At 37.9% G+C, this 72,089-nt stretch overlaps 4 protein-coding genes and 1 non-coding gene across 10 annotated transcripts; all 5 read left to right on the forward strand.

Annotated features, from left to right (window-relative positions):
• Positions 1–15,692: 15,692 nt before the first annotated feature.
• On the forward strand, positions 15,693–35,907 carry LOC141697030 (3beta-hydroxysteroid-dehydrogenase/decarboxylase-like). 6 transcript variants are annotated; one of them, XM_074501212.1, is made up of 13 exons: positions 15,873–16,007; positions 16,473–16,616; positions 16,976–17,065; positions 17,203–17,336; positions 18,384–18,554; positions 19,892–20,017; positions 21,224–21,303; positions 22,397–22,595; positions 23,997–24,102; positions 25,247–25,421; positions 33,683–33,839; positions 35,125–35,191; positions 35,439–35,907. In XM_074501212.1, exons 2-13 carry the CDS (start codon positions 16,511–16,513, stop codon positions 35,588–35,590), a joined length of 1,563 nt encoding a protein of 520 aa, XP_074357313.1. In that variant the 5' UTR covers positions 15,873–16,007; positions 16,473–16,510; the 3' UTR covers positions 35,591–35,907. The 6 variants fall into 6 exon arrangements, 4 of the variants coding, with proteins under 4 accessions (XP_074357312.1, XP_074357311.1, XP_074357313.1 ...); XM_074501213.1 differs by lacking the exon at positions 15,873–16,007 and adding an exon at positions 16,140–16,266; XM_074501211.1 differs by lacking the exon at positions 16,473–16,616 and having other exon boundaries at positions 15,693–16,007; positions 35,533–35,907.
• A 183-nt stretch (positions 35,908–36,090) lies between these two features.
• LOC141697031 (beta-amyrin 6-beta-monooxygenase-like) lies at positions 36,091–39,272 on the forward strand. Its single transcript, XM_074501214.1, has 3 exons — positions 36,091–37,807; positions 37,976–38,169; positions 38,456–39,272. The coding sequence occupies exons 1-3, from the start codon at positions 36,850–36,852 to the stop codon at positions 38,753–38,755; spliced, it is 1,452 nt and encodes a 483-aa protein (XP_074357315.1). The 5' UTR covers positions 36,091–36,849; the 3' UTR covers positions 38,756–39,272.
• A 1,224-nt stretch (positions 39,273–40,496) lies between these two features.
• On the forward strand, positions 40,497–40,569 carry TRNAF-GAA (transfer RNA phenylalanine (anticodon GAA)). The gene has a single exon. It is a non-coding gene; the product is annotated as a tRNA-Phe (tRNA).
• A 3,997-nt stretch (positions 40,570–44,566) lies between these two features.
• LOC141698343 (uncharacterized protein At5g01610-like) lies at positions 44,567–46,355 on the forward strand. The gene is made up of 2 exons (XM_074503030.1): positions 44,567–45,310; positions 45,842–46,355. The coding sequence occupies exons 1-2, from the start codon at positions 44,771–44,773 to the stop codon at positions 45,902–45,904; spliced, it is 603 nt and encodes a 200-aa protein (XP_074359131.1). The 5' UTR covers positions 44,567–44,770; the 3' UTR covers positions 45,905–46,355.
• Positions 46,356–58,148: 11,793 nt separating this feature from the next.
• LOC141697917 (putative sodium/metabolite cotransporter BASS3, chloroplastic) lies at positions 58,149–61,864 on the forward strand. Its single transcript, XM_074502479.1, has 5 exons — positions 58,149–58,727; positions 59,429–59,524; positions 59,639–59,945; positions 60,053–60,300; positions 61,091–61,864. Exons 1-5 carry the CDS (start codon positions 58,339–58,341, stop codon positions 61,326–61,328), a joined length of 1,278 nt encoding a protein of 425 aa, XP_074358580.1. The 5' UTR covers positions 58,149–58,338; the 3' UTR covers positions 61,329–61,864.
• The last annotated feature ends 10,225 nt before the right edge of the window (positions 61,865–72,089 follow it).

Consider the following 72,089-nt stretch of genomic DNA (forward strand, 5'->3'; position numbering starts at 1 on the left):
TCAAAAATAATTTTATAAAAATTATCGAGCTTGGAAAATAATTTAAAATAATATTTTAAAGCTCGAACTATTTTTCACAATTTTTAAATTAAAGTAAATAATTAAATCTAATTATTAAATCAATTTAAATCAATTAATAATTAATTAAGTTAATTAATCAATTAATATTAAATTAATCGATTAACTAAAATAATTAAAAACTAATTAAAATTAATTAATAAAATAAATCAGATTTATTTTTGAATTAAAATGAATTTTGGAATTAAAATAATAATTTTAGGAATTAAAATGAATTTAGAGATTAAATAATGGATTTTGAATTATTAATAAAAATAAAACCCAAAAACACTTTTTAGAAATCCAATTAGGGAAAATGGGGATCAAAACCGGGTATATTTTTCAACCCAGGCGGGTCGTAACCGGGTCACGAAGAACCCTAGAACCGACCGGGAAATCTGCAGAATCCGGTGATCTGCGATTTCCGGCCGAGTTCCGGCCAAGGCTCAACAGCCAACAAGTCAACAGGAATCAATCAGGTTTAATGCTCAAATCGTTCCTTATTATTCCAGAAACTCTCAATCAACTAGAAAACATTCAAACATTCTGCAGAGCTTCGATTCCGATCATAATGCAACAAACCGGCGAGCAAGTCCGGCGAAGATCGAACACAACAATTCGTAATCCAAATTCAACAATTAACATCTTAAAATGAAGCTTAAGACATGTATAATCAGTTCATATCATCAAAATAATCCAAAAATCACTCAATAAGAAACCCCTAATTTTCGAATAAAAACCCTAAAATCGAATTTTGAAAATTACTAATCGTTTGAATGATTTGATGGCTTAAACAGAAAGAACATGAAAATATGAACGTTTTGGTTACTCATACTTCAAATTCTGAAGTCTGCATCACCCTCAAATTTGGGTTTGATTCTCAGAAATCTTCAAGAACACCAAGAACACATATTCAAATAATTTCCAGAAAATTCAAACCTTAATTTCTATATGATATTGAACTCTATTTTTGAAGTATAATATACCAAATTGACCAGAAAAACATGCTCTACAACATGGAAGCATCAAATCACATCAACAACATCAAGAACAAAAATTCGTAATTTAATTATCAAATAATTCGAATATAAATAATTAAATAAGAAAATTACTGTGATTTCTGGGCAGAAACTGATGATTGATTCAGAAAGAAGATTTCGAGAGCTTCGTTTTGATATGCTGCACGCCCGAATCGGAGTTCGATAACGCCTTCGTTCGTGTGTTTGATTCTCGGGAACGTATCGGTTTTCTCGGGTTTTTCTCTGTATTTACGGTGTTTTAACTGGTTGCAAATGAATAAACGGAATAAACGAAATAAGAAATAGGCTATTTATATTTATGGAATATTGGATCGTTCTGGATCGTTTTGGATCGTTTTGGATCATTAAATTAGTTGCTTAGCCGCTAAGTAACTGCAATAACGATCTGATTCAATACCAAAATTGGATAATTATCAAAACCGAGCTTTTTATAAAATACTTTATACGAAAATAATGTAATAATATCCCGTCTTTTGAAAATACGGGTTTCGTTGGTTCACCGAAATGATTATCGTATCGAAAAACTTGCGCCGGGCCGCGCACGGGTCAAACCGTAATCCGGATCGAAAAAGTCAAAACACGGAAAATGTCCGGAATTACCAGATTAGGTTAGGAAGGAGTTTTCGGAAGAGTTTCGGGTTGTAAAAACGCAAAAACGGTTGAAGTCAGACGATTCCCGGCTTTATAAAATAATTTTGGTAATTATTCAGAAAATAATTAATAATTCATAAATTAATATAAAATCATCTAACAGTCCAAAAATTACCAGAAAAATATCACAATTATCTATATTTTATTCTGGACATATAATAATTCAAATACTCAAATAATGTCACATCTAAACACCCAAACATCAATTCCACTTATCAGATAATTCACCAAAATTCACCTAAAATCACATAAACAATTCCAAATAATTATAAAAATAATATCTGAAAATATGGGATATTACAACTACCCTCCTTATCTCTTCAGTAAAACCTCTTGCCTTCATATTAGCAAAGACTTTGATTAGAGTGTAGTGATCAATCTCAAGCACCTTGAGAAGAGGTCAGGTTCTTTGAGTGCCCCTTTGTAAAAGAACTGTAACCTTTCTGGCAACCTGTAAGTCTCCCTTAGAGCTTTTACTTCTTGAATTTCATCCAAGTAAAGATTGATTTCACCCTTTTCAGGAGCCCCCCATTGAACCATTATAGTCTCCCTCTCCCTTTCCATCCTTTCCTTGTCAGAAATTGCAGGAGGTGCAACTCTGGGAGTGAACCGGAGCTGTTTACTTAGTCTTTTGGTTGGCTTCTTCTTTGTCTCCTCTCTCTCTATCAGAATCTTAGGAAAATTTATATCATCCAAGTCAAGCTCAAGGGGTTCTGGTTTGATTAGTTGTTTATTCTTGAGAAAGATTTCCTTGTTCTTCTCATAGAATTCTTGTGCAATTTTTTGTATGGTTTCAACATCAGGTAGAGGTTGTTTCTCCTTTCTTCTTTTACTTGTTTTATGTGCACTCCTCTTGAACCTTTTACCAGATTTGGTTCTAGGAGCTGCACTTGGGCCTTTGTTTTCATCATCATCCCTTCTTCTTCTTGTAGCTTCTACCCCCTCTTCAACCATAACTCTTGTCTCCTCATTCTCTTCACCCAAACCTAATTCATCTACCAATTCATGAGCAAGTCTTAGAATGTTTCCTTCATTTGCCTTATCCTAAGAATTGATTTCTTGTTGTTTGGCCTTATCAAAGTAAGGGTGTCCTATAGGAATGGTGATCTCCTTCCCTTCTTGATCAAAAATTATAGCAAACATATCCTTTAGCTCAGGATTCCTCTTTCTATCCTTCCACCATTGAATACTGTTGTTTAGAATCTTTGACCCATCAGGTTTTGAAGGTTGTAATTGAGGAGAAGTGGGAGGTATCAATTTATTCTTTCCATTCCTTTTCTCTGGAGACTATTCCCATTTGAGATATCCCATATGGGAAGTTTCTGGAGCAGATTTGATAGAGCTTTTAGGAGCTGTAAAGGAAGGGACCATGACTGCCCTGATTGTAGTTGTCATTTTAGGAATTAAAGGGAGTGGTGCTCCACTTGTGGCTCTAGATTCAATCTTTTATGCAATGGAGTCCTCCCCCTTAGTTGTTACAACCTCTTGAGGTTGGGGAGGTAACATTTCATTCACTATTATAGAGGTGGCCTCTACTTCCTTCTCCCCCTTTTTATTATCATCGGGGTTTGAAAAAGTAGAGTGACCCAACAGCAGCTGTTGTAGTAATCCTGTTTGGACTTCTTGGTGAGTGAGAATATTCTTGATAGCTATCTCCATGCTGTCTACTCTCCTTACTAGATTGACCATGTGGTGACCATCTGAGCCAATGTATTGCTTCACCTTATCCATAGCAGCAACATGCAATCTAGTATTTAGGAGCTCCCTTGCTTCTATTCTGGCTTCTTGAACTTCCTTTCTTATTTCTGAAAACCCATGCTTATAGTATAGCATGTGCATCTTATGGAGTTTCAAAGTAGAAGTATAGAACTCATTCAGCTTCATTTTTAGTTGAAAGGATGATGAGGTGTCTGGATGCACCTTCCTGTAGAGAGAGACCAACTCTCTTAGACTTTCTGAGGCTTCATAATTCTGTTGTAGCAACCATGATGGCAAGCCAGTTCTGTCAACCTCATCATCATCACTCTCTTATTCATCAAAATTTGAAAGTGGAGAAGAAGGCTCTTCAACATTCTGCAAAGCATCCTTGGCCCTCATCATAGATTCTGTGGTGTGCACTAGATTTCGGGAGGCCTCGGCTTGAGTGTTACTTTGGTGAGCTAAGATGTTGTAGGATGGTTCAGGATGATCAAATATAGAGGCATCAAGTGAGATACCCCTAATTGCAGCTTGGTATTCTTCTTGATAGTCAGCCTCACTCACACTATAGGATAAAGCAGATGGCCTCTCTTCTCTCAATCTCTCATTTTGCCTCAAGGTCTCACCCTGGCTTATTTCCTCACTTCTCACACCCTCACCTTCTCCTTCTAAGGAGGTACCCTCATGCTCTCCTTTTGCCAAACCGGAAGAAATGGTTTGCCTCTCTATATTTTGCTCTCTTTTTTCCTGGTCACTAGCCAGCCCCTCACTCACCTCACCTCTCATTCCTAAAAGTGTATCTGCTACCATAGTTTCAATATATTCTGTAATAGATGTGCTCATCAATGGATGTTGAATATCCGTTGATGGTACATTAATTGCTGTCAACGGCTGTGAAATAGTCGTTAATGAAGGCACACTAATCAACGGCTGTGAGATAGCCGTGTATGAAGGGAATTAGCTGTTGATAGAGAAACTAAGGTGGAGTATGTAGGGATTGAATTTAGAGTTGTTGTTGCATACTCCCCCTCAGTTTCATGAATAAAGGACCCTTGATCCAACAAATTCTCTAAGAGAGAATGATCAAGGGGTTCAGAAATTGGTTTCTCCAAGAAAGTAAGAGTTGGAGAATTTGCTTGTGATGTGTGAATTAATTCCACATCCTGAGAATTAGATGGAGAACTTGTAGAGAGTGTTTCAATATGAAGGTGATGACTAATTAGCTGTGATTCCACATTTGTTGGAACCGCATCAATCTGAGTTTGAGATGGTGCAAATACAAAATCAAGGATTTTGGTCTGCACTGTGTGTGTACCCTGTGCATCCCCAGTTTTCCTAGCTTTATTCTTTCTTGAATAGGCTTTTGGGATGGTGTTTGGGCTTGAAGTGTCCCTATCCCTTCTGTGTTGTGCTCTTGGAGGAGAGCTCTTTTCAATAACTGAATCCTTTTGGGAGGAAACAGTTAGGGATGTGTTTATATCCATTTTAATGACTGTGTCTTGTTGAGAAGACACAATATGGCTTGGCTGGACACTCTCAATTGCCTCTCCTGCCTTATCCTGGGGGTTTCTTTGATGTTCACCCCTCCCCTCACCCGCACTTCCACCACTTACACTCACCACAGGTAAGGAAGTAGTTGTTACAACAACTGTCTTTCGAGAGACAGTTGAGGTGGTTTCTTAGACTTTTTTTGCTTAGAAGTTTTTGATTTTGTTGCTTGGGTAGGAGGCTGTGGGGCACTTACACTAGCCTCCATTACAAAAGTTGAAAGCAAAGAAGTTGAGAGAGTGAGAGAAGTTGTAGAGGATGCAGAATTTACCTGTACTATGGCAGGGTAAACCATAGGCACCTGAAGATTTAACTTCATTCTGAGCAGGTCTTGTAAAACCCTTTTGCTTTGCACCCAGCAATTGTACATGTTGTTAGGCTGTGCAATATCCAAATTCTCAACAAGGAAATTAGCAGCAATCATCAAAAAATCTAGCATAAAAGATATTTTGACTCCTACCTTCCTTGTTACCTAACTTAGACCCTATTATAATCAAAATTGTTTCACCAAGATTGTAGAACTTATCAGTAATTAGCATGTAAATAATTTGTTGCATGGTTTGTGTGATAGCATCATAATTAGTGATTTTCCTAAAAAACACTTTAATAGTTACATCACAAAAGAAATATCATTCCATTATAAGTCCTTTTCTTTATAGTTTACCTAAATTATCTATCACAAGAGAATAGCCCATTGAATTAAACATGGTGATAATATCAGCATCACTAGGCTTAACTAAGCTATTGTTCTCAGGAAACCTAAGACAAACAATTATCAAATCACTATTAAGCACATAGTTGGACCCTTTAAGGTCAAAGCTAATAGTTGCATTTCTAGCATCATAAACAGCAGAAGACCACATCTCCTCTAGTACTTCACAGTACAGGATAGGAGATGCAGTAAGGGCATAGAAAATCTTACATCCCTTGAGAAATTGCATGAAGGTGTGATACTCATTTGGTGAGTTCTCCATGTCTAGATACGCCGTGAAGTTCTGCTCATAGATGAAGCCAGTTTGAGATACGAACTTGATGGGCGCCATTGATTCTTGTGAGAAAGCTTAAGTAACTTGGATTTTTGCAGAGAGGGTTTTGAGAGAAAAATTGCTTCAAATTCGTAAGTGAGATAAAGTGAAATATAGAAATGAATTTAGTCTTTATACTCACTCAGAATAACCCTATGTAATTAAATAAATAATTGCCTAAAATAAAGGAAAGTAATCGTTCAAATTAAAAGAGTAAAGTGATGCGTCCAGAAATAGATACATATATGTACATATATATGTCAATTGCTGTCACATTCATCATCAACGGTTACCAAAGAAACTGCATCAACGGCTAAGATTAAAATGATTAGCATCCAGAAATTAGCAGTTGATGAGTAATGCTATCAACGGGTAAAATAGCAGTTGATAGATAAACCATCAACGGCTATGAATAGCAATTGATGAAATGACTATTAACGGCTAATATTAGCAATTGATAGCAAATATATCCAGTTATAATTTTGACTATCAACGGATGAAATTATCAATTGATGGAATTATCAATTGATGGAGCAATTTTGACTTAGACAAAATTTAGCTATCTTTGAGTAAAATCAAAATTCAAAATATAACTGGCTGCATAATTAAAATTATAAACTAGCAGATATCATAATTCATGAATAATTAAGCATACCTAACTCACTTACTAATCTTGAGAATGTAGATTCATCAAGTGGCTTGGTAAAGATATCTGCTAGTTACTTTTCACTTGGAACAAAATGAAGTTTCACAGTACCATTCATCACATGTTCTCTTATGAAATGATACTTGATGTCTATGTGCTTGGTTCTTGAATGTTGGAATGGATTCTGAGTAATGGCAATTGCACTAGTGTTGTCACAGAAAATAAGGAATTTTCTCCAATTTAAGACCATAGTATAATAATTGATTCTTCATCCATAAAATTTGTGAGCAACAACTTTCAGCAGCAATATATTCAGCTTCTGCAGTAGATGTGGAAACTGAATTTTGCTTCTTTCCAAACCATGACACTAGCTTATATCCCAGAAATTGACAGGTGCCTGTAGTACTTTTCCTATCAATTTTGCAATCTGCATCTGAATAACCCATGAGATCAAATCCAGAATCTATAGGATACCAAATTCCAAGATTTGGAGTACCCTTGAGATATCTGAATATTCTTTTAATATTAATCAAATGAGATTCTCTAGGATCAGCTTGAAATCTAGCACATAAACAAGTAGAAAACATTATATCTGGCCTACTTGTAGTTAAACATAGAAGTGAGCCTACCATGCCTCTATAACTGGCCTACTTGTAGTTAAACATAGAAGTGACAGTGGTCATGAGAGTTTTTGTAGAAGAACAATTTTCTAAGTTAAACTTTTTCAAAATATCAAATATATATTTTTTGTTTGACTTATAAAAATACCATCATTCACTTGTTTTACCTGTAAACCAAGGAAGTAGGTAAGTTCTCCCATCATGCTCATTTCATATTTACTTTGCATAAGTTTAACAAAATTTTGACAAAGCTTTTCATCTGTAGAGCCAAATACAATATCATCAACATAGATTTGAACAAAAATACTAGAGCCATTAACAATTCTATAAAATATAGTTTTATCAACAGTACCTCTAATGAAGTGATTCTCAATTAGAAACTGTGATAATGTGTCATACCAGGCTCTAGGTGCTTGCTTCAAACCATAGAGTGCTTTGAGTAGGAATTAGACAAATTCAGAAAAATTTGGATCTTCAAAACCAGGAGGCTGACAACATACACCTCTTCCTCTAACTCCCCATTCAGAAAGGCACTCTTGACATCCATTTGGTAGACTTTGAAATTGGCATGGGCTGCAAAAGCTACAAATATTCTGATGGCTTCCAATCTTGCAACAGGTGCAAATGTCTCATCAAAATCAATTCCCTCTTCTTGAGAATAGCCCTTTGCAACCAATCTTACTTTGTTTCTAGTGACAATTCCATTTTCATCCACCTTGTTTCTGAATACCCATTTTGTACCAATTATTGATCTGTTCTTTAGTTTGGGTACGAGCTTCCACACATTGTTTCTCTCAAATTGGTTTAGCTCTTCTTGCATAGCTAATACCCAATATGATCTAGAAGTGCATCCTCAACCTTTTTAGGTTCTTCTTGAGACAGAACATTGCTCATTAGACATTCTTCTTGAGTAGCTCTTCTAGTTTTGACCCTTGATGATGCATCTCCAATTATGAGTTCAAAAGGATGACTTTTTGTCCATTTCCTTTGTGGAGCAGGTTTCGTTCTAGATGATGTTGCCTCATTTGTTGCATAATTGTTATTATGAGATTCTCCCCCTGAGTGTATGGACCTTGCAGTTTCAATTGTATTAGTAGTTGATGGAGATCTCAGAATACTATCAACGGGTATTTCCTGATTATCAGTTGATAGAGTAATTTGAGAGTCAACTGATAATTGGGGAACATTTTCACTTGTAGGTATATTGTCAATAGTTTCAACAATTCTTGCACCATTATCATTTTCATTGTCATCATCATCAGATTCATCATCTAATTCTTCATAAACCTCATTCTCAAATTTTAGAGCATCATGAAATCCTTCATCTTCAAGTCCTTTAATCTTCTTATCATCAAAATCTCCATTGACAGATTCCATAACAATGTTCATTCTTATGTTGAAGATTCTGTAGGATTTTCCAGCTGAGCAACCAACAAAAATTGCTTCATCTGCCTTTGCTTCAAATTTACCAAGGTTTTCACCTTAATTTTTTAACACAAAACACTTTCATCCAAAGACATGAAGAAAGTTAATTGATGGTTTCTTCTTCTTGTACAATTGATAAGGGGTCATTCCTCTTGCCTTGTTAATCAAAGACACATTTTGGGTATAGCAAGCTGTATTGACTGCTTATGCCCAAAAATATGTTGGAAGCTTTGATTCACTAAGCGTTCTTGCAGCTTCTATCAATGTTCTGTTCTTTCTTTCAACTACACCATTTTGTTGTGGAGTTCTTGGTGCAGAGAATACATGGACAATTCCTTTTTCTTCACAGAACATTTGCATGGTTGAATTCCTGAACTCAGTTCCATTGTCACTCCTGATCTTTGACACTTGATTATTTAGATCATGATTGAGTGTCTTAATGTGATTGATTATGATTTCACTTGCTTGATCCTTGGAATGCAGAAAGAAAGTCCAAGTGAATCTTGAGAATTTATCCACAATCACAAGATAATATCTTTTCTTTAAAACTGGTCCAAATAAATCCATTTGAAGAAGCTGTAGAGGCTTATCAATTGATGATATTGCCTTGCTTTTAAAAGAGGCCTTCTTTTGCTTCCCAATTTGGCATGCATCACATAAGCCATCCTTGGAGAATTCCAACTTTGGCATTCCTCTTACAAGGTCTTTCTTGACTAATTCATTCATAGTCTTGAAATTCAAGTGAGAAAGTTTCTTGTGCCACAACCAACTTTCATCTCTGCTAGCCTTGCTGAAAAGATAAGTCATTGAATTTCCAGTCACAGAGTTAAAGTTAGCTAGATACACATTTCCCTTCCTCCTTCCTGTGAGAATGATCTTCTTATCTTTCTTGGTCTTTACAACACATGCTTCATTTGTAAACTTCACAATGTGGCCCTTGTCACACAATTGGCTAATACTCAAGAGATTGTGCTTCAAACCATGTACAAGTGCCACCTCTTCAATGATGACATTCCCTTTTGAAATCAAGCCATATCCCATAGTGTAACCTTTGCTGTCATTTCCAAAAGTAATATTATGGTCAGCTCTTTCCTCAAACTTTGTGAGCAGGGTGGAATCTCCAGTCATGTGCCTTGAACAACCACTATCCAAGTACCATAGATTCCTCCTTGATCCCTCCACACATCAAAACCAATTAAGATTTTCTTGGTACTCAAGATGTCTTGGGTCCTGCTTTGTTAGTTGCCTTCTTTGGCCTAGGTTCTTTCTTGACTTGTGCATTAGAATCTAATCGCACTTTCACCTTGTTGTCAGAACCTTGGACCTCAGAAATCTATACTTGCTCATTTACATATGCATTTACATTTGGAACTTGAAAATGTTATGCAGGCATGTTAGGCAATGTCCATGACATACATGGCATTTGAAATGCATTAAAGTATGGATTATGCATGTATGGAATGAGAGCAAATTGCTGATTTTGAGCATAAAAATTAGGTATCATGTTCATGGCAGGCATAGGCATCACATTCATAGGCATAGATGGCAGTGAACTAGGTTTTACAGTTGCAGATTTACAGTTAACAGATAAGTGATTAATACTACCACATCTAGCACACACTTTTCTGGGAGCATACATATCAAGTGTGTAATTATTGTGTTTATTAATCCCTACCTTGCCATTATTGTTTTTCTTCTTCTTACCATCATCCTGAATAGTGATTTTGTTTAATTTATCCTTTAATTGCTTATTGGATAAATGACCTATATTGATCTTAGGCTTGGTTTTGCTACTTTCCCTAACAAAGTTTTTCTCAACTGGTCCATATTTTTGATTCAAAGTTTTTAAGTTCTCTTTACTTACTTTGTTCTTCAACGGATAACTCTCATTTGTTGATTCATTAGTCATCAACGGATGATCACTATCCGTTGATATGTCAGAAGTGTGACCATCTTCCTCAACTTTCTCCTTGTTATTTTTCTTATTACCACTTCATATAGTATCTACACCTTGCATTCCAACAATCTCTTTATGGCTGCTTCTAGAAGTTTTCCAACTGGTGATTAACTCATTTTCCTTTTCAAGTTCTTTTTTCAGGGATTCTTCTCTCTTGAGAGCTTCAATTAATTGTTCATTTGTACTCTGGCAATCTTTTTTAGCAACTTAAAGTTCTAGATTATCTGTCTCTAAAACTGCATTCCTATCACTCAATATCTCATTAGCCTTTTTAATTCTAGAATTTTCCTTAGTGAGAGATTTAAGATTAACATGCAAGTTATACACTTTTGTAGATAGTTCATTAATAACATCATTGCATTCAGACTTAGATAAACCAGAAATGTTTGTAAAGACTATCTGAGGGCTTTCTGAAACATTCTCTTCTTTGATGGAATCAGCCATGAGAGCTAGATTGACATATCCAGTATCTTCATCAGAATCCTCATCTGCCCAGTCTTTAGACCTGAAAGCTTTCTCCTTCTGTCTGGGAAGCTCAAAGTACTTCTTTTTATAATCAACAACCTCAAATGGCTTATTGCTCTTCTCAAATATGGGCTTTCTGCAATCACTAGCAAAGTGGCCAGGAGTGTCACAGTTGAAACAATTGAACTTTGATTTGTCAACCATGTTTTTGCCAGTTTGGTTGTCTCTTCTACTAGGCCTAGATGAGTTCCAATTTTTATTGAATTTTAGATTTGATAATTTCTTGGATAGAAAGGCTAGGTGCTCATCCAATTCATCTAGCTCATCTTGAGTTTCATACTCATCTTCAATAGCTTCAACCATCTTCTATTTTTCCTTGAATAGGTCTTTTCTACCTTCACAAACAATTGTGCTTGGTGTAGCTTTTTCAGAGTTAATTCTTCCAGTTTCTTCTTCATGCAGAGACTCAGCAACCAATGCAACGGTTTTCTCCTTTTTCTGTCTTTTCTCAATTTCTTCATCTCGCTGGATTTCAAACTCATAGGTCTTTAGAACACCATAGAGTTTATCCAGGTTATAGTCTTTGTACTCATGAGAATGTCTCAAGGATATTGTCATTGGTTTACATTCCTTTGGTAGAGACCTCAGGAATTTCAAGTTGGAGTCTTTGACCAGATAGGTTCTTCAATACAGTTTTAAACCATTCAACAATTTCTGAAATCTGTTGAAAGTTTCATTCAAACTTTCACCAGTTTTAAAATGGAAATGTTCATATTGTTGAACAAGTAACTGCAGCTTGTTTTCCCTTTACTTGTTCTGAGCCTTCACACAGTGTGTGTATGGTGTTTCATACTACTTTTGAAGTTGTGTAATTGATAACACTATCAAACATGTCTGTATCAAGACCATTGAACAAAATGTTCATGGCCTTCTTGTCTTTACTCACTGCTTCAGTGTCCTCAGGTGTTTACTCAGCCACAAGCTTTAGGGTCCTCTTTTCTATTGGTTCTACTCCATCTGCTCCAAGCTCCTCATATGTTTTCAATGGCATATGAGGCCTTTTTCAATACAGTCAATATAGTCTGCATCAAGAGACATAAGATGCAGATGCATTTTTACCTTCCAATGAAAGTAGTTGTCTTTGTTCAAGATGGGTATCTTGATTCCAGTATCCTTTACACCCATGTTGCTTAATCTTCAAGATCTTTAAACTTCAGATATATTAGAAGCTTGCTCTGATACCAATTGTTATACACAATAGCTACAATAAGATTGTAGAAGGGGGGGTTGAATACAATCTTTTTAATTTCAAATTTTACTTAATTTAAAATTATGCAGATGGTAATTCAAAGACAGGAATAAGAGCATACAAATTTAAGAACACAAGGTCTTTAAAATTTCAGGTGGATTGTAATAATTCCACCTGAGTAGTTGTATTGAGAAATCTGTGATATTTCAAAGTAATACACAACTGCTAGTTTCTGTACAAAGCTTTTAAAAATGAAACCCTAAGTACTTTGCTTGAACTGTGTTTCTTAAGCTATAGTACTTCTACAACTTGGCTTTATATATTAGCCAAGTTTTACAAAGCTATCAAGTCAACAGATAAAACAACTTACATAGAAGTGATAGGTTTGCTACTTTTCTTGCTCCTTAGCTTTCTACTTTGGTATTCTGGGACTGTAACAAATTGCTTTTCAAGTATCCAAAGTGCATAGCTAAATATGGTAAGTTTATTCTCGATCCCATTTATCAATGGCTCCCTGCACTCTGTCACCTGTCCATCAACCCATGTGCTATTTCTACTTTATCTGCTTTTAAGGAAGTGTCTCTGTGAACTGCTAATTCATTCCTCATCCGTTGATGCTATACTCTTCATCAACTGATAATGATTTTCCGTTGTTGCGCACTTAGCCGTTGACAGTCACTTGAATAGCCATTATTGGGTTGATTGCTTTAGTCGTTGATAGTTTTATTCACATCCGTTGATCCATTCTCATAGCCGTTGATTCTTTGTCACTTAGACAAAATTACAAGGCATCTAATATTTACAATTAACCAACCTATTAATATCGAATAAGTAGTCAACATGACTTAGAGAATGTTCAAATGCTATCCTATCAACTGCTAATTGATCTAGTGAATAGTATAGTTACATAATCATATCCGTTGATAGGTTACCTCATCAACTGCTAAATAACAATTGATGAGTTATAAAAAATAGTTAACTCATATTACAAATAAGTTAAGTGTTAAGTTATCATCATCAAACACATATTCCCTAAGTTGGGTACGTGTTTTATATTTTTTCGGGTCAACCCAACAGAACCCGATTTATATGTAAAAATGTAACAAGAATGAAATTTTAATAATAATTTTTTGTCATTTATCTATCAATGGTGTTGGTTAATCTTTCATTTTAGTAAAACACTTTCAATATTATAAGATAAAATTTTATTATGTTTTTAATAATACGTCAAAATTGTTTAACTTATATATTAGGGGTACATTTTGTACTACATGTTATCACAATGATGAGCAATTAACACGAATTTAAGATCAATGTTTGATAAATATTAAATCTAGATTTTTGATGACTTTGTGAGATTCTATTAAAATAATTCTTTTTATATTTTATTAAAGACATGGGTTAAATTATCAGAAAAATGAGGCATCAAAACAACCATTTCAACTAGGAGTGTTCATGAGTTCGCCAAATTGACCAAACCAAATCAAATCAACCCAACCCTCTTTTCGGCCGATCAATTTGATACAACAAAACTCCATATTTAATTGGGTTAAAAAAATTCAAATTTACTTAAATGAGTTGGGTATGTATTTTATATTTTTTCGGGCCAACCCAACAGAACCCGATTTATGTTACAAATTTGTTCAATAATTTGAATATATATGTATATATATACACATATTATATACAATTATACACTATACAATATGTTATACTTTTATTCATATATGTATTATTACATTTTGTGTGCATATGTATATGACTTACTTCATAATTTACTTTACCAAAATTAGGCTGAAGGTCAAAAATAATTATTTTTAGCTGCGCGCTGATAGGAATACCGAAATTCAGATATGCGACCATTTTTACCGGCTTAATACGCATTCTTGGATCGGGTGAATGTTGATACGCATTTGCAAAGAGTTTAATACGATATTGAATCTTTGATACGCATTGTAGGAAAGAGTAATAATACACTATGTAGAACTATTACGCATTATTAAATAAGGTAATAGAGTATACATGACTCATACTTGTTTCTTGAATAATGAGTAATAAGCATCACCATCTAGGGTAATTGGTAATACGCATTTCTGTCATATTTGTCTATTACACATATTGGTGAAATGACTGTATTATGTATGTAATAGTAGACTGTAATGAGTTGAGATGTACAATTTGAACGATTAGGAATGAGTTAGATTTTTTATGATACGCATTTAGGATGTGGACAATAAGCTGGTAGTTTTGTTTTGACCTCCCATCCCTAAATTTGTTATTTTGGTAAAGATAGGACTTTTATGTGATAAAAATGTCATTTTTACTTGAAATTACAATGCTAAAAAAGATAATATATAATAATATTAATATAATAACACTAAATCGTATATCATACATATTTTAATTTTATCTAGATTTAGATTTTTGAAATATCAAATATTAAATAATGTTAACATATATTATAAAATTATTTAATTAATTCAAACTAATCCAACCCGACCCAACCTAATTCAAACTGATGCAAAATAATAGGATTGAGTTAAAAAATTTCAAACCAATCTAATTAAATTGGAGTGCAAATATGTGTGAAACCATTATCAATGCTCCAAATTGAACGTAAGATTCGTTCAGTCGAATTAAGGCCCCAAATGTCACTATTTGGAGTCAAAAGGCCCTCAATGTCACTTTTTGAATTTTTGGCCCCAAATGTCACTTGAAAACGGCGTTTTGGGTGAAGTTTTTAAAAATAGACGAAAAACGCAGTCTCGTGTTGAGTTTTTATATAACAATTTTTTTAAATTTTTTCAAATAAAAGAAAAACGCAGTTTCGTTTCGTGTTTTTCTTGAAAAACGTGGTTTCAAACCGAGTTTTTGCTGAAAACGCAATTTCAGAAATTGTTTCGGTAAAAAACGCAGTCTCATCTTGAGTTTATGGATATAAAAACGGCGTTTCAAAATGAGTTTTTCGTAAAAACGCAGTTTCAAACCGAGTTTTTCTCAGGATGCAAAAAAAATAAATTCAAAACGCAGATCCAAAATGAGTTAATATGAAAAACTCATTCTGAGATTGTGTTTTGCCCCAATAAACACGAATTGGAGTTGCGTTTTCAATTTTTTTTTCAATTTTTTCTTTTGAAAACAGAATACGAAATCGCGTTTTTCATTAATAACAAAAATTTCACTTGAAACTACGTTTTGGAGTGACATTTGAGGCCAATTATTCAGAAAGTGACAATGAGGATCATTTGAATAAAAAAGTGACATTTGGGGCCAAACAGAAGTTGAGTCTCGCTATTAGTTTATATACAAGTCTATAGTAAAAAAAGAGTCTGGAAAAAGTGTAACCAAGCAAAAGCATTCAGAGATGGTTGAAGCACAACAACACCACAATTCAGAGGTGGCTGAACGGAGATGGTGCGTAGTGACTGGAGGAAGAGGCTTTGCGGCGCGACATCTGGTACAAATGCTGCTCCGTTTAGACACGTTCTGTGTTCGTATCGCTGATTTAGCTCCTTCAATCATCTTCGATCCCTCTGAACAATCCGGTGCCCTAGGTCAGGCTTTTCAATCAGGCCGTGCTTCTTATGTCTCCGCTGATATTCGCGATAAATCGCAAGTCCTCAAAGGTACTTTCATTCAATTCTATGTAAATCGTGATAAATCCGTGCTTCTTATGTAATGAGGATATGGGATCATAAGATCTATATTATGCTTGCGCAAGGCGGAGACACTGCTAAACTGCTTGTCGACCTATTGCTCCTTAAGTAAGCACAGTACCTATATTAAACAATCAGTAGACTACTGTTCCCGAGAATTAATCAATCAATAGACTGCTTTTCAGTCAAAGGGTCCGACACGAGTCCGAGTGCCCATGTTCTGACACGGGTATGTCTACCTAAACAGAAGAGTTGGAATGACATGTTTATTATATTACAACATGCACTCTAGTACAATATATCGCAAAATGTTCACTACACTGCATTAGATCAATCTAAACTATTTAAAAGTCAGTTTGCTTAATGGGCGCATCACTTGTTACACTTTTGGAAGAGTGAAATCTAGTTATTTGAAGCTTTGTTCATATTGTTTAGGGAGTGAACTAAGATTCCCTTGAAGAGGGTCAACATCTATGTTGCCAAGAAAAGTGCCAACATCTATGTGGCATAATAAATATCTTGGATGCCAAGACCAAGAGAGGTTGCCAACTTCTGGCACCCCCTCAAATTGGTTAAAAGGTAAATCCTATACATATGTTCAAAAGGCATATTTTAACGTACCTATTATATGCTCTTTGATATTCTAATATAAATAAGTATGTGGGGACTGAGGGCCATATAGGCAACTTTTGGAGGTGCCAAGTATTAAAGCATTTTTCAATAAAAGTTGCCAAAAATTGATATGGCTAAAAAAAAAAAAAATTGTAATGATTTGTCAATGCTTGGCATCCCTACAGAATGTTTTGATTGGAGTTGCTATAACTATAAAGGACTTCATCTTTGGCTAAAATTTACTTGATCTGAATAATTATTAAGGAGCTTATAATACATTTCCTTCCCCTGTAGTCTGTTCTCACATGATTTAAATCTTTTTACAGCTTGTGAAGGTGCTGAGGTTGTGTTCCATATGGCTGCTCCGGATTCTTCCATTAATAACCACAAACTCCATCAATCAGTTAATGTACAAGGTCAAACATCAACTGTGTACTCAGTAGTTCATTTTAAGTACTGATTCTTTCTTGGCCCTATTATAGTACGCTCTCTCTTTTGACTTTCTTTCGATCATGTTGAGATTTCCTTGCTAATTTAAACTTATTACTTACAGGCACTGTGAATGTAATTGAATCTTGTGTTGAGTTAAAAGTGAAGAGACTCATTTACACAAGCTCTCCCAGTGTCGTCTTTGATGGAGTAAATGGAACTCTTAATGGCGACGAATCACTTCCCTATCCAACTAAGGTACTGACTGCATCGCTTCTCTTTTGGAAAAGCCTTCACTAGAAGATATTAAGACTATATACATCTGTCATGTTGTTGATACTAATTGTTACCCACATATTTTTGATTTCTTCTCTTACATAATTCTGCAAATTTATTGGCATAGTTATACTATCATCTCGGGGTGTAATCGAGCCGAGCCGAGCCGAACATTGTCAGGCTCGGCTCGAGCTCGATTAAAAAGTTCGGGGCTCGAGTCCGACCGAGCCTTTAATTTCAAACTCGAAACTCGGCTCGTGGAAGTTCGATAGGCTCGAGTTCGGCTCGAAAGCTCGAACAATTTCACCAAATATTGACAAAAACTCCAAATATGATCGGTTCAGCTCGAGTTTGATTCGATTAAATATATAAAATAGATATAAAAATTAAATATTTTATATAATAATATAAAAATAATTATAATAATAAAGGCTCGATTAGGCTCGCGAGCCTCACGAACCGAGTAATATGAAGCTCGAGCTCGGCTCGATAAACTATTTGAATAGCTCGAGCTCGAGCACGGCTCGATTATTTTCGAGTCGAATTCGAATATTCTACGAGCCGAGTTCGAGCAGCTCACGAACTGTTTGGCTCATTTGCACCCCTACTATCATCCTATATGTTCTTTAGTACTCCCTCCGTCCCACCGGATTGTTTACGTTCACTATGTGCACGCATTTCGAGGCTTATATAAAGTATAGTTTCGTAATGTTTTTTTAAAAAAAATTTTGAATAAAATTTTAAACATTAAACTTTTATTCAGAATTTTTTTTAAAAAAAAAAGCTGTGGAAGAATACTTTAAAGAAGTGTGGAAAAGCGTGCCAAAAAGTAACGTAAAGAATCCAACGGGACAGAGGGGGTAACAATTTTAATATCCTTGTTGCAAAATAATTGCAACAGATGAAAGCAACATAGATATGATATGCAAATTGAATTATTCTACTGCTGTTGTGCTGATTGGAACTAGATATATGTGTGTGATGGTTTCAATGAGACAATGATATACTAATGTGAATTATGCTGTCCAGCACAATGATTCATATTCTGCAACCAAAGCTGATGGAGAGGCATTGGTTATAAAGGCCAATGGTGTTAATGGGCTCCTGACATGTTGTGTCCGTCCTAGCGGCATTTTTGGTCCTGGTGACAACTTATTTGTTCCATCTTTAGTTAATGCTGCAAGGGCCGGGAAGTCTAAGGTATTCTTTTTTTCCTTTCGGTTTTTGTTTCATTCCTAATTCCTGATTTATGTCGTGTTTGTTGAGATTTCGTATTCACATATTGATGAATTAAAAATATATTTTTTCATGATGTTATAGTTCTTAAGTACATCTTCTACCCATTTTTAAATTCAAGCTATGTCACCCGGACTCGGGTACGGGTGTCGGGCATGGTTGTAGATCCAAGTGTTAGCTCTTACTTTCAAAAATATTAGGATTCATGCATACGGATCCGAAATTGGACACGGGTGCGGGATTCGGCAAATAACCTTCGTATAAGTGAAATTATACCTACTCTTTTGTATATTTTAATTTGTATATTAGTGTCTTCTACCAATTAAAAAACATATACATAATTTTTTATGTCAAATTTGTAGCATATACAAAAGGATAACATGTAAATAACAATTTAAGGACATCCTTCTCTACATTTATATTGTTGTGAGGCCTTGTAAATCATTTTGAACTAGATTGATTAAAGTTGAAGTGTCGGGTTTTCATACGAAGGATTCGACTCAGTCCCATACCCACACCCATGTCATGTCATGTCCGGTGGACACAGGTATGAGGACAAAATTTAAGAGCCCGGGTAACAGAGCATTCAAGTCTTTCGGGGTTTTCTCCATGCCCAGCCCCCTGCACTAGTTGATTTTGTCAGGTAGGAAGATATGTTTCATTTTTTATTGTTGCTAAATTTCATCTTAAAGTCCCTAAAAGTAATTACTTTAAAAGTAGAAGTTAAATCAGTTGGCTCTGATCAGATGACTCACGAGATTCTACATTCGTTCTCCAGTAGTGTACAACATGCAACTACTTCGTAGTACAGTCATCTTAGAGGTGCAAAGTTGATAATTTTTATACTATATGAACACTGGATAGTAAAATAATTTCTGCAACTGTAATCAGTACAGTTAGGCAGCAATGGATCATTCAGCTGAGTGGCTACACCATATATAGATAGACATCCAAATCTTGTAAGCATCAGAAAAGGTGTTCTTGGTGAGGCTTGACACTTACCAATAGAGAGAGATGGGGGGGGGAGCGAGGGAGGAAGAGAGAGAGATTTAACTCAACTTCCATTCTTGTAAGCATTAGCAGAAGGTTTGCTTTTTGAGACCTGATACTTGCTGATTAAAATATAATAATATACAGAATGCGCGCGTGTGTGAATTGGCTATATATTTATACGGTGTTTTAGGCAATGGTTTGATATATGCATATTTCTTCTGTATGCTTTTAGTTACAGTCTCACTGTTAATGTTTGTCGGGGACTATATCATGTTAATGCCACCTTCCCTTGTACATTGCAATGACAGTTCATTATTGGCGATGGAAACAATATGTATGATTTCACTTATGTCGAAAATGTGGCACATGCACACATATGTGCTGAACGAGCTTTAGCATCTGATGGACCAGTTGCACTTAAAGCTGCAGGCCAGGTTATATTACTTTTGCCTATACTACCGCTTAGTAATTATCAGTTAGTTGGTAAATGCATCCATGTATATAGCCCAATGATATTAGTTGCCTAGTTGGTAATTTGATTGCTAGATATGGTACTTTTTCCATTCACTTGCTTCTAGTGTCTTGACCCTGGTTGCATGCTATATAATGTTTACTGTTGTTTCCACGTGATGTAATGTGCTCACTGGTTGGATTGATTTGATCTGCTTTTTACATATATTTACTGGTAAGTATGTTTAGGGCCAGTTATTTCTTTATTGAACACTCATCTACTTCTTTTCAAAATAATTTCTCACTTAGCACTTTCTCCCCAGCCGGATGGGGAATATCTAATTGTTGTTGAAGCCAAATAACATTATTCCAATTCTGTACAAATCCTACTATGTAAGACAAAGTGTGTGGAATGCTATTCCCGTTTGCTTGTAATTGGTACTCTAAATTGTTAGTACTAAGTTTTATGTATGGTAATCTGGAACCAAGTGTTTGTTCTGTAATCAGAGGCAATTCTGTGTCATCTCTGTCTACATACGCAGAATACTAATGCTATAAGATCAGAAATTGCACAAGTCCCTGTTTCTGTTGCTTGCTTTATGTAAAAGCAGAATATACACACACATGCTCAATATATCTGCGTTATCGTGTTATCTCTGCCTAACATCTCTTTCAGATAATTGTTTAGATTTGAGGGATGAGGGTACCCTGTTATGTAAGAAATATTATGTTAATATATTTCGAGGATTTACATGCAAGATGAACCCCAAAATTGTATCATCTCGTATTTTTTATTAATCTTCCGTGCAAATTTTAGTAAGTAATACTGGAGTTTTTGTATTAAGCTGTTCACATTTGAAGAGCCAGTAAACGATGATGGTTTTCTTTCTCTTTTTTTGTAATCTTGGCTTCTGGCCTACAGCCAAATGCCTGATAATCTGTACCTTGGATAATCATATGCTCATTAGTCCTCTCTGATGAAGTAGAACTTTCTTGTCTTTGGTTTTGTTCTATTTCTCTTTTGTATATCTGTACGTTTCATGCAGAAGTGGGCATCATCTTTTGTTACTGGTAATTGCTAGAAACTTGTTGAGCTCCTAATAGAGAATTGACATGCCTATCAAGCATCAGATGGAAAATTTACATTAGATGCTTGCATTCTGAATGACTAGATATAATTTGTTTTGCAGGCATACTTTATCACCAATATGGAGCCTATCAAGATTTGGGAGATTATGGCGCTAATTCTCCACGGACTTGGCTATGAAAGGTACCATAGTTCTCCATTCAGTGGCAAGATGTGGACTAAGCCTACCACTGTTAAATACACATAACTTGTAAATAATAATGTTCTTGTATAGTTGGAGGAGGTTCTATTTGAGCCAACTCGAGGTCTATGGTTGAAAAGTAGTTAGATGCAAGTGTTTTCTTATTAGAAGTCACAAATCTGGATTCAAATGCAATCGAAGCTATGTTAACTTAACCAACTTTTAGTTAGCAACAGAATGTGTCATCCTTAGTGACGGATAAACATAAGTTACATCAATAGGTGTTTAAACTCGACAGTTTGGCCATAAATACAGTACAAAATATTAAATGTCAACTAGCCATAAAATGACTAATTTGTTTTATTCCATTTCCTTTAGTAAATATTATAAATACTTGTTTGAAAAACTAAATTTATAGTACTGTTTTTTGTTGCCTGGTGCCAACATTTTAAATTTAACGGATAGGGGGAAGAGAAGATGTAGTTAAGTTGTTGATATCTGTTCGGTTATCTGCTAGCTAGATTACCATCCAGGAAACCTTGTCCAGAGCCTAAATTTCCATACCTATTTTTCTATCGAACAAGCTCGTCATACCTATGAGATTCTTGGTGGTTTGTACTGCTAGTATACTAACATATTATGTGATTTCTAATTAGACATTATGTGAACAAATGGCAACTATGGAATTTGTGTTTGATAAAGTAAGCAGTGGGTCCCCAGCTGTTTAATTTATTATCACTTAATAAAGTTTTGATATTTCTATGTGATTCATGGATCTAATAGCTAAACAACTCATGATTGAGTCTCTTGTATCCTTGTCGTGTTTCTTGCTTCATACAAATACTGTTAATGGCGTATGTGATGTTTGCTTCTTGTTAAGTAAAACAGAACTTTATATATGAATCATGTCTATGTTTGTTACTGTTTACATTACAAAAAATAACCAAATTGTGTCACACTAACCCGTTTCTGTGTCTTCGTTCTGATTTTCCATAGTCTACAGGTGAAGAATTTGAGTTCATATCATGATATCAATTGCACATATAGTGGAGGCAATATATCTTTTTATCTGTTCTGATCTTTTGTAGTCTGCAGGCCAAAAATCAAAGTTCCTGTGTCTATCATAATGCCAATTGCACATCTAGTGGAGGCAATATATACCGTGTTAGCACCCTATGGGATGAAGGTTCTTCAGCTGACGCCCTCAAGAGTCAGACTGCTCAGTTGCAACAGGACGTTTGATTGCTCAAAAGCAAATGATCTACTTGGCTACTCACCAGTTGTGCCACTTAAGGTCTCTTCAATACCCATAACATAAATATATCATTTAACAATAGTTAATCTTTACGAAGATTTTTTTTTTCAGTTATGAGAATTGGTTAGATTTGATTGGTCTATCTTAAAATATTAAAGGTTTTAAAAAAGAGCAACTGTCTTGTTTGTATGAGAGTGTTAAGCATCGAGTTGCTGCACAAAAGGAATCCTCCAAGTGGTGATTCCTCTTGGATGGACTTTCATTATATAATTTACGATTTGTGATGCTAAATTTTTCCTTCTCGATGTCCTATGTGAAACCCTTTTTTGTTCTTACAATACTTTGTCTATTAAGTATCTTTTCACCAAGTCGAAGACAATATTCTTGACATGGCGTTGTCATGTTCGGGCGACATATGCTCCGACACTGGGACTATTTTTTTGGACAATTATATGATGCATGCATTTATAATTATGAATGTATATACAACAATCATATTTTAATAATTTAAACATTGGAAATCATAAATTTTATACTGCATGATATCCAAAGTTTTGAATAGTAGTAATATATTTACGTGGATAATAAAACAATGCTTTAGTGTAAGCTATATATTACATCGGCAAAGAATTTATGTTGTGTTTGGTTGGGGAGAATGGAATGGAATGAATAAAATTAATGAGGATTAATAGAGGTTGGAGGGATGATTTGAGAAAAAAATGAGTGAGTGCAAATTTGTTATGATAGAAATTGTGAAGAAAATGTGTATGGAAAGGAATGGAGCATTCTTTCTCAAAATGGGGTAATAAACATTGGAAATCATAAATTTTATACTGCATGATATCCAAAGTTTTGAATAGTAGTAATATATTTACGTGGATAATAAAACAATGCTTTAGAGTAAGCTATATATTACATCGGCAAAGAAGTTATGTTGTGTTTGGTTGGGGAGAATGGAATGGAATGAATAAAATTAATGAGGATTAATAGAGGATGGAGGGATGACTTGAGAAAAAAATGAGTGAGTGCAAATTTTTTATGATAGAAATTGTGAAGAAAATGTGTAGGGAAAGGACTGCAGCATTCCTTCTCAAAATGGGGTGTTTAAAATCTAGTTTAGGGTGTAAGGAATGGAATGGAGGAATGAATGAAAAACATGAACAATCATACAAATTGTAGTTCAAATTTCATTCCATTCCCTCCATTTTCATTCATCCCAACCAAACACAACATTAGGGGTGTGTGTGTATATGTATGTGAACATGTAATCGTCATGGAAAGTTTTATCGCCATGCAGTCACCATCCTGGCGCTCCTTACTAACACCGTGGCGCCGTAACAATTATAAAAGACATTCTTGAGCTGAGCACATTTAATACATGCTTGTTCTTTCTTAGAGGAATCCTTTTGAATTTTGGTAACATGAAGTTAGTTATTGCAGGAGGGTCTTACGAGGACTATCGACTCATACTCTCACTTAAGGGCTGAACTGTCTCGTCGTAAGGATGGTCCATCTAAAGCTTCAATATATCTTGGCAGCGGAAGGGGTATATATATAATTATTTCCTTTCAACTCCTACTTTCTTTCATTATGTAACTGAGGTCCTGCTGTTACCTATACGGTATCTAGAAGTTACAAAACTGTGTCTTCTAGGACGTGTTTATGTTATCTGATAGTGAACTAAGTATCATTGTCAAATTGGTAAATTTCATAGTTAGGATTTAGACTCTTATAGTCTGTTTCCTCTCGGGCTCTTTAATGGGAGTGGGCGGTCTACCACCGTCTGAGTGGGGACAGTGGGGACAGTGTTGTCAAAAGCGAGAATAAGCAATGATTAATCGAGAAGCGATGTGATTCGAGGCAATATCGCTTCACATCAACAAGGTGATACAATTTCAGTAAGGCGGTCACTTTGCTACATCTATTAATGGCGCTTTTTTACAAAACAAAGAAGAGATTTAAATAAAAAATCTAAGTTATAATTTAAAGCACTACTAAGTTATATTTCCTTAATTTAAATAGTTTTGACTTTTGAATCATATAACGTATTAGTCAAACTTTGACTCATACTTTTAAATTTCAAACTCAATTTTTAACTATTACCTAGGACTTATTAGTTACCCCTAGAAATTAAAAACCTACATTGAAGAACAAAATTATGAAGTGGGCTCAGAAGAGGAAGACAATGATGAATTATGAATAAATATATAAATACTACTACTTTTGGTTACTAAACAAACTCATTAAGAGTATGAAGAAAATTGCAGTTAACATATAACAATGTACCTTTATGTGAGTGGTGACTATGAGCAAAATTAAATCACATGAATTACCATTTGTTTTCTTAGATAGATATACTGTTTATAAGGCTAATTAATTTATATGAAGTAATAATTTTATATTACTGACAATACATTTTGATTTGGAAGAATTTTTTTTTTGGTACTTCCTGAATTTGTTAATATATCGGTGTTAGATTCTACATAGGAAGAGTAGTCATCGTCTCAGCTGCATCTATGACAGAACTCCATTTGTGCGCATGTTTATGATACTCACGTCTTAAACTTGTTTCATTCTATGCATATAAGGGTAAAAATTGGATGAATGTGTAAGCTGTAGTTGTAAGAAACAAATATATATTTTATTAGGCACCCATGAAATAACATCTATCTATGACATTGCAATCACAGTTTCTGACATACTTCTGTGGAGGGATAAAAGGCAGACACTGGCAACTATGTTAGTTTTGTGGGCCATCTACTCCTACTTTGTAGTGTCTGGGCATACCATCATTACTGCAGTTTCCAAACTTGTTGTGGGGGCATCCATCTTATTATTCCTCCATGCGATATCACCAGTGAAAATGTATGCACCTGATCTCTCTCTCTCTCACACACACGTTGTACATTTGAATATGTATTAAGGCAACAATGTGATTGATGTGGGCCAAATAAAAAGATTTTATGACATAATTAATGCTACATTAATTATGTCTGAAATCAGATTAGTTACACCAGGCTCAGGTGACCTTGAACCGAGTACCTACACAGTTACGGGCTAGAGGACTTGTACTAGGGACGCCTGGTACGAACCCGGTCTGGCAGCCCATAAGCCTAAAAGATGATCACGATTCTCAGAGATCATGTCCTACAAGGAAACTATCTCCGGATAGGCATCAATAAGGAGTCCAATTTACCTTCTAAGTAGGAGACTCGCCCACCAAGTCTCCTAACCCTAGTACGAGACCTGCTCTCATACACCTATATAAAGGGTTCTACCCCTCATTCTAGAACTACGTTTTTGGCTTGATCTTCAACCACAGCGATTGAGGTACGTAGGCATCTTGTAAGGACCGGATTAGTCCCGACACGCGAGACCAGCCATTAAAGCTCGAAACTCACCAACCCTAGCATTTAATACTAACGAAACCCTAATTTTTATTCCACAACATTTGGCGCCGTCTGTGGGAAGCGCAAACGACAACCATGGTGAACACACGGAGAACCAACGGTAACACCACCGGTCATGAGGCCCCGGTCATCACTCGAGTGGAGGAGACTCAACCTCCCATCACCCCTGAAGCTCAAGGGACGATTCCCCTCTCAACGCAAAGGACGCTTCCTCTTTCCACCGAGAACGTGGTTGGAAACACCCAACCTCCAGGGACGAACCCCACTGACACCACTCAGCTCATGTCAATCGTCTCTCCTGTGGGGAGAAGCTCTCAACCCCTGATGACGATTTCGACTACTACGCTCCCGGTGAACACAAACCCGCCCTACGGGCTGCCCAACCATCCCCCACTCACCGGTAGATCCGGAGGCACAGGGTATACGGCACATGAGCCATATGAGCCCGAGTATATTACAGGTCTAGGACCTGAAACAAGGCATGATTATTCAGGTCCATACACGGACGACTCTTATTCTGAGGAAGAACGGGACGTGGCTCCAAGGCGGAGGCGTCAAGGCAAGGAGCCCGCACACCAAATAGGGGCAGGAGCCACGACGTCTATCGAGGATAGAATCAAGGCTCGCCAAGATGAGGTATTGAGGTTAACACAAGACCTCGAACACCGCCAGAGGCAGGAGCTTGAACGACGTCAGAGACGTCAAACTAGACCCCAAAGGGAGATACCTATTGTTGATCTTGAGACCCCGAGAAGGAGGGTTACACCTGAAGTTTTAAGGCATGAAGCCCCGAGGGCAAATCCCACTGATTTGACACAACCAGGAGACCCGGATGATCCTACACCACAATTCACCCAAGAGGTAATGATGCCCATATCTCCCGCAAGTTTAAGATGCCTACAATAAAGGCTTATGATGGAACGGGCGATCCCGCTAACCATGTTAGGACTTTTTCTAACGCATTGTTGCAACCCGTGAATGACGCCATCAAGTGTAGGGCGTTCCCTCAAACCCTGTCGGGCATGGCACAGAGAATTGGCTTCTTCAAGGAGCTGAGTAGGGCGTTTGTCAACCAGTTTGTTAGCGGGAGGATGCACGAGAAGAGCTCCGCATCACTCATGAACATGGTGCAGGGCAAGAACGAATCCCTCAGTGACTACTTGAAAAGGTTTACTAAGGAAGCACTGAATGTGCCTGATTTGGACAATAAAGTCGCCATGACAGCGATGCAACAAGGAACCACGGACGTCTTTTTCAAGATGTCATTGGCAAAACACCCACCTGAGAGCATGGTTTATCTCCAGGATAAGGCTGGTAAGTATATCAAGGCTGAGGAAAGCATGAAAAAGGTGGTAACGAGTCATGAGAACTCAGGCGACAACAAACGGAAGGCGGAGCAGGAGTATAACGCCAAGGTCAAATATCCTCGTACTTACAAACACTCCGATAATGCTCCTCAGAAAAATCAGGAACCAAGATTCATTGAATATGCAAGGTTGAATGCTCCAAGGAGTCAAATCATGTTGAAATTGAGAAAGATGAAGAATTAAGATGGCCTAAGCCACGTAGGGGAGACCCCGAGAAAAGGAATAAAGACCAATATTGGAGGTTCCACAAGGACGTCGGTCATGACACCAATGCCTGCAGACAACTCAAGGACGAGATTGAGTATCTGATCCGCAGAGGGAAGTGTAGCAAGTTCACCAAGGGTGAAGATGGCGGAGGCCAGAGAAGAGATTATGATGCAAGGGACAACGACAGAGGTCGCAACCCACAGCCCCGAGGGGCAACGATCAACATGATTTTTGGAGGCCCGATAGCGACCGGAGTTACTAAGAAGAACCCGAGAAGTAATGAGCATTGTTGGAGAAGCACCTAAGCGTGCCAAGACTGAAGTAGCAATCGGATTCGATGATTTCGACTTGGAAGGGGTGAAATTCCCCCATGATGATCCCCTGGTTATCACACCAATAATCGGGAATTGCCCGGTCAAGAGAGTCCTTGTGGACAATGGAGCCTCAGTAGATATACTGTTTCACGACGCGTTCATCAAGATGGGATACAATGAATCTCAGTTGACACCCTCAAACATCCCTATCTACGGGTTTTAATGGGGTGGAATCTAAGGTTAAATGAACCATACGACTTCCCAAGACCATTGGGGTAGAACCTAAGGAGGCTGCATAGATGCTGGATTTTTTGGTTGTCAAGGCAACCTAGACCTATAATGCAATCCTTGGGAGAACAGGCTTGCATGCGTTCAAGGCTGTGGCCTCGACCTATCATTTGAAAATCAAGTTCCCGACCAAGAATGGAGTTGGAGAAGAGAAGTGTGATCAGAAAATGGCTAGGAGATGTTATGTGGCCGCTTTAAGGCCTGATGGGCAGGTCCTCCCGATTGAAGACATGGACTTTCATGATGATGAAGAGCGACGGGGAAAGCCAGAATATGACTTGATTCCCGTCCCTTTGGACTTGATAGACCCTGGGAAGATGATCCTACAAGTTAGAAACTTTGGATGGAGCTGAAGTACCACGTACTTGGCATGCCACAAACTTGAAGATTTATTATGCTCAAGGCATTTATAGCCTATTTCTCAAGTAGGAATTAGGGTGAAGTCGACGAACTCACCATATTTATGTAAGGGTTGAACCCACTCTTCATTCACATTTCTATTTATATACTTTGGTTTCGTTTACCTTGTTGTGATTTTATGTATGAGCACCCGATATGTGCAAGTCTGGAATGACCATAATACCAAAAATAAAATGCAAGTAAATGAACCAACGAGAACATATAGATGGAAAAGTATTGAATGATTAAAAGACTTAGAGATCCGAAGTATCTCCACACAAGTTAAGTCCCGGAGGACATTAGGATTACAGAACATAATAAGTTATCCACAAAGGGACGTCAAATAAAAGTTCAACAAATACAAGCCTCGAACACCGATCAAAACTCAGGCATTAGCAGACTTCGTGGTTGAATGCACCATTGCCAACCAAGAAGTCGGGGGCAAGAAGTAGTAACCCAAGAGGGCATGGAGCCGAAAGGCAAGAAAGAAGAAGAGAAGGACTCCCCAAGAGAATACTGGGTTCTCAGTTTCGATGGGGGTCGAAAACAAAATCAAGTGGAGCAGGCCTAGTCTTGCAAAACCCTGATGGGTTTATGATCGAGTATGCTTTGAAGTTGAATTTTCCGACAACTAACAACGAAACCGAATGTGAAGCCTTGATAACCGATTTAGGCTCGGCCAGAGCCGTGAGGGTCAAATACCTGAAAGTCTGTGGAGATTCAAGGCTGGTAATTGCGTAAGTTAATGGAGAGTTTGAGGCCAAGGATGAAACAATGGCCAAGTATCTGAAGATTGTGAAAGGGATATTATCCCAGTTCGATGAATGGTATGTGGAGCACGTTCTGAGAGAAGAGAACACCAAGGCTGATGCCTTGTCTAAATATGTCTCTGCTGAAATTGAGAATTACCCAAGGAGTGTCTACTTCCAAGTTCTGATAACCCCCACCATCAATGCAAAGTTGGTGGCATCCGTTGATATAGCAAGTTCATAGAACACCAAGGTTGATGCCTTGTCTAAATATGCCTCTGCTGAAATTGAGAATTACCCAAGGAGTGTCTACTTCCAAGTTCTGAGAACCCCCACCATCAATGCAAAGTTGGTGGCACCTGTTGATATAGCAAGTTCATGGATCGACCCGATCAAGGCTCACGTCGAAACAGGTTGGCTCCCTAATGATGCTCAAAAAGCATGCAAGTTGTCAGTCAGGGCACTAAGATACGCTCTAATTGAATGACTTCTCTACAAGAGGTCTTTTGTCATCCCATATCTGAAGTGCTTAAGGCTCCTGGAAGCCGAGGAAGCACTTAAGGAAGCTTACGAGGGCATCTGTGGGCACCACTTGGGCCATGTTGGCTGAAGCAAAGGCTTATGTGAATAAATGTGATTGATGTCAGAGGCACGCTCCAGTTGTGAAACAGCCCCCTGAGAGGCTAACGTCAATCAACTCTCCTATCCCTTTTGCAATGTGGGGAATGGACATTGTCGGACCTTTTCCGGTGGCGACCGGGCAAAGAAAGTTTATCGTAGTAGCAATCGACTACTTCACGAAATGGATTGAGGCCAAACCATTGGCCACGATAACCACCAAGTAAATCACTCAATTTTTCTGGGAGAGTGTGATATGCAGTTATGGAATCCCACGCATCTTTGTTACGGATAATGGGCGACAATTTGACAACGAAGAGTTTTAAGAGTACTGTGATGACAACAATATAGAACTCCGCTTCACTTCAATAGCCCATCCCCAAGCGAACAGCAAGCTGAAGTAGCTAATCGGATTATCCTTGATGGACTGAAAAGGAGGATTGAACGCGCGAGGAACACCTGGGTGGATGAACTACTGCCCATACTATGGGCATATAGAACCACTTGCAAGGTAACTATAGAAGCTACCCCGTTCATGTTGGCTTATGGAGCCGAGGTAGTAGTGCCCCTCGAAATTACTCGCGCTTTGCTAAGAGTGCAAGCTTATGAGCCAGAATCAAATGAAGAAGGCATGAGGCAGGCTCGCTCTCGACTTAATTGATGAAGTTTGAGACGAGGCTAACGCTCGCAATGCAAGCATTAGAGGAAAGCCTCCTTCTACTACAATTTAAGGCTTTAGGCCGACTAGCTTCCCGGGTGCGGAGTAGCTAAGGCCGAGTAGCCCAAAAATTGAAGGCTTTAGGCCAACTAGCTTCCCGGGTGCAGAGTAGTTATGGCCGAGTAGCCCAAAAATTGAAGGCTTTAGGCCGACTAGCTTCCCGGGTGCGGAATAGCTAAGGCCGAGTACCCAAAAATTGAAGGTTTTAGGCCGACTATCTTCCCGGGTGCGGAGTAGCTAAGGTCGAGTAGCCCAAAAATCGAAGGCTTTAGGCCGACTAGCTTCCCGGGTGCGGAGTAGCTTAGGCCGAGTAGCCCAAAAATTGAAGGCTTTAGACCGACTAGCTTCCCGGGTGCGCAGGAGCTAAGGCCGAGTAACCCAAAAATTGAAGGCTTTAGGCCGACTAGCTTCCCGGGTGCAGCGGAGTAGCTAGGGCAGAGTAGCCCAAAAATTGAAGGCTTTAGGCCGACTAGCTTCCCGAGTGCGGAGTAGCTAAGACCGAGTAGCCCAAAAATTGAAGGCTTTAGGCCGACTAGCTTCCCGGGTGCGGAGTAGATAAGGCCGAGTAGCCCAAAAATTGAAGGCTTTAGACCGACTAGCTTCCCGGGTGCGGAGTAGCTAAGGCCGAGTATCCCAAAAATTGAAGGCTTTAGGCCGACTAGCTTCCCGGGTGCAAAGTAGCTAAGGTCGAGTAGCCCAAAAATTGAAGGCTTTAAGCCTATCAACTCCTTGGAAGGCCGACAAGCTACCAAGCCTCGACGAAAAGGCCAACAAGCTACCAAGGGTCAAGTGAAAAAAAAAGGAAGAAAAATAAAAATCAAAATTAGCCTTTATTAAGGATAATTAGTGGCGACCACCTCAAGATTAGCCCCGATTAGGGCGGATTAACGGCGTTCGCTATAAATTAGCCTTTATTAAGGATAATTAGTGGCGAAAAACTCAAGATTAGCCCCGATTAGGGCGGATTAGCGGCATTCGCCTATAAATTAGCCTTTATTAAGGATAATTAGTGGCGACCACCTCAAGATTAGCCCCGATTAGGGCGGATTAGCGGTGTTTGCCTATAAATTAGCTTTTAATAAGGATAATTAGTGGCGAACACCTCAAGATTAGCCCCGATTAGGGCGGATTAACGGCGTTCGCCTATAAATTAGCCTTTATTAAGGATAATTAGTGGCGAACGCCTCAAGATTAGCCCCGATTAGGGCGGATTAGCGGCGTTCGCCTATAAATTAGCCTTTAATAAGGATAATTAGTGGCGACCACCTCAAGATTAGCCCCGGTTAGGGTGAATTAGCGGCGTTCGCCTATAAATTAGCCTTTAATAAGGATAATTAGTGGCGATCACCTCAAGATTACCCCCGATAAAGACGGATTAGCGGCGTTCGCCTATCAATTAGCCTTTATTAAGGATATTTAGTGGCGGACACCTCAAGATTAGCCCCGGTTAGGGCGAATTAGCGGCGTTCGCCTATATATTAGCCTCTATTAAGAATAATTAGTGGCGAACACCTGAAGATTAGCCCCGATTAGGGCGGATTAGCGGCGTTCGCCTATAAATAAGCCTTTATTAAGGTTAATTAGTGACGAACACCTCAAGATTAGCCCCGATTAGGGCGGATTAGCGGCGTTCACCTGTAAATTAGCCTTTATTAAGGATAATTAGTGGCGAACACCTCAACATTAGCCCCGATCAGGGCCATTTTGTGACTGTCGCCTATAAATTAACCTCTGTTAAGGTTATTTAGTGACGGTCGCCTATAATAAGTCCCAATTAGGGCAAATTAGCGTTATTCGCCCTGAAATTAACCTTTATCAAGGATAATTAGTGGCGAACACCACAAGGTTAGCCCCAATTAGGGCCGATTAGTAACGGTCTCCTATAAATTAACATTTGTTAAGGTTATTTAGTGACGGTCGCCTATAATAAGTCCCAATTAGGGCAAATTAGCGGCGTTTGCCCGGAAATTAACCTTTATCAAGGATAATTAGTAGCGAACACCACAAGGTTAGCCTCAACTAGGGCCGATTAGTAACGGTCGCCTATAAAGTAACCCTTATTAAGGTTAATTAATGGCGATCGCCTCAAGACTAGCTCCCGATTAAGGCAAAGGTGCCACCAATTAGGCGTACCAAGAGACGCCTACCAATTAAACACTCAAAAGTGTAAGTCGCCGTAAACGTGTCGGTCGCTCCACACTTTACAACAAGACGATACCCACGAAGGGTCGAGAAAAACCCTTAATCGTGATAAGACCATTATAACTTCCGTGAAAGCTCTAGTAGCTTTCTCGGAAGTTGGGGGACAAATGATGTGGGCTAAATAAAAAGATTTTATGACATAATTAATGTAGCGTTAATTTTGTCTGAAATCAGATTAATTACACCAGGCTCAGGTGGCCTTGACCCGAGTATGTACACGGTTACATGCTAGAATAGGACTTGTACTAGGGACGCCTGGTACGAACCCGGTCTGAAAACCCGTAAGCCTAAAAGATTATCACAATTCTCAGAGATCATGTCCTACAAGGAAAGTATCTCCGGGTAGGCATCAAACAAGGAGTCCAATTTACCTTCCAAGTAGGAGACCTGCCCACCAAGTCTTCTAACCCTAGTACGAGACCTGCTCTCGTACACCTATATAAAGGGCTCTACCACTCATTCTGGAACTATGTTTTTGGCTTGATCCTGAACCACAACGATTGAGGTATTGAGGTATGTAGGCATCTTGTAAGGACCGGATTAGTCCCGACACGCGAGACCAGCCATTAAAACTCGGAACTCACCAACCCTAGCATTTAATACTAACGAAACCCTAATTTTTATTCCATAACAGTGATCACCATAAAAATACAAATTTACCTTTTTATTAGAAATATTTACAAGTCAGGCATACTCGCACTACTTATATGAGTTTAAATCATTTTGCTTGTAGCAATCGGATAAAACATAGTAAGACGACTGATTACTTGGGGATGTCAAGATAAGCGGTATTGTCTACTGACATATCGGAAGAATCCTAATCACATTGTTAAAATATGGTTCTTGTGGTGCAGATTGGGATATACAATCAAGAAGGTTCCAGAGTCGAAATTTCATTTGTCAAAAGGGATGTCACATAAAGTTGCCTTATTAATGACTTCGTCATGGAATTATGCAGTGAATGGTTTAAAATCACTTTGCTGTGGGAACGAGTGGTTGGCGTACTTTAAGGTATTTGTGCTAAATTGCATTTCTTCTCATTGTATTTCGTGTTTTATTATACATTTTTACGTGATTGAATTTTCCTAAGATGAGGCTCTGTCTTTTTTGAATTCTAATTAATGATAGTGTTGCTTTATAGCCACAAAATTCTGATAAGTGGTTCAAAAAAATTTACTGGTTTGCTATGTATTTGAGGGCATGGAGTTGGCAATTTGTTTATGAGAAACTAGATTAAAGAGTCAAATATAACTATATTTATTTTCAAGTTGAGAAAAGTATTTATCTTAAAGATAGCTAAATACAAGTTTAAGTCAAACCCTAACTATTGGGTACCCTATTGTACCTAATATTTAATTTAAATGTGTATCTTAATCTATATAAATGTATTTAAGATCTCTTCATATTTTTTATCACTTTATGTCACCAGTGAATCCATTATAATATTCATTAGTTTGCTTCGCTGGTGATGTATATATATATATATATGGGGAAAAAAACCAGTCTCAACTCTGAACACGCAAGGACACAAATGCAAAAATCTAGTCGTCCAGGCTGTGTTAATATTCTCTGCAAATTCCTAAGATTGTATAAAATATTGAACCTTGCACTTTAAGTTGTGCAAGTACATGGAATTTACGAGTCTGATTTTTTGTCCACAAATTCACAACAGGCTTACTTCTGGAATTCCGTAGGCCTCATTTTCAACAGCTCCTATTAAACAAATATATGTGTAAATATGTCTACACGTTTTATGTTTCTTAGATGGCTTTATCAAAGACCTTGGTTACTCCAAGTTGCATGAGTTTTGCATGTGCTTGTGAGAGAGTGGACGGAGTTGGAGGTTATCGGGAGATTAAGATATTATTTCTTGAACAAATTATTGTCAGTGGCAACTATAAGTTTTACGACCCACAACTGTGATTGACTTAAAGTTAAACTGTAAACAAATTTTATTGGAGGTGTTTAAGGTTGCAAATTGGGTGAGTGGGCAAGGATAGCATGAACAATGCGGACTAGCAGTTATCTGCTCACTCTCTATCATATGTACAGTCTTTTTATGATTTTTATCACTTCTATTTTTATTTTCTATCTATGTCAAGGAACCCATAATTGTTACCTTTGTAGTGCTCTTTAAAATGGTCTATTTATTTGGTTTGTTGAACGCTTCTCCTGCCTTTTTAAATTAAATTGTTTTAAGTGATAATTAGAAAGGTGCCATGGGTTCTCCTATGGTCTTGCTATCTTTTATGAATCATCTGATCTCATTGTTGCATTTTTATTGCTGTTGAAACAGGTGGTTTTCTCTCTAATACTTCTGGACTTGCTTGGAGCCTTTTCACTGCAAAGTTTGTTTACCCTAGGTCTCTCTCTTTACAACCCTTCAAGTCCTTTATAAGTAGTTGCGTTATATAAAATTTCTATATAGTCAAGGTTGTGATATACTAATCTTGATCATATATGATGCATTCTAAGTTTTCAGAAAAGTTAACATATTTGCTCAGTTTAGACCGATACTATGACCTTATAATAATTGTCAAAAGATTCTCGTATAATGTTATCTCATGTTTACCATTTTTTTGTGTGCTTGCCTTTTTTTTTAAAATGCAGTTATTCCTTTTATATTTGTTGCTTTCTACGTGTATGAGAACAAAGAGGAAGAAATTGATGGTCTTGTCCTAAGCATAATCTCCATCCCATCCAGATTAAAGTCTGATGCTGAGGGAAACATAGATACAAAAACAAAGACCAAAAGTGAGTAATCTGTGACAGTTCGCTACCAAATTAATGAGATCAAATTTTCCAACCTTCAAGCCAAGTTCTCTTTCCGACTGTATCGATTAGGGCCAGTGGCTTGACTGATTGTAACAGAGATGCAGGTTGAATAATTAAAATTCAGTTTGAAAAAAGAGCACTGATTCGTGCTATTTCAACAGTATCAGGCAAATGGACAGTGTTTAGGAGAACGATTTTTTAGCTGCATTATTAGTCTAGCATGATGTAATCTAGTTTTACGACTTGCAAGCTCTGTGCAACTAATTTTTGTTCTATTGATTTAACTTGTGCATTTGTGACCAAATTGTTTTAATTATGTTATGAGTAATAAAATGATATATTTCTCAGTACAAGAATTTTTCCTGGTTAGACTTGTGGCAACGTCATACAATGTTGTTTTTTTTCGATTTAGCAAATAGGAATAGGGTTCCCTGTCCAAATCATTGTCCCGAGACTGAATCACTGAATGGGAACATAGATTTTTTATGGTGTATATGCATTTGTTGAAGTGAAATATGAAGTGTTTAAAAAATTCTAGGACTCTCTGGGTATACAAACGTTGTTGAGTGGTCAAAATCACATTTGGTCCTATATCTGATCCAAATTTTTTAACCCAAGATTTTTGGTAACCCTGCCCGAACTCCATCTGGAACTCAAAATACTTAAAGATATTTCGTAATTTTTCGTGTCGAGTTTTAGGTCTACCACCCAATGAATGTGAGTTCCTTAAGAAGGGCGGAAGACAGTTAGACTTGGCAGTGAGTTACGCTATAAAAAGAAGATGGTTTTAGGGGTTTATGGTTTGTATACAATTGTGGACAACTTTCTTTCCCATCAAAATATTATTTATGGATGTTGGAATGTAGGTCGGTCCTTCCTCTTTTGGGTAGAAGGAGGTTACTTGTTTCCAAAATTCAATCTGCTTGTACCAAACGCCACATTGTGCAATTTCCACATTGGGCTCCCTCGTAAAACCTAGTTCATGGACGCATGTTCACGAGCTTCAAAAACATATTTTCACATAATTATTTTCCATTTTCTTTCTTCCGCGTGCAAGTATTAAAAACCTACTCTGGTACGAGTTAGGAAAAACTGAATAATAATAATATGTATAACTATGACATTTTATACGAAAAGTAGAAGTGAACTTATAAGTCAAAGTTGACTTGAAAACACAAACAACCCTATCCCTATATAAGACTTGAGCTGGGTTCAGATTCCAGAACGCTCTGACTTCTGAGACATAATGGTTATGCCCACACCAGCTATCAGCTTATTTCCATGCATATTCATGTTACTTTTAATTCTTCCTGTATTATTTTTTTTGTCATGGCTAAAACCAAAGAATGGAGCTTCAAACATTAAGGTTCCACCAGGATCAGGTGGATGGCCAGTGTTTGGAGAAAGCTTCAAGTACCTGTCATTAGGTACTCAACAATTTATAAATGAAAAAAAGAGAAAGTACTCCACAGATGTATTTCAAACCAGTATTTTTCGACAAAAAATGGCTGTGTTTTGTGGAGCACAGGTGAATAAGTTTGTGTATACAAAACTAACCAAATCTTGGTGGCCAAATACTTTGAGGAATATCTTGTTTGACACCCAGTTTTCGCACATTCTTGTGGGGGAATCATCACTGATACATCGTTTTATACATGAGATTCTAAAGCCAGAGGCTTTAAAAATTTACATTCCTGTGATGGATGCCATGGCACGAGAGCACGTGGAGTTGGATTGGGATGGTAATGAAGTCGTAAAGGTACATCCTCTGTCAAAGAAGCACACATTTAGTTTGGCTTGTAGATTATTTGTCAATGAAACTGATGTTGAGCAAGTCACCAGGATTTTCAAGCAGTTTGCACTTGTTACTTCCGGAATGTTCTCTGTACCAATTAGTCTGCCCGGTACTGCCTATAGTAGAGGTGTTAAGGGTGGAAAATTGGTACAGGAGGAGCTTGAGAAGATCATTACCAGGCGGAGAAAGAAAATGACGGAGAAAAAAGAAACATCACAATCGTATACTGATATTTTGTCTCGAATGCTGCTCCTGACCAATGAAAATGGGAAATTTATGAGCGACAAGGAGATATCAAATAATATTATTGGCTTACTTGTCGCTAGCTATGAGAGCACCAGCACTGCTGTTTCATTTGTGCTCAAGTATCTTGCAGAGCTTCCACATATTTATGACGAGGTCTACAAAGGTACCTACCTCATTATGAATAAGGAAACTAGTATTTCTTCAAGCTGGCTTGTTATGATGCATTCCTATATCGTCTAACTTATTATCAATGAGTTTGCTTGTTTTTTTTACCCAAGTGTTTGGTTCGATTGTTGATTAAGAGACCAACTGATGATAAACTATATTACAGAACTGACGGAAATAGCAAAATTGAAAGGAGAGGGGGACTTGTTACAGTGGGAAGATATTCAGAAGATGAGATACTCGTGGAAGGTTGTTTGTGAATCTCTTAGGCTCACAACCATGAATTCTTCATTTTCCGGCTTTAGAGAGGTTGTCACCGATGTTTCATTTTCCGGCTTCACCATTCCAAAGGGATACAAGGTACCTACAGTTTATGCACATGTATAATACGAGCTTTAGTTTTTCTCAGATTATTAGTCATTTCCTGAGATTAAAAGAAAACCGCGTATAAATACACGAGTACATACATGTACAATAATTTCATTACTATTTCATACTTGAAAACACTTGTATCTCAGGCAAGTTTGATGAAATAATATCGGGAACTCTATTCTCATACAATATACTCTATGACTCATTTACTCCATATTATCAAACCATCTATGAAACGTTGTACTTGTAAAAGGTTAACTTCATGTTTTTGTAGGCATCTTGGTCATCATACACAACACACAGAGATCCAGAATGCTTTCCGGATCCAGAAAAATTTGATCCAACAAGATTCGAAGGAAAAGGACCTGCCCCGTACACTTATGTACCATTTGGTGGAGGAGCCAGAATGTGTTGCGGAAAAGAGTACGCTCGACTTGAAGTTCTGGTGTTTATGTATAACATTGTCACCAAATTTAAATTGGAGATCGTCAATCCCCAAGAAAAGATAGTGTTTCACTCTTTTCCGATACCAGTGGAAGGTCTACCAATTCGCATTACTCGCCATAATATATAGAGCTAGTAAGATCGAGACATGCACACTGTGGAGCCTGCACTTCCAGTATATGAATGTAGTATGATCATTGAGATCAATTCTGTGCTACATATGTTATAATAATAATAATAATAATAATAATAATAAACAATGATATTGCGAACAAGAGAGCAATTCAAATTTAAAATAATATCAAACACTCTTCTCCATAGTGATACACCATTCATTCAGTTGGCACTAGCTACATTATACGTTCACAAACTTTTATTATATGTAAGCTTTCCAAGTGAAGCTCAGACTGTTAATTTACTATCTGGCTGATGACAAGTAGTCGCAGTTATCATCTCGTTGCTGAATCTCACTCAAGTCAGGAGATTCTTCCGAAACACTCCATACCTTGACTCACTTGTCTAGACTCCCACTGTACAAAAGCCACCGTTGATCATCACAAACACTCGAGTCTGGATCCTTCTCCACTGCCAAGCACTTAACAGGTCCGGTGTGACCCGTCAACATTAATAATTCTCAAAAATTCATATTCAATAATTTATTTTTGCTTTTTTTTTCCTTTGATTTACATAAATATAATCATAAATACTCAAATATTTAAATACAAAAAATTGACCCTAAATAATTCCCCCTTTCGTTTTTATCAGAAAAATTCATTTCCCGCTCTGTTCGAAAATTTGGCTGCCCAAACCTAATCTAAATGTTACTAGTTCGGCTCATTTAATTTTTCATTATTATTTTTTTCCCAAATATTCTAATCATTTTCAATTATGTACATTATAATAGTTACAATAATTATAAATCTATAATTTGCAGAAAATATAAAGCTATTACATCCTTTAATTTGCGGATTTAGACATTTTAATCAAAATTTATAAAATTAGTTAAGCTAATTATTAATTTTTTTAATTTTATATTTTATAAAATTAGCTATAAACTATTTGATATAATATTACTTTCCAAGACGAATCCATGAATTATTCATCGAGGAGGATAGCTCAGTTGGGAGAGCGTCAGACTGAAGATCTCTGAAGGTCACGTGTTTGATCCACGATCACCGCATTTTTTTAAAAGTCTTATGTAACACATAGATAGTGTCGTCTATATGTGACTATATATTATCGACGTGACAAAATATATTTTGAACTGCAAAATACGTTTTTTGTGTTATATTTATAAGAATTTCATGTAATATTACACATATGATGATGTATATGTGATTATATTATTGTCTATTTATAAGTAAGTATTTGATGTTTAAAGTATGTCATAAAAAATCGTATTAAATGTTAAACAATTTAAAATTATTATGTTTTGTAATTGTACCCTAAAATTATTTATTGATGATTTCTCTTAAACCATAATTAATTTAATACATGTTACTAAAAAATTGATGTAATTTTTATATTAGTAATTATTTCAGATATCTAATTCTTAGTTAGATTTATCACATTTTAAATTTTATATCATTGAAAATAACATATGTATACATATATGTGTAAGTGTGTGTAGCTATTAATTATAAAATAATTCATATACTTTAATGAAGATTAGCTATTAATGGATATTAAATACAAAATAATAAATAGGACAAGGGTTAAAATAGTCATTTCCCATTGAATAAATTGTATTATTCAACCCCTAATTTGCTCAATTATATATATAATAATAGATAATAGATTTAATGGAGCACAAGCCTGACATTAGTTTTACGAAAGAGAGGTATATTGAAAATGACTATTCTTTCTATCAAGCGGGGATAGCTCAGTTGGGAGAGCGTCAGACTGAAGATCTGAAGGTCACGTGTTCGATCCACGTTCACCGCATTTTTTTTTTTAAAATTCTTACGTATCTCACCAGCCTTAATTTCCACAGATGCACAGACTGTGCAGTATGCACTAATTGGATTTCAGGTTTTTTGAATTTAGCCGAGTTCAAAATTGTGTTTCCAAGCCCGGTTCGAGTTCAAGAAGAAATTGAAGTATCCGGGGGAATTGAAAAGATGACCCAAGCTCAATATTATCAGCTCCAATTTATTAAATTATACTAATATATTTATTGAGTCGAGTTTAAGTTGAATTCGAGTCAAGGTTCGTTAGATTGGCACGAATTTTTCTTTTACTAATTAATTACACACATGATAGTAATCAAATTCTTAACCTTACGTAAGGGGTATAACTACTGCATTAACACTTCGTTAACAATTTTTTTATCAAGTTTAAATGTATTTCGTTAAATTTTTGGATTGATTCGAACTCTTTATCAACCGTTATCAAGAACTATTTAGCTATATTTGATCGCACTCGAATTGAGTCGATTTTATCCATTTGAACGCGAATCGAGTTCCGACCGGCTCACTTCAAATTATACCATATATTTCAGTGTGTTCCATGCCTTGATGAATGAGTAAAACTACAGAGAGCATATAGTACAGTGGCGGGGAGATAGATTGAACAACATGGTCTAGTCGGCTAATATTGACAAAAAACACACTTGCATATACAGTTGCCCAGCAATGTCGTAACATCTTAACTGTCAAAATCATTATCCAGGAGTAGGCCCCATAACAGAAACACGAAAACATGCTCTCAAAAGAATTATAGAGAGGGTATTATACAAGACGTCAAAGACAAAAGCTATAAATATCGTTAAGCCAGCACAGCCATGTATTCACATGCCCTTTCAAGTTTCAACTCATCATGGAACTATAATTTCACCCCCTCACGTTGGTCACCTCGTTGGTTATCCAACCCGTCCAAACCGAACCAATCCAAACCTTAATTTGACCAATCAAATCGACTAATTCCAGACCGTGGGTTAATTGGTTTATTTTTTAGTTAGGCCGTTTATTATGGGTTGAGTCAAAGTTTTGATAAATAAAACCTTAATCCAACCCAATCCGGTTCTACTATATACGCCCAAATCATTTTAGTACTGGTTTCTTTTGCGGTCCAACTATCTGTTTGTGTTATTTGCTCTACGGAGCACATGTCAAAGTATAATAGATAAAGAACTCTTAAATAAATTATAAACACGCAGTTCTTGATTCGTTCTTAGAATGTACTAGGGGAGTCCAATTTTTCCTTTTTATAATTAAAATAATTCTTATTTAACCTAAAATCATCCATTTGGAAGATAATTGATGATCAGTTGTAACACCTTATCATTTTACCACTGCAAATACATGATAATTTCATTAAATTAGATTGGTTGATATTTGTCGTATGTATGCTGATTAGGTTGGGTTTCATAATTTTTTTGAATTTAAAGGGTTGATATTTTTATAACCCATTTTAAATGAATTGAGTCGTTAAAATAGTCCAATCGACTCAACCCACCTCATGTGCAGCCCAACCCTCACAAACACACATTTCTCTGCACATGTATTGTAGTACAAAATTACTATTCTACAGCGCCTCATGTTTTGTTGTCACAGAGCTGTGCTCATAAATTCGTTCATCCGTAGCTCCACAATATCTGAATTTTTGACTTTATGTTTGGTTTCAAAAACTGATTTTTCAACGGACCAATAGTTTAAGTTTTTTAATTTCTAACATTTTTTTTATAACATGCTCATAACATTCTTAATATTATGTACTCTTTGGATATTTGTAGATTTTTACTCTTTTAATAACTGGATTTTCTATGATGTGTACAAGGGCTAATAATAGTCACTAACTCCCATATAAATGAGTTCTTCTTATTGGTGGTTGAATAATAAATATTAATGGCTCCCTGCATTCACATCAATTTCACCAATAGAAAAAAGCTCATTTTTATTAGAATTAATGACTAATGTTTGCCGGACACCCATTAGAAAGACCGTTTGATAATTTTATAATTCTTCAATGTAAACTACTATAAACTTCAAAATCAGGTTTTCCGGATTGGACTACAAAAATTTATTTATTTTAAATTTTTAGACCATAAACCGTACCAAAATTATTTCATTTAGTCAGGCTCCGGATATTAAAAAGTGGACAAAAATAATTATTTTTAATTTTATAGATCATAAATTGTACCGAGATTATTACATCACCTAGTTGGGCTCGAGATATTAAAATCCGGATTAAAATTTAATATGTTTTTACATTTTGTAGTCCGTACCAAAATTATTTCATCCGGTCTAATGTGCGACCAATATTAAAACGGTCAAGGAAACTATAAGCATATGCCAATCCTTTCATAGTATTTTTTAATCATATTATGTATTCAACCCTGAATAAGCGGCAAAATTAAATAAGCAACTGCCGTTTCCACAGCTATGTTTTGGTGATTCTCAATAAAATAGGTGCGCGTTTCCAAAACTTTAGTTTTATTAAGTTAATAATCAGGTTTACAGTAATGAAGCCAATAATTTTTCTACTAATAATTTTGGGGTGTTTAACAACTTTGACAACAAATCAGAACGCAATTTCATCAATCACCACCAATCATCTGCTGTGTTTTAGCATCGCAACTTGACATTATTCCTTTACAATCTTTCTACCTTGCAATGAGATTTGTTTCTATCCGAATGTAATCTTAACAGCATCTTCAACGACAACAACGGTTGGATAACTCAATTAGTTAAGAGTTTATCCTTTGTCGTAGGTACCGGATTACAAAATACTCATTTGTAAGGAAAAAAAATAACAGCATCTTCAACAAGTCTTAGCTAAAAATTTACATGACATATTATAAATATAATTATAAAAATGATGTAAATACAATATTGCAATCCAATGAAATATTACTTCTAGCTAAATTTTTGACTATTTGCTCAACTTGTAAAAATTTGTAATAAAATTTTACATCATTTGTTACCGTACTAAAATAAAATTTATTATTTATAATAATTTAAAATAATAATAACATGCCATTTTTATATAGACAGTCCCGTTGAAAAATAATTTGTTACAGGTTTGTATAATTTTTATTTTATATTATTTTAGTTAACAGTTTTAACGAACATCGTTGAAAATGTTCTAAGATTAAAATTTTGGTATATCTCTTTCAAACCGATTTTTGATATTTTCACACACATATTAAATTTAAAAATTATTGATAAAAAATTAATAAAAAATTTCAAAAATATTCGATGATTCGATATATCAAAAAAATCATACAATTTTTCAAAAATTACGGATCATCATAAATCAACCGATTAATTCCGATTACGAAACCTGTAATCAAGATTAAACGTGAAAACGGATTAGTTATATTTTAACTTAAAATTTGAATATTAGAAATAATAATATTTAGATACAAATCTTTTAATATTTCAACTTGTACAAAAGTCAAATTAAAATGAGAGAGAGCGCTCATATAATAAGCAAAATTTTATCATTATGTAGTAAACCTGTTGAAGATATAAAATTTTGATCGAAAATTCATCTCAAATTCCTTATTTCCTTTCCAAAATATTCAAATCCTACAAAAAAGATGTGCATGGCTTCTACTTGCCGTGATAAGCAAATTTTTATTACGTTTATTTTCCAAAAATATAAAACATAATCATAAAAAGGTGCAAAATATCTTCTTGAAGCGATAAAAAATCGTATTATTATTTCTTTGTCAACATAATTCCTATAACATAATTCCTATAAAATCGTCGAACTTTGGTAAATTACCCGAAAAATTCGATTCTTACCCCATACATGTAATAAATAAAATTATATGTACATAGAAATGCTCGGCGTAATTAAAGACCAGAGAATTTTGGTCAAGAATCAACAGTAGTATAACAAACAAATAATAATAATTCGATTTTCATAATTTGTGAAGCATTGATCCAGCTATATAAATAATATAAATTTGGTGGGATGATTCACTACCAATAATTGATTGATATTCTCCTAATCCGCATCCTCTCTGTAATCTTGCTGGCACCACTCTCCCTCCCCCTCTACTACTTACATCAATCTCTCTCCCTCTCAATCTCTCCCTCAAATCCCTCTCTCTCTCTCTCTCTCTCTCTCTCTCTCTTAAACCTACCCTCCCAACTCTCACAACCCATTTTTCATATGCTCTAAAACACTTCAAAAAATGATTCATCAACTCAAGAAACACAATACTACTCTGTTTTTGACAATTTTCATTGCTTCAACCTTATTATTAGTTGTAAAGGCTTCACCTTTACAATCAACTACAAGGTCAATATATGATATACTTAAATTATATGGCTTGCCAATGGGTTTATTACCAAAGGGTGTTAAAGATTTTAGCTTTGATGATTCTAGTGGTAGATTTGAAGTCCATTTAGATCAAGCTTGCAATGCTAAGTTTGAGAATGAATTACATTATGATCAAAATATTTCTGGGAATTTAAGTTATGGTGAAATCAATGGTTTAAATGGGATTTTAGCTCAAGATTTGTTTTTGTGGTTTGCTGTTAAAGAGATTCGAGTTGATGTTCCAAGCTCTGGTTTGATTTACTTTGATGTTGGTGTTGTTTCTAAGCAATTCTCTTTGTCTTCTTTTGAAACTCCAAGGGATTGTTTGGCTGTTCAGTCATCTGCTGTGCAACATCTTCACATTTTTGATGAGACTGCCTTTATTAAACAACCTGTTACTTCTGCTTATAAGGTATCCTATGTTTAATCTTTGTCATATGATGGTGTTTGTGTTTATATGTATGTGTGTGTTCAAAAAGTTCATGTTTTTATGTTAATTATGTTGTGTTTGCATATTTCTATCAGGTTCTTGAATGTTAAGTGTCATGTTTATCATTGAATTATTTTAAGATAATAAGGAAACAGAATTCTACAATTATGATATTGCGACTTTTGTAGTGGTTCATCTTATTTCGGAAAATGTGAATATGATTTTTCTGAATTTTGTTTAGAAACCGTAATTTGGATTAAAGTGGTATTATTTGGAAGTGGTAGAAGATGATGTCTTGTGTATTTTTCGAGTGTGCTATCTCTGTTGGACAGCTTTGGAAAGATATCCTCAATGTAGCTTTTTCGTTGTTGCTATTAGTTTGTGCTCAATTGACATTCTGGATTGATGTTACAAGTTGTGGCTGTGGTTAACTGTTAGGTTAGATGTATCAGATAGTGTTGGATTATATTGGTATCTTTCGGATGATTTATTCCCTGTTTCTTTTATGTGCAGACTTCTTCCGAAAATTTTAGTTACCAACTTGGTTACAAGGGTTTGGCTCTGGCTACTTTATGAATTCTTGATCAGCCGGAAACATGATGTAGGCACGGTATCTCAATCCAGTAATTCCGGTTCTTGTAGTACACGTTTTCAAAGAATCTTGTTCAGCAGGTCTCGCGCTTCATTCTAGCGTGTGCTTGCTTGCCTGTGGTTTTTGTATAGCGTCTCTGCAAAATAGTCACACACACACTCCAATTGCTTTCAACAAGTACGGGTGAAATCTTGGTGCAGCATATGAGAAATTTTGTTGCAAACAAACACAGATGAGATTATCAGCAGGTGATTAACCTGCTAAAATTGGTTTCCTCTGTTCTATTCATTATGGACATACACATACATTTACTTCAATCAAATCTCTTTTTTGTAGTACAAGATATTATGCATAGTCCCCCTGGGGAAGAAATAAGAAATATAATTTATTTTCCAACTTGTGCATCAATAAATAAAGTTATTTTTATCGGGTTTTTGAAGTCCAGCATTTTCTTGGCCTTGCTCCATTGAATTTATGTGGATGATTAGTGTAAATATGAGTGAAATTCATTCTCTATAAGAGCTGTATTTGTTCGACAGGTATGATGTTATTCATACTTGGATAGTTGAATTCAACCTATTAATACTGTTAATTGCAATTATTAGACAGCTAGAGCAGTTGTTTGAATACCAAAATGGAAAAACCTACACTAGAACAGGATATCTGAGCTAGATGATGTGATTTTTATTTGTTACTCTTAAACAGCCTGGGCCAATGTTAATGTACATTCAAAGTACATTTTTAAACTTATACTCCTTTTATCTATGTGAGCTGGCTTTATTGAACTATATGGGCTTTATAACTTAGCTGATTGGCTTTGTTGAACTATATGAGCTTGGAACTAGAGAGAGATGTGTATATTACTCCTCTTTGCCATTATATTTTATCATTAGTTTTTGACATGTTTTTCAATACTCTTTTAAAGCATAATTTCATAATATTTTTTAATTTTTTTTTCTGAATAAAAGTTTTATGTTAAATTTTTATTAAAAAAAAACAAAAAAAAAACATTATAAAACTATAATTTATTGAAGTTTCGAAATACGTGCAAATAGTAAACATATGAAACTCAGCGAGACGGGGTATAAATTTCAAATGTCTTGGAACAAACACAAAAAGAGAACCAAAGCAAACAAAGCACACTGTACTTCTAAACAAAGTTTCCTATTTACCAGAAAGCCTGAATGGAATAAGAACAAAAAGGAACCGATAGAAACACCGGCAATCAAGCAACCTAGTCCACCAGCCAAGCAAACACCAAGGTCTAAGGAACAAAACAGACTCCATCTTCAACATCTCTACCGGAACCCCCACAGCCACTAACCATTATCGAGGCTCAGAATTCAACGTCCCTGGGAATTTGTGGCGAGTAAATCTGGTACATACTCCTCAGAACAATAACAGACCAGGTTGCATATACAGACCAGTAAATTGCCTTCAAGAATTACAAATTTTGGCACACTAGCAAAAATGACGTTTTAGTGGCGCCGCTCATCATGACAGGCAATGGCAATCTTGGTCGCCTTCATACGTATACGGCAATCAAGTCCCCTGCTATGGATTGATGCCTTATGAGTACAAGACAATGATGGAAAATATGCAGTCTCCAACTGCTCTCTTCGGTTCACAGCGTTGGATATTCGATACAGGAAGCGGACTTATAAATTTTATGGGAGGAGCTACTTCGCGGCGACCAACATATGATGTAGTTTGCGGGACTACAAGCTTCATTAATGTTATGCAGGAACCAAACGAGGATGCCTGATTTAGATCTTAAGCTAAAAGTTTAAACAAGTTTGTTAATAATATCATGTTATGCTAGTACAATCACTGGTTTGTGGATGATCCTAGTTTTGTAGTGAGTGATAATCCCCGATCACCCCGGGGTTTTCTCCTGGCTGGGCCCGGACTCAAACTCCTTTTGGACGGCGACGACGGCGGCGTGCGGTGTAGCTGTAGGGTGGGAACCTACAAAACAGAACCGGAGGGGGTGGCGGCCCCGTGGCACCTCCGGCGTGAGAATGAGAAAGGGTTTTTAAGGAGAAGAAGGGCAAAATAGGGGATTATGCGAATATCTTTATGGGGTGTACGTGTGTGCAGGTAAGTATAGGTGAGAGAGAGAGTATGTGAGATTGTAACCTGTAACCTTCCTTCTGTTCTACCTTTTATAGGCCTCCTACTAGGGTTCAGGGGTTTGTCCCTTCTCATCTGGACCGTGGGTTGGCCTTTTGGACTATAGGGCATCTGGACGCCTGAGATGCGTCAGAGTACTATCGTATCCGGACCGTAGGAACGTCTTGGGTCCCGGGTACCTGGACGGTGGCGATGCTGTCACGTGTCATGGGCTCCTCAAGGTCAACGCTGAATCCATCAGAGTACTGCCAGATCCGGACCGTAGGAATGTTCTGGATCTCGGGAACCTGAACGGTGGTGATGCCCCCACGTGTCCTGGGATCTTGTGTTTGGGCTCTGGGCCTCTTCACTTGGGCCTGAATTGTTATGGGCTATCATTTGCCCCCCACTCCCTTATGCAGGTTTACCCGGATGGGGGAGTAGAGTAATTATCTTTGTGCCGCGACGCCTTTGGAAAATTTTGGGGGTTGTTTGATTGTTGTCCCCTTACCCCGGGGTCAAATGGGGATGAGACTCCGGGGTTGACTTGGTTAGTCATTTGACTTGAGTTCAAGGTGAGATTCCTTGACATACTTAGAAAAGTTTTGGGGGCTTTTTATTTGTTGCCCCTGACCCCGAGGTCAAATGGGGATGAGACTCCGGGGTTGATTTGATTAGTCGTTGATTTTGAATTTGAATTTTGTGCGTGGTTTGGTGGAAAAGTATACCCCTGACATTTGATTTGACCGGACTCTGAAAAGTTGATACTACGAATCCGGGGTGTCAGGCGACTGTTGGATTCCAGCCGGGGTCAACGATACGTACGTTTTATACATATCTTTTGAGTGTGCAGGAATTTTAACTCCCCCCCTTTTTTCTCCTTAAAAGACGTGCCTTTTCATCATTACCTTGACAGTCGTGGTAATAACTGCTGTGCAGTTAATTTCTGGGGGCGAATTGGAGGTTGCCACGTGGGGAGGCGTGCAGTTACTTTTTACCCCACAAAACCGTTCATCTTTCTTTTGTCCCTCTTCCTCCTATAAATACCTCCCTTCTTTCTTTCTTTTTTCTTTTACGCGAACACTTTCAAACAGAGAGCGAAGAGAGATTTTTCAGAGATTTTCGGAGCATTTCTTGTTGAAGCCTTCATTTTATCTCCTGCTATTTGTAAGTGCATTCTTCTTGCTTTCTTCCACTTTTATGCCATGCATGCCACTGGTTTTGCTCGAGCGTCGCTCCGTTATTGTGCAGTTTTTTGTTCGAGTAGTGTGAATGCTTTGTTGTTTTGAAACTAAAATCGTGCAGTTTAATTGATTTTGCATAGCTTTTTCAGTGGTTTTGTGTTTGATTTGTGCAAATAACATGGATTTTGGTAGTTTTGTATGCGAATAAGTGGGTTTTCAGTAGTGTAAAAAGTTGAAGGGCCCGGGCTGTGTTCTTGATATATGTTTTTGGTTGTATATATATGTATATGCTGTAGATCTTGTTTTTGGGGTAAGATACGTACACGATTTGTTTCTAAATTTTTTCTGTTTTTTGTTTTGTTATTGTTGTTGTTGGGTTCGGGTTTGGCATTGACTCCGGGGTGCGTTTATATAGACACACATAGTATATGCCAGGTAGCCGTTTTAAACGTATTGCTACTCTTAGGAACCGGTATCCCGAGCATCCTGTCGGATTAGGCGAACTTAACTCCTACCTTCTTCTTCCTCTAGCAGTAGTTCAGTAGAGATGCCTCCCCGGGTTGACCAGCCTCAACAAGTTTTAGCTCAGACCCTAGTGTTAGGTCCCGGGGGTACCTTATCGAATCTGGATGGGTCATGGGAGGATGTAGATGAATACTTTGTCCAGTGCAGAGTGAACCCTAAGCCCCTAGGCTTTTATTACAGAGATTTATCCGAGGCATATGGGGGCCCGGATGGTTTGGGAGGTAGGGAGCCCTATAACGAGGATGAAATGAACAGGAAGTTCTTCACCGCCCCGGGGACTAGGTATGAGTGCGGGGCAGTTCATAAAGAGGTCCAGGAGAAATATACGGACGCTGAGGTAGATGGCGCCCTTAGACTCGCCTTTAACCTTGATGATACATACCAGTGGAGATGGCCCGAGGAGCATGAAAGGGTATACCACAGACCGGAGGGGGGATGGGTTGGAATTCCATTGGAGCATCTCCGGGGCATGCGCCTCGGATTACATCAGTTCACCAAATCCCTATGCCGGGATGTTTTTGGTATCCCTTTTACTCAGCTAGCCCCGAATTCGATGAAATGGATCAGCTGGTTTTTAGCTTGCTGCCAGGCCAAAAATTACCTCCCCACCTTCAAACTTTTCCATCATATTTTTAAAATTAAGAGATCCACCGCTCGGCCGATTTATGAGTTCATGTTTAGGATAGAGGACTGTGGGTATCCCTCTGATAAGATGGTTCTCCCGGTTAGTATGTTGACGTCGCTTAAGGGATGGCACCGGGAGTTCATTTTTGTCCGGGGTGGGGATCTGGAGTTCATGCCACTCCATAAACTTGAAATTAAAACAGATAGGTTTCTGGTCCAGCGGCTCGGGCAAGCAGCTCTCGCGATGGTTTATGCCTTCTGTGGGGCACTTGGGACGCAGTGGACCCGGGACTATTTTACTAGCAATGAGAACATGCATGCTGCCGGATGTAAGTCTATTGCTTTAGCTTTATTTTGATACCGTAACTTTTATTGATTGCTTGTATCCGGGACTAATATTTTGTTGTTTTCCTTTTCAGGTATTCCGAAGTTAATCCCCTATCCCCCAATATGTCTGCCCAACTTAAAGATCTGTCGGCCAAACTGCGAAGGATTGGGGGAATGACGAGCTTGAACGCTGGGAAGAAGAAGGTTGGAGAGGGTGATGATGCGGCCCGGAAGGCGGCGCCGTCTCGCCCGGGGAGGACAACAATCGTGATCAACGAACCCCGGGCTGAGGACGTGCAGCAGGGGGATGTGATAAGGGTTCCAGCACCTCGAAAGAGGAAGAGCGCCCCCGCGAGTTCCGGGGACAAAGGTGATGACGTGTCTGAGGGCCCGGTTTCGAAGAAGGCTGCTGTTGACCTGACCCCAGACACTCCGGAAACTTTGAAGGCCCTGCTTGCTAGTTTCACCCCGGAGACTCGCCGGAGGGAGCTGTTTGAGAATTATGCTAGCACGGCGGAGAGGAAGAAGTACAGGAAGGAGCCTCTCGACGACTTCCTGGTCGGGCTTCAGGAGGATATCACTGCTGTAAGCCTTTTTCTTACTTGCCTTCTTCTTGTGTTCTTGTAGTCGTGTTACCTAATCGCGTTTTATAATGTTTTCAGGCTAACTCCAAAGTTGCTGGGCTGGTTTGCATAACCCGGAGCCTTCAGGCGAAGGCTGATGCTGCCGAGGTCTACAAGACTGAATCCGAGCGACTTTCCCGGGAGATACAGGAGCTCGTTTGCTTTCACATTTTCTTCTCTGTTTATCTGCAAGATGGTTGAGTCCGGGATGGTTTCCAGGGTTGCTCTAACCATTTCCTGATATCGGGCCAATTTAGGATCTTTTGCGACATATTCACCATTGGTTTGCCTTACCACAATCTGAGAATCACTATAAATTGTTAATTTCCTTACTCCAAGAGATTTAGCTAACCTGAGCCCAGAGAGTAGGGTTTCATATTCAGCCTGGTTGTTTGTTGCTTTGAAGGCGAATGTGATGGCCTGCTGGATTGCGAACCCATCCGGGCTGGAGAGGATCAGGCCGGCTCCGGATCTTTCGGCTGTAGCCGAACCATCGACATGTAATGTCCAAGAATCCCGGTTGTTAAACTCTTTTTCCCTTTTGGATCTGGTGTCAGGCGTCTCGGGGGTTTCCGAAAAAGTGCATTCCATGACAAATTCGGCCAACGTCTGGGCTTTTATGGTTGTCCTCGGGATAAATTTGATATTGAACTGGCTCAACTCGATTGCCCAATTGACTAACCTCCCGGAGGCGTCTGGCTTGTGGATGATTTTGCGAAGTGGTTGATTAGTGATTACCCTGATTTTCCGGCCTTGGAAGTATTGTCTTAGCTTTCTACTCGAGTGCACAAGGGCTAATGCGAATTTTTCCAAGTTTGGGTACCGGGTTTCAACATCTTTCAGGACTTGGCTTGCATAGTATACCGGGGCCTGCGTCCCATTTTCCTCCCGGATGAGTGCGGAAGACACTGCTCTTTCTCCGGCTGCGATGTAGAGATAAAAGGGGCTCCCCGGGTTTTGCTTTTGATAAAATAGGCGGGTTCATCAGATGTCGCTTTACTTCCTCAAACGTTGTTTGGCAGTCCGTGGTCCAGTCGATTAGCTTTTTGTTTTGGGCTCCTTTTAACAGCTCGAAGAAAGGTAGGCATTTCTCTGCCAACTTTGGGATAAATCTCCGAAGTGCTGCTAGGCATCCTGAAAGCTTTTGGATGTCCTTTGAGTTCGGGGGACTGTCATTTCCATTATAGCTTTGATCTTCTCCGGGTTGGCTTCTATTCCTCTTTCGCTGACCAGAAAACCCAGAATCTTCTCCGGGTTGGTTCATGTTTCCTTTCTTGATATGGTCTTCTATGAACATCTTGAGGGAGAAACAGTTTTCAGTGGTATGGCCATGATCCTCGTGATAGCCACAATGTTTGTCCCGGGCCCTATTTTCGGGAGGCGCCAGCAAGGGTTTTGGCGGATAATAGAACGGTTTGCCCTTGACTTCGCGCAAAATGTCGGCCCGGGGCCTGTTGAGGGGTGTCCACTCCGGTTCCGGCTTGGGTTCCTTCTTTGTCTTGGGTTTCCTTTCACTCTTTCTTGATTCAGTGTATGTATCCCGGGGCGGGGTTCCCCGGGACTGCTGAATGTAGTTTGCTTGCCTGTCAAGTTTGTACCTTTTGTCCATTCGGGACGACAAGCGTCGCTCCGAAGACTCGTCATCATCATGTATTCTTCTATTCATCTTCATTGATTTGAGGAAATCGTTTTCCTTTATGAACTTTGATGTCAACGCATAAGCTGATGTCAGGCTTTGAGGCTCCCTATGAATCAGGTCTTTAACATAGCCTTCACAAGATATCGGGTGTAAGTTTCTTCGAAAGATGTTTACTGCCTCCTTTTCTTCTAAGTTGGAGAGTTGGTTGACCGCTTCCTGGAATCTTTTGATGAATTCCAGAAAGGGCTCCTTGCTTCTTTGTTGGATTGTTTCCAGATGACACATCTGCAGCTCGTTCATCCGGTTGGCCCTGAATCTTTTCAAAAATATCTCGCGGAAGTCTTTCCAGGAGTCCACACTCCGGGATGGTATGCGGCCGAACCATTTCTGAGCGCCTCCCTTCAACGTTGATGCGAAGAATCGGCATCTACTCAGGTCGCTGTAATCATAAATATTGGATATTTGCTCAAAATAGTTCAGATGCTCCTCGGGATCAGCTAGTCCGTCAAAAGAGTCAAAATTGAAGTGCTTTAGCCCTGACTCCCTGGCGGTGGATTCCAGATTCTTTGTGAACGGGGTTGCTGCTGCCCCTACTTCCATGTCGCCTTCCACTTTCCTTTTAAGGTCTCGAAGGACCCGGGCCATTTGTTCTTACTTGGATTCCTTCTCTGGCTCCGAGTCTGAAGAAACATGAATCCGGTGGGCCTTTCTCTTTAGCTTGGCCTCCTCCTCCCGGACTCTCCTTTCTATAGATACCGGGGCTTTAACCTCTTCTTCTTTCCGGATTCTCTCACGGAGGGCGGCTCTTTTTATTTCATCTCTGGCATCCTCTGGTGGCCTTTTGAAGTTCTTCGCAATCCGGTCGAATACGGATCCCCGAGATTCTCCGGTCCGTTCTCGCTGATCCCCTGGGCGGGTCTCAGGCTCGGCGTCCTGCTTTTCCTTCCACAAGTCCATGGCCGCCTGTATCTGTTCCGGGGTCATGTTTCCCCAGGGATTGGTGGGAACCCATGTGTGTTTGTGGGCAGCTCTTTCAATAACAATTCTCTGGTCTCCTGGTTGGAGATTTTGAGAGGGAGTTTGGGTTATGGGGAGCCCTTCGTCCAGACCTTCTATGTCTCCATCCCTGGGTTGGGGAGGAGGCGGAAGGAAAGAGGCAGAAACTGCTGCTTTGCTTTTTCTCGTAGTCATGGTTATTTAAAGGTGCTATGAACTCACAATAATTAAATTCGTAGAAACAGATCTAAAAGATGGGTAGTAGCGTTCTTACTGGAAGATGGTGTTTCAAGTTTCTGGGCGGTGGGGCTGCGGATATGAACACCACTGGTCGGAGGTTCGTCCCCTCCTTCTAGCGCCAATGATAATCCCCGATCACCCCGGGGTCTTCTCCTTTTGGACGGCGGCGGCGTGCGGTGTAACTGTAGGGTGGGAACCTACAAAACAGAACCGGAGGGGGGTGGCGGCCCCGTGGCACCTCCGGCGTGAGAATGAGAAAGGGTTTTTAAGGAGAAGAAGGGCAAAATGGGGGATTATGCGAATATCTTTATGGGGTGTACGTGTGTGCAGGTAGGTATAGGTGAGAGAGAGAGTATGTGAGATTGTAACCTGTAACCTTCCTTCTGTTCTATCTTTTATAGGCCTCCTACTAGGGTTCAGGGGTTTGTCCCTTCTCATCTGTACCGTGGGTTGACCTTTTGGACTGTGGGGCATCTGGACGCCTGAGATGCGTCAGAGTACTATCGTATCCGGACCGTAGGAACATCTTGGGTCCCGGGTACCTGGACGGTGGCGATGCTGCCACGTGTCCTGGGCTCCACAAGGTCAACGCTGAATCCGTCAGAGTACTGCCAGATCCGGACCGTAGAAATGTTCTGGATCTCGGGAACCTGGACGATGGTGATGCCGCCACGTGTCTTGGGATCTTGTGTTTGGGCCCTGGGCCTCTTCACTTGGGCCTGAATTGTTATGGGCTATCAGTGAGCATGTTGGTTGTAGAGTTCAAAAGCTGCAATTGTTATGCAGCTAAGAACCATCTTTACATTGTACTGCTAGTTCTGTTTGTACCCCTCCCGCGAAATTCGAGAAACTAGGCAGTAGGTTGGTAAAAGTTAGGATCAGAAACCAACCTCAAAAGGACTCTGCAATGAGTTTCTAATAAAATTACATACATTAAACATGTTATACATTAGGTTTAGTTTAATCTAACAACTACTAAGATTTTGAATTAACAGAGTCACCTCCATCTTCCTCCATAGACACTAACATACCTGTTTGCAGTGGCTAAGATTATCAACTCTCAGTAAAAAAATTATCAGAATATACACCATATATTTCTTTACTTATCAGTGTAGCATGTGCTTGCTTGCCTGTAGTTTTTTCTATAGCGTCTCTGCAAAAATAGTCACACACACACTCCCATTGCTTTCGACAAGTATGTGTCAATTCTTGATGCAACGCATGAGAATTTTTGTTATAAAACAACACAGATGAGATTATTAATCACCTGCTGCTAAAATTGGTATCATCCTTTTACTGTTTTTCTATTTTCATACATTGTAAGCTTCTATATTTTAAGCAGTAAGATAGAACAAGATATCTAAGCTAGATGTTGTGATTGTTACTATTTAAACAGCCTGGTCCAATGTGATTTGAGTATGTATTCTTTGTTTTCTGTGTATCTACAAGCTTTTAGCAGATGGAGTTGTTACCTGAGCTTGAAAATAGATGGATGTTCATTTATTGACAGTGAAAGTTTGTTCACTCAACTCAAGTGGTGTTAGCGAGAACTGAACCAAAACGACAAGAGATAAGCCTTGTTACGACTTGAGCTACAATTCTTAAGAAAGAAAAATAGCCGAAGAATATACGGCACGGTCTTTGCGAAGCATTCAGTTAGAGGAATATGTCAATGATTACGCCTGCAAAACTAGTGCAAAAATAGTGTGCGCCTTTGATGTTATCATTCTTTTACTGTTTTTCAATTTTCATACAATTAAAAAATGGCTTTTAAGCTGCTATTGTTGTAATCAATTCAATGTATATATTTTGTGAGAGAATTATTATTAAATAGGTTCTAATCCTCGACATATCGTAAATGAAATAAGAGAAAGTTTTAATTATCGACATCCCGTAAAGGAGCGAGAGGAATGGGAGATACCAACTCACCGCAGACGTGGAGCTCTTGGGAAACACTCGGTAAAGAGTAGAGACAAATTAATGAGCATGACCAAAACGAGTGCGGGGTAATTCGTGGGTCCTGACGTCTGCGCAAAGAAGAACTAGCAAATGCCAAGTGTGCGGACCTCAGCCACTTGTTTTTTTTCTTCTATTATTTTTTTTGTTTTCTAATTTTCTAAGCAATTATTCCTGAAAAAAATATTTACCAGTTCATAGCAGTGTTCTAAAAATCTCCGATTTTTAAAAAAATTTCCGATTAATCCCCGATTAATCCTTAAAAAATATTTGGCCGATCTATAATTTAAAATCCGATTAATATTTATAAATTACTTTTGAATTATATATTTCATAATAAATAAGATAAATATATTAAATATTATTAAAATATTTAAATATATCCGATTTTTATTCCGATTAATCCATCCGATTAATCCCCGATTTGCCGATTAATCTCTAATCGGTACCTAACCCGATTAGTACCGATTACCGATTTTTATAACCATGGTTCATACAAATATTGGAAAAAATAATGTGAAAATATACCAAACGTCACCGGCTGAACGAGGCATCTATGATATCTTCAAATGTGAGCAACAAATGTTAGTTTTTCTTATTTTAAATTTCCGGGTAAAAATTAATAATCATCTATTAGCCGAAAATGTTGAATTTAATATGAAATTATTAACTTGAATAGTCACGTCACTTTATTTGTATTTTATTATTTGATTTTAAAAATTTCTCTTTATTAACTAATTTATTTTGATCAAATTAATTTTCAAAATTGGACAACTAATTAGAGCATATTAAGTGAAATTGTGAAGGTGAGAGAAGTTGATTAATTGTAAACTTGTAATCCAATTTTTACATCATCGCCATAATACAAAACTAATTCTAAATATGACTTCACAACAAATTTCTGCCTCTGCATTTATGCTACCAAAAAACTACTACTGCCCTCTTCTCCTTATGATAGTGTGAGGAAAGAGTTTTTATTAAAATAAATAAGTATTTACCATCAAAATAATAAGAAATTGAATAATAAATCATTGGTGAAAGCAATGTTCCATAAATCGCTAAACGTGGCAGGGCGGCGAGGGTACCTTCGAGGGATTAATCGGCAAGTCGGAGATTAATCGGAACATTAATCGGAAGAATATAAATATTATTTTTAATTTTTATAATTATATAATGATTAATATGTCATATATTTGTTTGGAAAAAGAAATTAGAATGGTATTAAACAATATCTACACATTTGACATGCCTTATATACTAATTATTGAGTTTACAATATTAACTATATTTTAATTCACACTTTTAAATTAATTATAATATGTTATTTTTATATTTTAAGTTAAAAAATAAATATATTAGATTATTTGTTACTTCTTACCAATACTCTATATTAGAAATTGACATTTGTGTGAAATTATAAAATTAATGAATTAAATTTATAAAAACGTAAAAAAGAAATATTTTTAATTATTTTCCGCTTAGACCGCCTATGACCGATTTTTGACCGACTAGCCCGCCTAATCCCGATTTTGACCCGATATTTTGAAAAAATGCCTAAATCACCGCCTAGGTCCGAGTTGGGCGTTTTACCGAACACCGGGTAAAAGTACAATAAATTTCTTTTAAATAATAAACCCGAGCCTCTCTTCTCATATTTTAAATATTACATTCAGAACTAGGCAATTTTTCACTTATATTTCTGAAGAAAGTAATTTAAGCGAAATTTTTGAAAAACAAAATTTGACCTTTTTCCTCTTATAATAACCTTAACCTTAACATGGCCATAAATATTTAATTGATTTTGCACAAAATAATCGTGAAAATTTATAAAATCAAATTATTTTGATTAATTTATTTTAATAATGATAAATTCCATACATATATACAAACTACATCAATTAAAATGATCAAAATTTATAAATTTTTGCTTTTATTTTATGCAATAATTGATTATGAAGTACCTCTAAAAATAGCAATTTATTTCCTTTTGCAATATGGAAAAAAAAATTATATTTTAAAGCTTTCTTTTTTATCACCTCACCTCACCTCGTGTGTTTCACTCTGCTCCTCTACTTTGTCTCGCCGGAAAAACACCATATTCTCCGGCGAAACACCTCTCTCTCTCTCTCCCTCCCACCCTCAACAACCCATCTCTCTCCCTCTCCCAACTCTCTCTCTCTCTCTCTCCCTTAATGGCATCATCATCATCACTTCTCACAATCACACACCCCTTCAACAACCCAATAATCTCCAAATCACCAATCTTTCATCAACCCAATCCATCAAAACTGAACCCCAATTCACTATCTTTCAAAAAGCTCCAACCTTTATCAAAAAAGAACTCAAATGGTGGATTATCAGTACTGGCATGCTCAACTTCTTCACCATTTATAGGCAAAGTTGGGTTATTTACAAGACAGGGTAATTTTACATTACTATCCTTTGGTACAAATCCTAGTTATTTATCTGATCAAGAAGCTGCCAATGATGATGATTCTTCACAAATTCTATCTGCTTTGCTTCCTTTTGTTGTGGCTCTCACTGCTGTTGCTGCTCTTGCTCAACCCTCTACTTTCACTTGGTAAGAAAAAAAATTGTATCTTTAAATTGTTTGATTTTGATAAGTTAATTTATTGTTTTGTTTAAGGTGTTTTGTGATTCCCACTTGGGTTTATTTAATGCTAGTACTTTCTTAAGTGACAAGATTTACTGAGATTTAGGTTGTGGTTCTGGCATTTTTCTAGTGTTGGTGTTTGTTTATTTATTGGTTTTCGCAGTCATTAGAATGTACTAATCTTTTTTTTTATGGTTTTCGCAGTCATTAGAATGTACTAATCTTTTTTATTAGTATTAGATCGCTTTCGGGTATATTAAAATACTTGATCTTTATTTTTTTAAACTGTGTGTTGGCCCTGGCAAAAAAAACTGTGTTGGCCTTTTGATCTGCCAGCTTAAGTAGTCATATAAAAAAATATGATGATTGTTGTGTATATTTTAGATGTAGTGTGTTTGTTGTTATGGCAAGACTTTTTGGAGTCATCATTTGTTATAAAGTACTTATGATCTTATGAGTGGAAACGAAGTACTGAAAAAGTGAAGATACAATGTTAAAAAGATTTCCTTGGAGAAAAAGTTCATAGGTGTGAATTTGCTGAATTATTCTGACTCTAGATTTTAAACAATGTTCATATCTTCTTCTCGTATTTTCCTTATCAGCTAGACCTGCGTCTTTAAGAAGATACATGTGGTCTTTCTTTGCTTGATTAATTTAGTAACTTACAGGGTCTCGCGAGAAATGTATGCCCCTGCTCTAGGAGGGATCATGTTATCTATTGGAATCAAACTATCTATACAAGATTTCATGCTCGCTCTTAAAAGGTTAATCCACTGAGCTTGTTCTTACTTTATTTGACCATGCGAGCAGTGTTTATTCTTTTTACTATTTACATATTGTCCCCTCTTTCTAAAGTTATAAATTTTCTTATACTGCAGGCCTTTACCATTATCTATTGGGTTTATTGCTCAATATGCACTAAAACCAGCTCTAGGGGTGTTTGTTGCAAACATTTTCGGGATGTCTCCAATGTTCTTTGCTGGTTTTGTCCTTATGTCTTGTGTTGCAGGAGCTCAGCTATCAAGTTATGCCAGCTTCTTGAGCAAAGGAGATGTTGCTCTGAGCATTCTCTTGACCAGCTCAAGCACCATTGCCTCAGTCATTGTTACTCCTCTTTTGACAGGCCTTCTTATTGGTTCTGTTGTGCCAGTTGATGCAATTGCAATGTCAAAGTCGATTTTACAGGTACCAGGACCAATCTTATGCGGAAATTGATCTTCTTGTTCTCACCTGCTACATCATTCTTATCTTATTTTAGTCTGTGTAGATGATTAACTGCTTAGTACTTTCAGGTGGTTCTTGTTCCTATCACTCTTGGCCTAGTTCTCAACACTTATGCAAAGCCGGTTGTTTCTGTTCTTGAACCAGTGATGCCGATCGTCGCAATGATCTGTACTTCTCTTTGTATCGGAAGCCCCCTTGCAATCAACCAAGGAACAATTCTTTCTGCAGAGGGCCTCAGATTGGTTGGACCTGTATTGTTGTTCCATGCTGTAGCCTTCACTTCGGGCTACTGGATCTCCAAAGTTCCTTTTTTCAGGTAATTATAATCTGGTGACTGTGTTACTTGACTAAATGTGTGAGGCAGCGTCCTTTTACTACGTTTATTTTTCCCCATCAAATTGGCCATCATTGCAAGTTTGCAACTATTTCCACAAGGTAGATGTTAACCTGGATTTATGGTTATTATCTATTAGCCGGTGACATCATGCAGACCGTAACTTATGCTCAAAATGTATCAAAGAGAAAGCAAACCCCAATTTTACACAGTCAAAATCCTTGTTGGCTGTTGCATAGTTTCAATATCTGCTACTTGCTAGAGAGATGTCCCCTTGTAAAAGCAATTCTGTTTGCTCTTCTGTTGTAGATTAATTTGAATTTTGAACCATGGGGTGAACAAGACCAATTGGCAATTTCTTGTAAAAACACACAATGAGTTTCAAATATATATACCAGTGCATTTTTTTAATCTCTTCCGCACTATTTTAATAATATTCTCTGTTATATTAGTTATTTTCTTCTTTTAGGGGGTTTAAAAAGATAAAGGAAATCATATTTGGTGGTAGAAGTAAAAATTGGTTGTTTAGAATTGAGTTGCTGAAGTCTCAGAACTGCAGCTGCGTCTATAATTGTTCTCTTGTTATTTTTTTCGAAGCCTCTTCTTACATTTAAATTTAAGACTCTGAACAGTTGAAAATCATATACATGCGTAAATTTTGATTTCCCATCCTCATCAGCTTTTATGAAGTCGCTAATCTTTGGTACATGGGTACAGTTAACTTGACTACAGGTATCTAGATTCTTCCCTAAATTTGCTTTCATTCTTGCAGGCAGGAAGAAGAAGTTTGCAGGACAATCTCTCTGTGCACAGGCATGCAAAGTTCGACGCTTGCAGGTCTTCTTGCAACGCAGTTTCTGGGAAGCAGTCAAGCAGTTCCCCCAGCATGTTCAGTAGTTGCCATGGCTATCATGGGACTTTGTCTAGCCTCCTTTTGGGGAAGTGGCCTTAGAATCAGAGATTTACCATCTCTACTCATCCAGCAAACAGGTTCAGCTGCCAACGCATAAGAAAGCGGCATTTTTTTTAACTGTAGAACAACAATCTGGTCAGGACTCAGGAGGATACAGAAAGAAGGTTAAGCATGGGACTTCAGAGAGTATATGATTTTGAAGTGTACCAATGAAACAGGAGCCCATTGTCGAGCGATTATCATGAAGAACAGGTTTAAACAGTAGTTTTGCTAGAAAGAAATATAAAGAGGTTTGATATTTATAGGGGAAGGAAATGGGTACAGTAGCAATATACTAGCTAGTTTGTTTCATCAATTACACCAGGAAGCCAAACTTCTTGTATAGTGCATGGGTTTTATATGCTAATTTATAGCACCATCTGGTACCAAATGGCTAGCTGATCCTGCTCCTTCTATCAATTTCTTACTTCAACACATGCGCGCACACACGCACACTCTGCTCGTAGTGATTAATTTTTAGTTCAGGGAATACCATTCAGCAGGGCTGGAACACACATTACTGCAAGTGATAGATTTCTAACATATTCATAGATTGTGATACTCCTACATATACCAACCACCTCTGCTAATACTCGAATCCTCAACCTATAACTTGGATTTATGTTAATTTCTTTGTTTTTTCTACTTTGTTCCTTTTATGTATTCTGTGATGCAGAAGTATGACATTTAAACTTAGCATACTGAATATTTGAAAATCATATACATACCTAAACATTGACTTCACATCCTCATCAGCTGTTATGATATCGTTTATCTTTGATACATGTACATTTTACTTGACTACAAGTATCAAGATGATACCCTAAAATTAGTGTCATTCTTATAGGCAAGAAGAAGTTGAAGAAGTTTACAAGATAATCTCTCTATGCACTGGCATGCAAAGTTTACAAAAGTTGAGTTGCAATTTGTTAGTTAAATGGATGCTCAGATGGCATGTTCCCTTCCGACCTCATCACCATAAGATTTGATTTAAAAATAACTTGAAGCTTCTAACACAGCAACAAAAACATAGGATTCCAAAAGATTCTTAGTGCAAGGCTGTTAGCTTGTTATCCTGATTATACAAGAATCTTAAAACAATACCAATCAGAGGCAAGCCCGGTATAGAATCAAATCTAGGAAAAACCATCAAATGCACTACTGTCGAATGGATAATAGGTCCTATGTTTAAAACTCAATGCAGATGTAGCCATCCTCACCAGTCCGAAGAAAAGAGGGAAATGTATTTGGCAAATGAGATTTAACTGAGAGATCTTTTCAACCGCAATAGTTATAGCCGATAGAGCAAACTTTTGTTTTAACACTCAATGCCACATTTAGTGCCAAATAACACCTATGATCTACAAAAATGGATATGGCCATATTAGTATTAGACTTGCTCTAAAATTAAACCATAATTATTTTAACTACAACAGCATAAATGATGCAGAATGGAAACGAAGGAAAGAAGTTTGCTAATCATCGCAAGTACTCTCAAATGAGAAATTCTGAAATATCTTGAATCCACAAGGTAAATCTCGAATTCATGAGAAAGAATTCTTGAATTCACAAGAAAAAAAGAGAAAACTCTTACATTTTTATTTCAATCAAAAATTCCCTTCTATAATATAATAACATTATTTATATAAGATAATAAACCCTAAAACAATGTAAAATCCTAATTAGAATAAAATCTTAAATAGAAAATAAAATCTTAAATAGAAGTAGTATGATTAGGCAGCTTTTGAGCATGCTTGTGCACTACAAAACACAAACCACTGTTATATTTATTCTGTTTGACATGATCATGCAGCCTGTTGACGGAGGAATTTGATGTCAACAAAATTTGAGGCTCGTAGCCGAAAACAAGATCTGTGCGGTGGTTCTTCGTTGGAAAACGTGAACAGTAATCGTCGAATTTTATGAACAGTGTTTGATATTTTTGATTATTGGTGGCTGAGATTGCTTAGAGTTATTGGTGGCTCCTTTGCGCTCTTGCTTCTCCCCCTTTACAATTTGCCTATGTATCTCTATTTATAGGGAATCAAGCCAACGAAGTTCTTGGAGAACAAGAAACCTAATGGGCTTAGATCTCTTGTCCCGAGGTCCAGTAGGAAACCTACTGGAAACCGTCTTCTACTAAATTAGGATTGTCTGCCGATGAGGCCCAACCACAAAGGCCCAAGGCTCGCCCATGGCTTCGAGACTTCGCAGATAAGGCATCTCCCTGTCCAAGGATAACCTTCCGCTACCAACTATTTCTCTAGTCCATGAACGCAGGTATAGCCGTGGTTCACCCCAAATGTTGGACGCATCCTTATCTCCCGGATAAGGAGCCCCTACCAGATTGCAGGACAAGTGATCCCAAGCTTTTGGGTGCAAAGTGCAGGACACTCCGAAGTCTCCCAACGAGGACACCCGTTGACTACAGAGACAGAGCTCCCAAAGCACACACCAGAGTTTACCCCACATCCCCAATGGGGACACTCATTGACTACAGGAGGAGGCCTTTCGTCCAGGCATACCCTTGAAAGTCTCTGACCACGGACACTGCCTTCCCGTGGTTGCATTACGGGAAGGAGTTATTCAATAGAGTACCTGCAGCAAATACGTTAGTAATAATAATCTTCTTCCTTCCTTGTATCATCCAAAGAACCCGTCCAAGTAACCATGTTGAAATCCCATCCAAGCCTCCTTCCGTACTTAGGGCGCATCCTAGCACTTTCCACAGGCAAGGGATCAACTCAGAGATATTATCCAAAGTCCTTTCTCCTGCAAAAGGGTGCGCCTCCACCTCTCATGAGGGCACGCCTAAACTTGGTTATGGTGTTAACCATCAAGCCTTCAAGGCATTTAATCAATAGCTTCGTCTTTTTAACATAAGGGCGCGCCGTTATCCCATATTATTAAGGGACAATAATAATGCATTAAGACTGGTGTGTTTGTTGACTGATGATCACATCTCATTGATCATAGGTATAGTGATACTAAAGTCAAAAATACAGGCAGATGTATATGTACATGGTGCTGGACAAACCCAATGTGAGATTCTACATGTATGTTGTGTCATAAGTAATTCTCACATTGATAATGATGTAATGGTCCTTAGACCTGAAGTCATTATATTTCTATACGAGAATTAATATACATTGATTCCATTAAAAGTTATCCTTGACCGGGTAATGATAAAAGTGGACATTGGGTATATTATGAATCATATGAGAAATATGAATGATCTAGATGAGATTTAACCCTCCTATTTTATGAGTGATATTATTGGCCTCTTGTGTGAGCTAGACTATGGAATGCGTGGCCACGCTCAAATGTTGATTTGATATGATAGTTTACTCATTGATCAAGGAAACTTGGATTAAACTATGATTAGGATGACACCTTACATGCCTCTAGTTTAATCTAGGTTAAAGGGATTGTATTACATTATACATTATTCACGAAATGTTTAATCGATCACCGATTTAATTATTATTACTTGGGTAGCAATGATGTATTACTAGATACCGCTCATTATTTACGATTTTAAATTAGATTTAAAATTCGTTACCAACATAATAATAACCTATAGATTTAAAATGGCATCCCGATGCAGCAATAAAGACCTCTATATGTGATGAAGGATGTGTGCTCCTGGTCAGGTTCATACATGAGAATTTGATTATAGCCAGAGTATGCATCCATGAAACTTAGCCTTTATTTAAATCTATGAAGTCGACACAAGTTCTCCACTTCCCATTGGGTTTTTCACTAACACCGGATTTGCCGACCATTCCGGGTAAAAAGATTCTTTGATTAGTCCAACTTCCAAGAGTCTATCCACTTCCTCTGCCAAAGCTGCGACCCTTTCTCCACTTACAGCCATGCGCTTTTGTCGAATCCCTTTATGTTTGGGACTGCTATTCAATCGATGACACATGACTTTTGGATCAATCTCGACCATATCTGAGTGGCTCCGCGCAAATATATCAAGATTTTACAAGAGAAATATTGATAGTCCTTCCTTTATATTCAAATTTAACTGAGATCCAATCCTCGTAACTTTGCTCAGATCCTTCTAGTCGATTTGAATTTCAATCGTATCCTCTACCGGCCCCATTTTCTATGTGAGCATTGGAATCCGTGGATCCAAATCGAGCTGATTGTGATCCTCATCACTTTGTTTAGAAGGCGCATCCTCCAGAGGAGGAGCATCTACATCTTTTCAAGAAGAAGGCGCACCTTGAGTAACAGGGGCATCAACTTCTTTAGGGTTTTGAATGAGAGAAGACACTCCCTGAGTTACAGGGGCATCAACTTCTTTTGAGACTTTTGATGATAAGGGCACGCCCTCCGGAAGAGGGGCATCCACCTTATACATAGTTTTCTCAAGGCTTTGCAAAATATTAATTCTCCCCTCGAGTCATTCTCCATTAAAATTCCCTTGGACTATGTTATTTGGGGGTTCTTCCTCCTCCGACATTTCAATCCCGAGAGTATCTTCTAAAAATAATATTGCCGAAGGCAACTTGGCGGAGTATTCATTCTCTTGCTCAACATAGTAATGGACACGAATCTCCTTAATTGGTTGTTCTACCGTTCTTTCTGGTTCGTCGGAGGAGGCATATCCCCGACTTGGATATCTTTTCTTCGAAAACCTTCTAAGCCTGACGGTAACATTCCCCAGAGTCATACTAAGAGCCCTTTATACTTCCAACCCCATTCGGGGTTGGGAATTTGATTGTGAGATGGTGAATTGATGTGATGACCCTCATTTCTCTGAGAAAAGGCCATCCCAACAACACATTGTGGGATGATTCTTGATTTAGGACCTTAAACTCGAGCATCTTTGTTACAGATAGAGGACTTTCTCCCAGGGTGCACAACAATCGAATCGATCCCAGGACTCTAACTCCTCCACCAGAAAAATCATAGAACCAATAATCTTCCTCTGACATGTCTCGATCAGGCAAACCCATCTTCTTATAGGTGCTGTAGTAAATGATGTTCTTCGAGCTTCCATTATCCATGAAGGCTCTGTAGACATTTTTAGTTCCGATCTGGAGGGTCCGATCTGGAGAGAAATGACCTAAGCGTCATTGTGGGGGCGATGTACCCACCTAGCATCTGCCTCTCTGAAAGTGATATCCATTGACTCTCCCTTGAATAATTTGGGTGGCCGAGTCTCCACCCTGTGGATGTCGGTCAATAGTTGAAACCAGGCTTCCTTTACGTATCTTGCCAAGGCTCGATTACTGCATTCCATTCCGGGGTCTCCTCCAAATATTGCTCGGATACTATCATCCCTAACAAATTTATTTTCCTCCAAGGTCTTGTTGTTAGAGCCGCGAGGAGTGCGTCCGCCCTCCTCCTTTACTTTGTCAGAACCATTTTTGTGTTTCCTTACTTCCTTTACCACTCATTCACCAAGATACCCTTCTTTGATCAGAGCCTCGATCTCATCTTTCAACTGTCGGCATTCATGGATGTTATGTTCGGATGATTCATGAAGCTCACAATATTTCTTCATGTCCTTACTTTTCCAAGATGAAAAAGCTTCTGGCTTCCTGAAAAGTCCTCTTTTTTTGTTCACTTTAAAGATGTGTTCAATCGACGCAGCCAGAGGGGTGTATCTGCTAGTCTTGTTGTCATAACTTGAGGGAGGGCTCCATTCCCTCCGCACGATTGTGGCGTTAACCCGATTTGGGTTTCGACTATTTCTTCGGTATCTCGGGCTCGGAGATCTATCTATCTTTCTTGCTCTACCCTTCTGGCTTGTTGTAAGGCCGGTTGCACCTCTGCTAAAGATTGTTCTATGGCCTTAAATGATTCTTCCAAGGCCAAGACATCTGCCATAGTAGCCGGGTCCTTTCCCTGCAAGTGCTTCCAGAAGTCTGCACCAACCCTCAATCCTGCTAACAAGAAACTTTTCAAGGATTCGTCCGAGACCCCTCTCATGCCAGTAGACTATGCGTTGAACCTTTTGAAGTAAGATGTTAGACTTTCATTCTCCCTCTATTTTACATTGACCAAAGTTGTAACCGATGGAGCATATCTTACGGCTGCTTGGAACTTTGTCAAGAATAAAGTTTTCATCTGATCTCAGGAAGTGATTACTCCAGGTCCATGCTTTTGGAACCAATTCTGAGCGCTTTCTCTAAAAGTCACGGCCAAGAGTCTACATCTGACCAAGTCCGAAACTTGGTATACATCTATCTCTATGTTAAACCGTCCCAGAAATTCTACAGGGTCTTAACTTCCATGGAACCACAGATCACTAGTAGTGTTATGATATCCAGCCGATAATTGATCCTCTATTATTGTCGTAGAGAACGGCGAAGGAATCTTAGTTGTGGTTGTTACCTTTCCTCCTTCCAAGTGATTAAGTAGTTTCTTCAAGTCATCCAGATTGGAAGTCCCCACTCATGGATGGTTTGCACATTAGGTTGCGGATGCTGAGGTTGAGGCGGAGGCGGCACTACTTGGTTTCGACCCCTAGGAGCCAATTGCTGATTAGTGTTCTGAGCCTCAGTTTGTCCTCCTCCCGGTATAATTGGTATTTACTGATTTCTCCCTTGATTACCTTCCAGAGTTCTATCTTGTCCTCGGTCGCGGCCATTCAGAATATCTCGGTCATAAATTTGCATGTCTCTTCGACCGTTCTCTCCCATACGATCATCGCCTTCAGTTCGATTGTTCCAATGAGCATCGCGATAGTTAGTGCGATGATTGCCATCCAAGTATCTGCCGCGACCTTGGCCCCTTTCTCTCTATTGGGGCCTTCTCCAGCGGTCACTTCCATAGTTTTGACCATACCTATCCATCAATCCATGGGGATGAGCTCTCTCATAGTCGCGGTGCCGCTCCTGATTATCCGTTGGATTCATGGGCACACGCGGTAAACCATGAGGCATCGCATCTCCGCGATCGGCATCTCTCTGCCATTCTAAAAGTAACATTTGCAAATCATCATCTCCTAGGAGGATCCCCAGACAATATTTCACAGTAGCAAAACCTCCCTGCTCGTTAGCTGGCATAGATTCTGCTTGTCACCGCTCCTCTAGAGTACGTCCAAACCGGTCTGGGTGAGTCACAGCTTGGTTATCAACATGTAGCACTTCTCGTCCATCAGTATTTTCATCGACGAGTTCAACGGTTGGGGCTGTGTCGTTGGAGTAATTCAAGCATTATGGAGTTACTGGCACATGCCCGCCTTCTGTTCGGCCACGACCGGCCAACGCATCTCTCTCAGTCATGGGGGCTTTGCCAGGTGCGTGGATAGGACAATTGTGGTGAAGGCCTCTCCTGGTCTTGCGTCGCTCCATTATGCTCAGCCTTGAATCAAATCCGTTCAGAGCATCACCCATACGGTACAGTTGCTCTAGCAAATCAGCATTACTGATCAGAACTGGTGGTTGACCCCCCAACATCTGGAGTGAGGCGATCCATAATGGGTGGAACATAAGGTTCATGGCTGCCATAGCCATGATCAGACTCTTCTTCAGAACTTCCATCACGATATTAACACATCTTTCCTCCTAGATGCAGATCTTGATTAGCCCTTCCTTCTAGCGCCAATTTGTTGACGGAGGAATTTGGTATCAACAAAGTTTGAGGTTCGTAGACGGAAACCAAACCTGTGATGGTGGCTCTTCGTCAGAAAATGTGAACAGTAATCGGCGGATTTTATGAACAGTGTTTGATGTTTGTGATTATTGGTGGCTGAGATCGCTCAGGATTAGTGGTGGCTCATTTGCGCTCTCGCTTCTCCCCCTTACAATTTGCCTACGTATCCTTATTTATAGGGAATCAAGTCAACGTAGTTCTTGGGGAACAAGAAACATAATGAGCTTAGATCTCTTGTCCCGAGGCCCAGTAGGAAACCTACGGGAAACCGTTTTCTACTAGCTTTAGGAATGTCCGCCAATGAGGCCCAACCACAAAGGCCAAAGGCTCGCCCATGGCTTCGAGACTTCGCTGATAAGGCATCTCCATGGCCAAGGATAACCTTCCACTACCAACTATTTCTCTAGTCCGTGGACGCATATATAGCCGTACTTCACCCCAAATATTGGACGCATCCTTGTACCCCGGATAAGGATCCCCTACCAGATTACAGGACAAGTGATCCCAAGCTTTTGGGTGCAAAGTGCATGACACTCCGAAGTTTCCCAATGAGGACACCCGTTGTCTACAGAGACAGAGCTCCCAAAGCACACACAAGAGTTTACCCCACATCCCCAATAAGGACACTAATTGACTATAGGAGGAGGCCTTCCGTCCAGGCATACCCCTGGAAGTCTCTGACCATGGACACCACTTTCCTGTGGTTGCAATATGGGAAAGAGTTCTTCAATAGAGTACCTGTATAAAATACATTAATAATAATAATCTTCTTCCTTCCTTGCATCATCCAAAGAACCCATCCAAATAACCATGTTGAAATCCCATCCAAGCCTCCTTCCTTACTTAGGGCGCGCCCTAGCACTTTCCCTAGGTAAGGGATCAACTCAGAGATATTATCCAAAGTCCTTTCTTCAGCAAAAAGGCGCGCCTCCACCACTCGTGAGTGCGGGCCTAAAATTGGTTATGGTGTTAACCATCAAGCCTTCAAGGCATTTAATCAATAGCTTTTTATTTTTAATATAAGGGCCCGCCATCATCCCATATTTGTCGGGCGCGCCTTCATCCTTTCTATTAACAGATTCGCCTCTCCTTAATTCCAGGCATGAATATCTCAATTAAGATCAATTGACCCAGTTTTGACCCGAACAAGGTGAATACCAAATTTTGGGCATAACACAGTCCGTCAACATGATCATGTTATTTTCCATCCTAGTTTCTTGAATGTTTTCTTGCTTTAGCATGATCATGCGGTCTTTTAACATGATCATGTTGTTGTCCTCCCTTACTTCCTTGCAAGTATATTCATGTCAAGTTTATCTTCAAAATACTGGGGCTCTTGTCCTAAATTAGTCTCCTCTACTTCTAAAAAACCCAATCTCGAGTTCTCATCTAAAATCAGAACATCGTATGTCTCTTGCTTATCTCTCCATGGTGGTATCTTTGTAGGCAAATTTCTTTTTGAAATCTCGTGCTTAGCTTTTTCCTCCGGAAGAACGTTTTGACATGACATCCTCACAAAAATCAACCAAAGCCAATAATGATTAACCATCGCAAGAACAAATTTAGATTTGACATCAAAAAACTCACGTGGAACATCAGGAGATATTACACATTCATTTGATTGCTTCGGGACATCTTTATCTTCCAACAGATACATAACATAATTCCCATTATTATCAATGAAGTCAACTTTTTTCTCTTTACTTTGTGACATAAGTTCATATCAAACTAATAAGGCCTACTCAATATTATCTGGCATGCTCCCACATCAAAATTATCATACACGGTAGCATCCTTAATTTACTTCAAACTAGCAATGTCAATCATATACTTTTCACATGTGTTAGTGTCAACTAATAGATTATCCCAACCAACATTAAATGGTGCTACATAAGTTTGTGGAGATAATTTAATTTCATGAACCACACACATCATGTTCAAGTTCTCATAATTTTCATACTCAACCACAATCCCTAAAATTTGGGGACTCACCTTACATAATGACTAGGTTAAGCTCTGATGTTGCAAATTATACGCCAAGTATTTATTTGATGTGTTCTTCAACATCCTCGATCTTATCTTCTTCAGTCCTATCACCATCCTTTGTAGACACAAAAAATCAAAATTCAAAAATCACCTCCTTTAACTTTTTCTAAATAATTTCCAGTTTTTATCAAAACCAAACTCTTTTATATTTTCCACAACCAACAAGTTACTCTTTTTTGGTTGAAGACAAATATCAAACATATTGTGAGCATCATCGGGTTCATATTACGAAACTATATCATCATCTTCCTTGAGTTCCATATGCATTCTATACTCACAACCTATTGGTAAAAACCTCTCAAACATCAATCACTTCATCTGCCTCCAAGACTGAATTTGTGCTTTGCCTTTACGTATTCTATCTATTTGCAACTTCTCCCACCATATAGCAGCGTCACTTTTTAGTTTACAAGCCACCAGTTTCACCTGTCTTTATTCATCAACCTCTGTAAACTCAAAAAAATGGTCAACCTTTGAAATCCACTCTAAGAAATCCTCCACCCCATGGAATAACGGAATATCAACATGAATCTTGTAATCATTACGATGTTGATTGTTATTATGACCAGAACCACTATACGTGTTGAGGTAAAATCCTTCAACTCTTTTTTCCTTAGATCTAGTAATTCTGACCACCGTATATTATTGAAACATTATTTTCAATCTTGTCATAGAGTTCCTTAACTCTTCAATTTCCAATATATTAGCAATCTCATGATCACCATCATAATAACCTCCGATTGTGCCTCTCCCGATCATCATAGAACGAGGTGAAATCCTTACTCTGATGCCATTTAACGCAGAACAGAAGCGAAGGAAAAGCGTTAGCTAATCCTTGCAAGGACTCTCAAATGAGAAATCCTGAAATACCTTGAATTCATAAGGCAAATCTCGATTCCACGAGGAATAATTCTTGAATCTATAAGAAAAATAGGAGAAAACTCTTGGGGTTTTAATTCAATCAAAAAATCCTATATGTAACATAATAACATTATTTAGATCTGGATAAAAAACCCTAAAAAATATTAAACAAATCATAATTAGAATAAAATATTACTTCTATTTAATATTTAATCCTTGTAAGGACTCTCAAATGAGAAATCTTAAAATACTTTGAATCCGTAAGGAAAACCTCGAATCCCGTCAACATTATCTT

The sequence above is a fragment of the Apium graveolens genome, chromosome 11 (assembly GCF_009905375.1).
Source record: "Apium graveolens cultivar Ventura chromosome 11, ASM990537v1, whole genome shotgun sequence".
In the NCBI taxonomy this organism is placed as follows: Eukaryota; Viridiplantae; Streptophyta; class Magnoliopsida; order Apiales; family Apiaceae; genus Apium; species Apium graveolens.

Bases quoted from the DNA above. Each gene is read 5' to 3' on its own strand.
- LOC141698343 (XM_074503030.1), top strand. From the start codon at position 44,771: ATGATTCATCAACTCAAGAAACACAATACTACTCTGTTTTTGACAATT. The intron at 45,311-45,841 runs GTATCCTATGTT...TTTTATGTGCAG, and splicing joins CTGTTACTTCTGCTTATAAG to ACTTCTTCCGAAAATTTTAG.
- LOC141697031 (XM_074501214.1), top strand. From the start codon at position 36,850: ATGGTTATGCCCACACCAGCTATCAGCTTATTTCCATGCATATTCATG. The intron at 37,808-37,975 runs GTACCTACCTCA...ACTATATTACAG, and splicing joins TTATGACGAGGTCTACAAAG to AACTGACGGAAATAGCAAAA. The intron at 38,170-38,455 runs GTACCTACAGTT...ATGTTTTTGTAG, and splicing joins CCATTCCAAAGGGATACAAG to GCATCTTGGTCATCATACAC.
- LOC141697917 (XM_074502479.1), top strand. From the start codon at position 58,339: ATGGCATCATCATCATCACTTCTCACAATCACACACCCCTTCAACAAC. The intron at 59,525-59,638 runs GTTAATCCACTG...CTTATACTGCAG, and splicing joins TTCATGCTCGCTCTTAAAAG to GCCTTTACCATTATCTATTG. The intron at 60,301-61,090 runs GTAATTATAATC...TCATTCTTGCAG, and splicing joins TCCAAAGTTCCTTTTTTCAG to GCAGGAAGAAGAAGTTTGCA.
- LOC141697030 (XM_074501210.1), top strand. From the start codon at position 15,746: ATGGTTGAAGCACAACAACACCACAATTCAGAGGTGGCTGAACGGAGA. The intron at 18,555-19,891 runs GTATTCTTTTTT...TTGCAATGACAG, and splicing joins CAAGGGCCGGGAAGTCTAAG to TTCATTATTGGCGATGGAAA. The intron at 33,840-35,124 runs GTATTTGTGCTA...CTGTTGAAACAG, and splicing joins AGTGGTTGGCGTACTTTAAG to GTGGTTTTCTCTCTAATACT.